This window comes from Terrapene carolina, unplaced genomic scaffold, assembly GCF_002925995.2.
Source record: "Terrapene carolina triunguis isolate 2854851 unplaced genomic scaffold, T_m_triunguis-2.0 Scaffold189, whole genome shotgun sequence".
Lineage (NCBI taxonomy): Eukaryota > Metazoa > Chordata > Testudines > Emydidae > Terrapene > Terrapene triunguis.
The window spans coordinates 11,165,553-11,237,641 of record NW_020664540.1 but is presented as its reverse complement, the minus strand read 5'-3'; the positions used below and the strand labels follow the sequence as shown (position 1 = coordinate 11,237,641).

At 44.1% G+C, this 72,089-nt stretch overlaps 1 protein-coding gene across 1 annotated transcript; it reads right to left on the bottom strand.

Annotated features, from left to right (window-relative positions):
• Positions 1-59,429: 59,429 nt before the first annotated feature.
• OTX2 (orthodenticle homeobox 2) lies at positions 59,430-62,892 on the bottom strand. Its single transcript, XM_024224045.1, has 3 exons — positions 62,796-62,892; positions 62,134-62,285; positions 59,430-60,050 (listed from the first exon to the last, which is right to left on the bottom strand). Exons 1-3 carry the CDS (start codon positions 62,890-62,892, stop codon positions 59,430-59,432), a joined length of 870 nt encoding a protein of 289 aa, XP_024079813.1.
• Positions 62,893-72,089: the final 9,197 nt, after the last annotated feature.

The following is a 72,089-nucleotide window of genomic DNA, read 5'->3' as shown; positions in this document are numbered from 1 at the left end:
CCAATGAAAATACATTTTAAAAATCAAAAATTTCCTTGGACTCATTTATTTTAAAACGTCCCAATTTGCATTAACCCCTGCAGTTTTTAATACCTCTCTTTCCTACCACCAGATTCTGTGGATAGCCCCAGATTCTGTGGATAGCCCCAGATTCTGAGGCCTCTCTGAATAGTCTTGTTGATTTCAGTAGGAACATTCAGGGAGCAAGGTCTGAGTTAGGAGAGCAGACTCAGGTGCCTGATTTCAAAGCATCTCTCCATACCAGCCATTTGATAGATTTGGGCTGAGAGTTCCCCTTTTTAATTTTATTTATGATTAAGCTTCATGGTTGAGGGATATTCATAAACGGTTTATGGTAATTTACCAACCCACTTGGGTGAATATTGAATCTTGTCTGTTGCATGGTATGCCAATTTCCCATCTGTTGTATCTGAATAATATACAAAATAGACACGACTACTTGTGTAATCCCTTTTACTACCAAACCAGTATACTGTACATATGGTGCTGCTTGGCCCACAAACATTTACTGTAGGCTTATTTGAATAATTGCCTCCAGATACTTCCCTTCTTGCTTGCTGCCATAGGCCTTGATCCTGCAAACACACGAGTAGTTTACACCTGTGAGCAATCCCAGTGATTTCAAGGTAAAGTTACTCAAGTTTAAATAAAAACAACGAGGAGTCCTTGTGGCACCTTAGAGACTAACAAATTTATTTGGGCATAAATGTTTGCATTTGCAGAATCAGGGACTTACTGTCTTCTCTGGCATTTTTCATTCTTGGTAGAGGAGGTGTTTTAGTTGTTGAGAATTCATTCCACTCTGGTACAATTTGTTCCCTTTTAACACCCACAATCTAACTGTTGGTTGCTCCAGAATGTTCCATTATTTTGTTTTCCTTCTCCGGCATTTGATTCTCATAGATTTTTGCAAGAATTACAGCCCACCAGAGTCTCTCGCTGGAAGTTTGATTGGGAGACCTATCTCTATGAAAGCTCATGTCTCATTTGTCTTCCACTGATGGCTGCAAGCACAGCTTTGTCAGACTATTTTGCAAACAATTCATTTGTAGGATGTGGGCCTTTCCTGAGTTAGCAAATTTTCTGCAAACTGATTGGGTTTTTACACATTCGTTGGTTCTTCATGATTGTTGGAGACGTTTTTTTCAAATGTTGTTGGGGCTGGATTCTGACAAGCCATTCATAACAAATGCTCATTTGAATAGCCCATATCTGAACTTTCTAGTCTGTCTGATTTGTCATTTAAGTCACATGGTGTAGTTTCTGCTCCCTCATTGAATGACCTAACTTTTATAAGGAGTGGTGTGTGAAGAAAATATTTGAGTGCTGAATTGGTCATGAAGAGGGTGTGGAGTACTTTAGGGAGAAAGGAGACAAACATAGGACGTAAGGAGGCCTGGGAAATCTTTAGGACATTTTAAAATCTTTTGTACAAGAAACAGCATTACATGTGGCTACATACATGGAACCCAGATTTAAAACTAGCTGGATCCCTTTATGCTTCAGGGAATTTTTGGAGATACAGGTCTCAGGTACTTTCTATGATGACACGTGCATATGTTTGCAATTCTGTTTTCTTTGCTTAATACCCACGAAGCCTATATGCATCCAGCCATAAATAGCTACAGTCATTAGAAATCTAGCACGTGAAGCAAATGATTGTGGTAGGTAGATAAAGAACTAGAGAAACAACACTGACATCAGGGATACAGGGACATTGTACAGAGATGTACATGTTAATGGTTCTTAGGAAGCGACTATGGTTCCTGTGAGGAATTTATGTTTACTATGCAGATAAAATCACTCAGATACAGATGGAGTTTTTTGCATCCACCGGTTCAGGGAAATGACTCCAAGGGACAAACTCAGTATCGTCGTTCCTGGAATTTTGGCTAGTGGCACTCAAATGTAATAATGTGTTGGTGTTGACCATTATTTTTAAATCGGGTTCAAAATGTAGGGGTCCTGTTAGACCTGGGGTGGCTGTCAGCTGTTCATGGGGCAGCTGTGGTGAAGAGCATATTTTTTCCACTTCCAGCTATGAAGACAAGTGGGACCTTTTCTTTCTGATGTGGCCCTTACTAGACTAATCCATGCCTTTGTCACCCCAAGATTAGGCTACTGCATGAAATTACACTATTCGCCAACCCCTTTTTTAAGCAGAACTTTCCAGGGAGAGCCCTGCAATCTACACTGGCTGACTGCGGGCTTATGGGTGGAATTCCGATGCTGGATTGGACCTTTGAATCCCTAAGTGTGAAACAGTTTTGGGTCCGGGAGCAGGGATAGCTCAGTGGTTTGAGCATTGGTCTACTAAACCCAGGGTTGTGAGCTCACTCCTTGAGGGAGCCATTTAGGGAACTGGGGTTAAAAAAAACAAACAAAAAGAAAAAAAAATGTCTGGGGATTTGTCCTGCTTCAAGCAGGGGGTTGGACTAGATGATCTCCTGAGGTCCTTTCCAACCCTGGTATTCTATGATACCCTAGAGACCTCCTCCCTCTGCACTGCTACAGCTGGGATCAGCAGAAGTATTGAGCTGGAGATAGGTGACAGAGAACTACCCACAGGACTGTCTTTGTGAGGGTTCCTGAACTCTAGAACCCCCTCCTACCTCTGTCTGCCATAGCCCCAGATCTGTCAACCTTCCAGACAAGAGGGTGGGTTGGGGGTGCTTGTTGGTCATGATACAATGAAGTCATTGTTTGGGAATGGATTGTGATTATTCATGGTTTAGTGCAACTGCTGTTTACTGTGTTGTTTTAAACACCAGAAGAGGCTCGTGGACAATGGCATGGGAACTGTTCCGATGCCCGCTGAAGTCCATGGAAAAACTCCTGTTGACGTCGACATTGATGGATCAAACCGCTGTTATGTAGGTATGTTTTGAAAATAAAAACAAACACATATTAATAAATCTGACAACTCTCTGATTTATAAAGGGCAGAGATGCCTTTGCTCTAGGTAAGTGGAGAAGAGTAATTAAAGGAAATAATAATCCTGTGTTTGTTTAATTGAAAATTCCTCCAGGAAGAATGAAACAGTTTTAGGTAAATGATTTTACCAATGTGTTAAAAATACATTTGTGTTCTACCATAGATTCTTGGAGGCAGATGATACTGCCTGGAGGGAAGTACTGCCTTGTAAACATTACACAGCAAACATTTTTATTGAGGTGGGTTTTCCTTGTACATGGGAAGAGAGAAAACTAAGGGACTTAATTTCTCAGGGCCTTGGCAGAGGTCTATAGGAGAACTTTGTGGTTGTTGATGGAAAGGGTGGATGTTGTGGCAATGGGTAGGAGTAGATTTTTTGGAGGTAATGAGAAATAAAATGAGTAGGATTTTCAAAAGCTCTTGATGTTGGCCTAACTTTGCACCCATTGACATCAATTGTTAACTCCCATTGACTTTAACAGGAGTAGAATTAGGGCAATGTTGAGAACTTTTGAAAATCCCAACCTACATTTTCAGTGTTGATGGTTTTTTGGAGCATGACCAAAAATTAGTAGATTGGAAAATTTAGGACTACATTTTTAAAGATGCCTTAACCCAATCTCCAACTTTTCATACCGAATTTTTCATTTTAATCAGTTCTGGCACATATTATTGCAGAGGTGCATAATTGGCTGTGGAAATGATACTATTTAAATGTGTAACTACCTGATTTGTGCCTGTAAATCTTGTGTTTAAAGGTCCAAAAGTCATTATCTCTATTCACAGCCACTGCCCGTAGCAAAATTGTGGGCTGTTCTTAAAAAGGTGTCCTTTAAATTCTAAATTGAAATGTGTTTTTTATTCTTCGTGGCCTGGGGTAGAATCTATTACTATTTTTAGTATGTTACCAAGCAATTATTGGGATAAGTCCTGAGATAAAGCAGGCATGGTAGTGGCCAAACGTACATTTCATTCCTTAATGGGCCATTTCCTTATTACCCAGCAGTTATGCCATATGTCCCTGGGGCTGACGCTTTATATTTCAGAAGCAAATAGCTTACATGTTTCTTGGTAACACTTCAATTCAGATAACACCACAAATATTTCTAAATGGTCTTTTCACATTCTTTTGGTCTTTCATACTACAGCAATTTGCTTATACGGGCAGAAACTCAAACACTTGTACTTGTTTGCTTAGTATTAAAGGTAACATGCTTTTAACCAGGCAAAAGGTGCCATTTTGGTGTCTCTGGATCTGAGGTTAAGCTGGCACTACATTTCTTTATATGTTTTAATACCTTACTGTTCATACCTGTGATATAATGTTACATTTGATCCCAGGCCATTAATGCTGATCTACTACACCTGTAACCAGACAAATTGGCAATGACCTTGCATTAATCATGAGCTGAGGTGCCATAACACACATTAAATTTTCTTGCACCATGCCAGATTCCCAGTGACCAGAGATGTGACTTTTTGTGCACCTCAGTACTAATTTAGTGGATGAGAGGTCAGAGCATTGCTACTAAACACAGGTTACTTGGGTGCCTTTAGAGTGTATTTCCAAAAGTTCCAAGGTTCAAGTTCTGGTCAGTTTATCCTTAACTTTGAATGTCCTGGGTTTCTAGTGTCTTTTTGATGTATCTACAACCTTCTTGTTAGGTTCTGAATAGAGCTGGTTGAAAAAACAGTATCAAAGATGGAAAATTTTTCAAACAGTTTTTTAATTTTAAAAAAAGTCAGAATTTTGAGGAAATTATTCGTTTGTTGAAAAATTGTGACCAACTCTGTAGATGGTAAAAAAAACCCAAAAACCTAAAACTATCTATAACAACTTTCACTGAAAATTTTTCGGTGGTTTTCCCCCCCTTTTATTGAAAATTGAATTTTTGATGGAAAATTTTGGTGAGGGCTTGACATCTAGAAAATTTCAACCAGCTCTTTTTTTTTTTTAACCTTTAAGTTACTGAGATGTGTGGTCAATCTTAACTCCAGTTTAATGTAGATTTTTTTTCTCAGAACATATAAATAAATATGAGACAGTGTCTAGGGTGGAGGAAGGGTAACCCCTCTTTTCTGTCAGAGAGATCCCAGAGGGCTGTGTTGGAAACTGCTCTTCCTTCTCAAGTTGTTTTCTCCCACCGAGTTCATTCTTACCATGTATATGGTTCAAAATCTGTGTGAAGTCACTGAAAGGAGGCAGTAAGGCTGAATTGGCTATCTTTGATGTGTGCCGAAGAAACTCAGCTCTATGCCTCCTTTTCATCCATAGGTCTTTTTATCACATTGTAGACATACCCACTATGGCAAGCACCTACAGACAATCAGAATATGGCTTTGCACCGACTTACTGAGTTTTAATCTCTCATCTAGCGAGGGGTGGGGACTGGATTAGTGACTCTTTGCTCATTCCTACTAGTAGAATTCTTCAGGTAATTTCTCATGAAGGAAACCTTAAAAAAAAAACTTATATAATGCCAAAAACTAAGCAGTCTTGCATTATGGAACAGCACATAATTTTTCCAGAAAATTAAAGCACTTAGTTACATTTCTTAAGGGGAGTTATGAGGATTGATTTAGTTATTACTTGCACAGTGCTTTGATCATAGAGAGGGCTATAAACAGTGCTCCCTATTAGAAGTAGTATAATAAACACACTGTATAAGTCACAACACTATCAGGCTTTCCATTGTAAATATTTTGTATGAATGGTCGGGATAGTTCTATGCTAGGACTGATGTAGAATAAGTCATCTTCCTTGTCCATCTATTTGACCATGTTACCCTCATCTTTGAAACCTTCCACTCCATTTCATGTTTCCCATCTGTTATCCCACCAAAGCTTCTTGTCGCCATCTTCAAAGTTCTACCTAACTCTACTCTTCCCAACTCATCCTTTCTTGTCAAGGTTTCCCCCCATCCAGTCATCTCTGCCAATGCTCCCAGCCTTGCCTATCCACTGAGAGACAGTCACTGACTTCAATGGGCTTCGGATCGGGCCCCAAATGGCAGGGGGTTGTTAGCAGAAAGCCTGAACTGAGTGATACACCCTACACAAATGGTTAGGCTCAGACATATTTCAGGTGTTATGACCATGCGTGGGTAGAAAGGCAGACTCTGAGATAACCAGGTTGGATTAATTGAGGAGTAAGGGGTAGCTAGTCAGAGGTCTTTGTAATTGTTCCTTTTCCTAAATGCCCAGTTCTTTGACTGCTAGGGAGACTACAATTAAGGTGCATTGAACTCAATGTAAGGATTCCTGGTGACTTCAAGGGCTTTGTATCAAGAATGAACGGAAGGCATTGTAACCTTCTTCCAATCTCTACCAGTGACTAGGGTACCATCAATCAGCATTGCAGAACCATTCCCTTTAGTTATGCTCAGTTGAGTCTTCGCCCATGATGTAGCTTGCCATCCCATGCTACTCACGTGGATGGGTCTAACCCACCAAATCTATTCCCTTGAAGCAGCACAGCTACACAAATTCAGCACAATGACTCAAGGATAGTCTTCATGGACAGTAGAACATCCACAAAACAGCTGGTATAACCAAACCGGTGGAGACAAGTGCTGTGTCAAGTGTGTTTGTGGTTACGGAAGATCACCGAATAAAAACTTTATGCCCTTAGATACCGGGTACCAGTCATTCTGCAGCTCTCAAGGGATCTATAGGTTATTGTGACAAGAAAACAGTTTAAAAATTCAGTTCATTCCATCACTCAGACCACAGAGAATTTCATGCAGACTTTGGGGGCGGGAGGGGCATTTCATTGCTGATCGCTCAATTTCTTTTCAGGATTCTGCGCTAGCCTGAAGTGGTGTATGTATACATTTCAGGCAAATGTGTACTTTGTCTTCAAATGAACAGCTTTCAAAATGAACTTTGGTTAAGCTCCCTTTTATTTTTATCTTTTATTCGCCTACAATGCCAGCTGAGGTTACCCATCTCCCAACAGCTACCAAATGGACTTGTAATTGTAAGGCTCGGTGATTTAATTAGACTCATTCTAAACACTCACATTTTTATCAATTAGTTAATGGGCTAAAGAGAGTCTTATTGTTGGAGCCAGGTCATTTGGAAGCCAGAGCCTTCGCGAGGGCAAGAAGCTGAAGAACAGCAGCGTTAATATCTGTAATTAACCTCACGAGTCCTGGGCTGTTCAATTAGGAATGACCCCCCCCCCATCCATATGCCTCTCGTCGGATAGGTTTTTAATGTGAAATCATTGTTACCGAAAACTGAACCAACAATAGCTTCTTTTTAAAAAAAAACAATAGTCACCAAAACCAAAAGCACAGTCGTCAGACATGTGCCTGGGAGCTATTTATTAAAGCATAGTTAAGTCCCAGCTTCCCTACAAATAATCATTCTGGGTTTTTAAAGATTAACAAAGCTTTTGGTAACAGATATTGTGGAATCTTTTCAAACTGATCCTCATCTTGTAAGACGTGGCTGTGCCTTTTTAAATGCCATCTTTCCTCCTTTAAAAAAAAAAAAAAAAGTCCGAGCTTTGATTACTTTTTGCAATTCGTTGCAAGTGATTTCTGTACTTTTGAGAATCCAAGTAATCTGACGGTCTTTTTTCCGGGGAAGTTTTGTCTAATTTACATGCATCTGCAATAAATTAGTATGGAACAGTCTATGAATGTGTTTACAGTATGTCAAATGTATGTGTGTCTATATGTAAATATATCCACATACATACACAAACATATGAGATCTAATAATCCATTATATACTGCCAAAATATTCGCTTTTTCTCTTTCAGAGTATATGAAATTCAAGATTTGATTACTCTTTGCAGCTTTCTGTGTGTGATTTCTGTGCTTTTGAGAATCCAATTCATCTGTTTTGCTGGTAGAGGATATATATGAATACACACACACACACACACATATATATATGTGTATATATATATATACACACACACACACATACACACACACATATATTGTATGAATACACACATATACATAAACCCACATACATATATGATACAATAGTTCATGATATGCTGAAAAAATATTCACGGTGTGTGTGTGTAGCATAGGTAGTACATACATACACAGCACACGCACACACTCTTCTTCCTGTATTTACATTATCCGCTATTTTGTAACAATGTCATAATCAATTTGCAACTTATTAATATTTATTACCAGTTGCTGTTTACCGATAAATTACAGAACAGAAACACAGCTATAGTTTTTAAAAGCTATTCATTGTATTCATTTGAAAGGGAATAAAACCAATTGGTTAGAAACATTCAGGCACAGAACAGATCACATCTGCATGACCAGTTTTATTTTATATAAATAAAAATATCTATTGGAATATTTCTAGGTTCTCGGTTATAGGATGGAGCACTGGACTGGGATCAGGCCACCTGGATTCTATTCCTGGCTTGGCTATTGGTCTGCTGGGTGACCTTCTTAGGCAATTCACATCCCTGCTCTGTGCCTCATTTTCCCCACCATCCTTCTTGAATTGTGGGCATGAGACCAAGACACAGGATTCCAGCAGTGGTACCACCTGTGCCAAATACAGAGGTAAAATAACCTCCCTTCTCCTACTCAAGATGCCCCTGTTTATACAGTCAAGCATCACATTAGCCCTTTTGGTCACAGCATCGCACTGGGAGCTGATGTTCAGCCCATTTTCCACCCCGAGTCCCAAATCTTTTACAGAGTCACTGCTTCCCAGGATACAGTCCCCCATCCTGGAAGCATGGCCTACATTCTTTGCGCCCGGTTTACCAAGTGACCCAGATCACTCTGAATTAGTGACCCGGCCTTGTCATTATTTACCACTCCCCCAATTTTTGTGTCAGCTGCAAATTTTATCCGTGATGATTTTATGTTTTCTTCCAGCTCACTGATGATAATGTTAAATAGCGTACGGCCAAGAACCTATCCCTGCAGAACCGCACTGAAAACACACCTGCTCGGTGATGATTCCCCATTTACAATTACATGTTGAGACCTATCAGTTAGCCAGCTTTTAATCTAGTGTGTGCCGTGCTGATTTTATATTGTTCTAACTGCACAGTAGTATTATTATTAATCCTGTATTCCTTGTGCAACTAAGGCCTTGATCCAATGAACACACTGAATTTTATGCACACGCTTAACCCTAAAAGCACCTGAGTAGTTCCACTGAAGCCACTGCAACTGCTCAGGTGCAAAAGTTTATGCAACCCTGTAAGGGCTTGCAGGATTGGAGCCTCAGAGTCTGATTTTGCCACCTTTACTCACCTGGAGTAATACCTATGCAGGCTGTCCTACTGAAGTCATTGGGTTACTCTAATAGGGCCAGAGTTTGATAGCCCTACTTCGGTTGAATAGCCAGTGGGACCATGTGTGGAGTAAAGTGTTATTTGGTACATAAAGGGATCAGAATCAGGCCCATAGTAAAGTGCTACTCAGCATACATAATGGTGGCAGAATTCAGCCCTAAACCACCATTGATTTCAGTAAGAGGAATACAGAATTGGGGCCGCAATCTGTATTAAACCGTATCATCAGCCTGCTCCCGCTCCCACTGAAGGGAGTGGCAAAACTCCCACTGATCAGTGGAAGCAGGATCGGGCCCCTTCGCACAGAATTCTTCCAGTTGCAAGACTCTTGGCAGATTTAAAAATAATGGGTACAAAATGAAGCAGCAATAAATAACTAATATTGTAATACAGCACCAGCATCCATGCTCCGTTCCTTCTTTTTTTTTTTTTTTTAACAGTTATCTTTTTTTTTTTTTAACAAAGCAAAAGAAAGGGGGTAAATTGTTGTGTAAAAATATGTGAAAATAATAGTAGTCCTGAAAAGAATGTTTTTCTTCTGTCTGGCTGTTACAGAAACAGTTGACTACTGCGAGGTAAAGAGCAAATTTGCAAGAAAGGGCATAATACAATAGCAGTGGTGATTGTTAGATGGAATGGTGGGGCTTTGTGATTTAAGAAACGTCACTGTAATTTAAAAACGTTATTTATAATAGTAATAATGGCAGCCAAATCTTTCCTCCCGTTTAATTTAATACACAACCCGTCTAAATCAAAGACTACAAAAGCAGCGGGAACAGTACAATTTCCTACTGTAATAGCATATATGTATCTAAGCATCTGACGAGCAGTAGTCTACATTTCTTTATTGTTATAGTCAACAATTATATCTGTGCATGCTTTGCAGAGACGATGCTCTGGTGCGCTTCATAAATGCAGTCTTTGTTTCCTTAATTATTAGGCAGACAGTTCATTCTGTACAATGTCCAAGTTCCAGACAGGTGGAATAAGGAGGTGGCATCTGTCTAAATATTGAATGCCACGCTTCCCCCATCTGCTGTAATAACAGTGCGAGGCTGCTTGGCTTCAGTTATCCTATTCTGCATACAACTAGTCAGCCATATGCCCTAGATGCTGCACGTGCCACCAGAGTGACATGGCCTGCAATGCAGCCCCCGAGCTAGTCACCGTACAAGTGGGAAAGAGACGAGAAGCGGGGTTGAAGGTCAGGCACGTGCTGGAATCAGCAGGTGACAGTCAATACAGCTACTGAGATCCGCTGAAAGAACCAATAGAAAAGGCCTTCAAAGTCAATTGACAGAATGGAGCACGCTGCCAATCAAATTTTACAGGGCATACCTTCCAGGCTAGGCAAATAAGAAGATTTAGAGCACATGGTAGTTCATCGTTTATAATCCTGTCTTAGCCCAGCATGGCTTAGTGATAGTTCTGTGACAGATGATGAGCACATGACAGCTGGGGGATCTTATACAAACTCATACAGTAAAATTAAAATTAAATTAGTGACACACTTGTACACATTAGTTGTGCAACAGTTATGCAATCTGTTCAAGACCCTTAACATAAACCATCTCTGATTTAAATAATTTTAAAACCAGTGCAAAGTAGGTGGTGTTTTGGTTGTATTTCCTCCTCCGAAGGAATGCAGCATTTACACACATTTAGCTTTAAAACAGCTATAGCCTTTTCTTCTCTTTCCCTGACGTTTCTTCATGGCAAGTGACAGAAAGAATGCAATGATTTTTTTTTTCTTCTGAATGATGCAATGGTAAGAGAGCTTTGTAGGCAATCCAGCAGAGCTCATAATTTAATTATATGTTTTCATTTAATATATAATTAAAACAGATTGTGGTTTTTAAAAAAAAGTATGGAAAGGGAGCCCAAAAGATTTGAATGTTTTAGACACAAGAGTATAATAAACTGGCTGTGCTTTGGCTCTTTAATCTGTTAATCTTGTTACTATTTTATATGTTTGTGGATCTGAAAGAAAGAGACGCAACCATTCAACTCTCGACATTAGCTCCACAGTCCTAAAAGACGGAGCTTTAAATCTTGGGCAGGGTGGCCCATCCGGATTTCACCACTACTACTTTTACACCAGTGTAACCTCCCGACTTCAGGGGAGTTACCCTTGATTTACATTGGTGTAAGTAAAAAACAGGGCCTGAAATCATTTTCTGAAGGTTTCCCTATCGATTGGTAACATATCTGGTTTGATTCTTTTCCACCCCTCAGCACCTGTCAGTTGATGAAAACACAGCAAAGTCATTAGACACGTTCTGGTGCCTTGACTGAAATTTGCACAGGTTGCTATAATGCCAAACTACCAAAAACAAAACAAAACAAAAAAAAATCAGATCTACCTGCAGCTTGCAGAGCGCAGGAAGGAGGAAAAAACAGGCTTATTTTTCTTCCAGTGGCAAATAAAGAAATACAATTTTTTTGTGAAGGTGTGGGATAGTATCACACTGGCAAAACTTACCTCCAGGAAAGGTAATTCATTCTACAAATGATTGCGTTCCTTGGGCCCCTTTTCTTGAAATACATGGAGGATGAATCCACAGCAGCCAAACAAATATTGCTAGAGGTCATCTTCCTTTCCCCCTCCCCCCACCCCCACTACAAGGAATAGCCCCAGTCCTGCTGACACTTATGCATTTGCTCAATAGAGTTGGTGTTAAAAAACGACACTTTTTTCATGGAAAAGTTCATATTTTTTCCCTTTTTTTCCACAGAAAATTTTGGAAATTCAATTTTTTTCTCCCAGAAATAATGCTTAACTTTACTCATATGAGTAATCCCACTAAAGCCAATAGGAATACTCACCTACTTAAAGTTAAGCAATTGCTTAAGTATTTGCAGCACCTGGGCACAGGCATTTATGGCTAGATGCACCTATATGTAATGGAACTAAGTGCCGTTATTTTTTATTTATTTTATTATGATTTTATTTATTAATGTATTATTTGCTTATAGTAGCATGTGCTGGGTGTTTTCCAGATGCACTCAAGAAATGATGTTCCAAGGAGCTCATGTTCTAAGGACAAGCAGCTAAGTAGGCAGATTAGGACAAGGGGGACAACAATAGGCAGTTTATATACAAGCCAGCTTGATTCGCTATCTTGTAAGCAGTGCAAGATTCCCTTCTTAGGTTTGTAATGTACCAGCTAGTCCTGCCCCTTCCCTTCCTAAGCTCTGTCTGGAACCAGGCTCATACTGGGAAGCTGCATCCCCTGTATTTATTTGTTGTTTGTTTTTAAGCTTGTGATTTTTCTTTGCATTGTTAAAAAGCTAATTAAAAGTGAAATAATCCCAAAACGGGAAGCTCTCCATTTTGAACTCTCCTCTGTCCCCCAACCTCTCCTCATCCAGGCCAGTCCCATGTTTCTAGCGGGTCCTCCGGCCTCTCTTGGCTGGCTGGCCACCATCAGAAACTCTTCCTTCCTGATCATTCTTTCCCTTCTCCATCTCCATTGACAATTCCCTTCTCCTTGTCCTCTCAGGCCTGCAGCCTTGGTGAGCTCCTCTTTCCTTCCCGCACCACGCCCAGACTCTCACTAAATCCTCATGCTTCTTTCTCTTTAATATCACAAAAATCCACCCCTTCTTCCCTGTTCTCACTGCTAAAATCCTACACAGAGATCAAACCTCTGCTCAGCACTGGGCCAACTGCTAGTGCCAGGCACTGGGCTTCTCTCTTGAGAACTGTGACCTTCTCCAGCATCCTCGTCTCTCCTCTCTCCCCACGTTGGTCAGTACAAAATGCCCCTGCCTCTGCTTCAGCTCTGGTACTCTCCTCCTCTAATCTCTCCATTGGGTTCCCCTTCTCTCACTGCATCAAATTTAAACTCATGACTCTCACCTCTGAGGCTATTTTACCCTCACCAATATCTCTGCTCTCATCTCACCTCATTCTCCATCCCGACCCGTCCTTTTGCCTCCTTACTACCTTCATCTCCCTTTCCAATGCTCTCCTCCTACTTCATTGCTCATCTATGTTACCACTAAACTAATGCCATCAGGCCAAAGGAATCAGGATCCTTCCCTGAGGTGGCCTTGCCTACAGGACTTGAATTTCTAAGGCCACATTTAAAACGAAAAGTTCCTTGGAGTCAAATTTTGTTGTCATTTACATCAGTGTAAATCCAAAGTGACCTCACTAACTTCAGTTGCTCTTTATTTGGAATAACAGAGCAGGATTTTGCTCATGGTGTCTTTAGGCCTTGTCTAGACCAGGATTTCAAGATGTGATGCTGGCATATGTTAAGTAGCATGTTCTCACTAATACACTTGAAAAGTCTAATGCAGACAAGATGCCCCCGCTCTAACATTCATTAAATTGGTTGAGGTAAAGATAGCGGGGAACCTGGTACTGTGGAAATCAATGAACCTACTCATGCACTTAAAGTTAAATACGTGGTTAAGTGGTTTGGTGGATCAGGGCTTTGCTTACAGTATGTTCATTTATAATATATATTATAAAAAATGACATCCACACACAAAGCAGTTAACAAGATGTGTATGTACTAAAAGCATAGATTTTAAACCTCTTTGGGGCAGGGACTAGTTTTTTCTTTTGGTTTATACCACACCTGGTACAATAGGACCCTAGGCACTAAATACTGCTGCTACTACTACTAAAATCATTAGTGTGGTATTTTATGTCTATGCTCTGAGGCATGCTTTCTTGTTTAAAAGAACGTGTAAGGAAATGCAGGTCCTCCCCCAAAGACATCACAATCTTTTACTAGAGTCGATCGGATAAATCTTATAAATATTTGTTGCAAACGGAAGTATTTTTTCCACCATATAAATATTGACTGCTGTTTTTCTTGCTAGTCAGCCAGTTCTAATTGTAACCCTCATCCTTCCCATGCTTGCCCTTCCCCCGAGCTAAGCGACCATATGCCATCTGAGGATGGGCCCAGCCTACCCTTTCCTTCTCTCTGCCCCCGACACACCTCTCTTTTTTGAGCTGCCCCCTACACTTTCATCTGCGTGGTGCCAAGAGGCCGATCGTCACTGAGATTCTGGCCCAGGGTGCTTTGAAACATCACCAAAGCACTGGTTTCCGAGTACACTTTTTTTTTTTTTTTAAAGATGTGTTTGATTTTGTACTGATGAGCAACTTTGTTTTAAAAACCAGCATCCTACTCACCCCCTGCCCCGTATAAATACTAACGCCTCCTGTTGATTTCAATGGGAGATCTGGGTTTCTTGTGAAGGGTGAGGAGAAGGGACTCAGTACTGGTGTGGACACTTAGATCTGTGTGACTTTACGTTCCATCTGAGATGGTGGCACTTCTCTACAGAACTTCAGCATTATTGGGAGAGGCAGTTTTGTTCCCAGGAGCCATGTCTGGCAATGCAAAATTAAAGAGATGGAATTGTATGTGTTTATTCCCATCTGTGCAGATTTAGACACTACTGATTAAAATAGGTTTCAGAGTGGTAGCCAGGTTAGTCTGTATCAGCAAAAATAATGAGGAGTCCTTGTGGCACCTTAGAGACTAACAAATTTATTTGGGCATAAGCTTTTGTGGGCTGAAACCCACTTTATCGGATGCATGGAGTGAAAAATACAGTAAGCAGAATATATATATTATAGCACATGAAAAGATGGGAGTTGCCTTACCAAGTGGGGGTCAGTGCTAACGAGCCAATTCAGTTAAGGTGGAAGTGGCCTATTTTCAACAGTTGACAAGAAGGGGTGCATACCAAGGGAGGGAAAATTACTTTTGTAGTGCTAACAAGGCCAATGCAATCAAGGTGGCACATTTCCAACTTGACAAGAAGGTGTGAGTATCGGCAGAGGGAAAATTACTTTTTGTAGTGACCCATCCACTCCCAGTCTTTATTCAGGCCTAATTTGATGGTGTCCAGTTTGCAAATTAATTCCAGTTCTGCAGTTTCTCATTGGAGTCTGTTTTTGAAGTTTTTTGTTGTTGAAGAAATTGCTACTTTTAAGTCTGTTATTGAGTGTCCATGGAGATTGAAGTGTTCTCCTACTGGTTTTTGAATGTTACAGTTCTTGATGTCTGATTTGTGTCCATTTATTCTTTTGCGTAGAGACTGTCCAGTTTGGCCAATGTACATGGCAGAGGGGCATTGCTGGCACATGATGACATACTTGGTAAGGCAACTCCCATCTTTTCATGTGCTATAATATATATATTCTGCTTACTGTATTTTTCACTCCATGCATCTGATGAAGTGGGTTTTAGTCCACAAAAGCTTATGCCCAAATAAATTTGTTAGTCTCTAAGGTGCCACAAGGACTCCTCATTGTTTTTGCTGATTAAAATAGGTTCTCAATTATATACATACACAACCCTGTTGTGGCAAAAGGGGGAATTTTCACCTTTTATAGTGTGACATCTCTCAGCAAGTGTTGCTGCATAAATGTGCTTTTTAGAAGACCACTGCAAAACAGAGAGAGAGGGAGGAAGAATGGAAGGTAACGATAATCACAGAAGATGGTCTGAAGCCTGGGCAGCTGCCGACATAACAAAAAAAAAAATCTAATTGGCGACCCCACTGTGCAAGTGCTGGGCTTCTCCTCCCCACAGTGCATAGGGACAGCTTGAAACCGTATCCACACCCAACATGGAAGATGCACATACTTACTCCATATATGGAAAGCGAGGGAATCGCTGAACTGCGACTCTGGTGTGGTGCAAACTATCGAACACATCACAGATGATTGCCCAATCCATGGAATTGATGTTTCATGTTCTCTGTATGTATATATATCTTCTTACTATATGTTCCATTCTATGCATCTGATGAAGTGGGCTGTAGACCACGAAAGCTTATGCTCAAATACATTTATTAGTCTCTAAGGTGCCACAAGTACTCCTGTTCTTTTTGCCCAATCCATGCTTATCCTATAAGTGTAGCAGCCATTCACATGGCTACTCACTCCCTCTGCTCTGGACTGGATAAGAGACTTTAAGATCCAACTGTAGTCATGCCCTTGCTTTCAATGTTCCACTATTGCCATATGAAAGAGAAGAAGGGAGAAAGAGAGCTGTATCTTCTGGACATTCTCAGGAGGAAAGACTCCAAAGAGTTATGAAGAAGCGTATTAAGAGAGGAAGCTTACCCCAGTTAACTGCAATGAGCACAATAGCAGATATACCCTGAAAAGAGAGAAGACCCAGAACTATTCCAGGTACCACTGTGGGTCAGGTTAATTAGGGGGAGATTTTCAAAGGCATGATGATCAGTTAGTCACCCAACTCCCATTGAAAGTCAAAGGTAGTTTTGCTCCTATGTTTCAAGTGTGCCTTTGAAAAAGTAAGCTTTATGGTTTATTTAAATGATCCATCTGTATAATTCCAAAAGTCAGTTTTTCTGTTCCATTCCACTTCTACTGAAAGATAAACATCTTGCCTTTACTGGTTAGCAGGAATGGTCAGTGATCTGGTTAATAATATTTAATGTTTTTCACATTCAAAACACTTTACAAACATCATCTAATCTTCAGAAACTCCCTGTGAGGTAGATAAGTATGATTGTCCTCATTTTGCAGATGGGGAAACCAAGGCAGAAAGAGGTTAGGTGACTTATCTAAGGTGACCAAAGGAGTTCAGTGTCAGAGACGGGAATAGAACACAAGACTTCCAGAAGTTGGGCCACACTTCTCTTGCCTGTCTCTGATGAATGTGAAATAATCCATTGCTTGATATATTGTCGCAGTAATTTCTCAGCATGGAAAGATGCTGTTTCTAAGTAGCTATTGGAGGGTTATGTTGTTACTTGTTTCTAGTTTAAAAAACTAAACAATACTGGAGGGTCTATTGGTGATGGGACATGAAGGGAACACAAACCTAGCCCAGTCGAGGGCCTGGTGTAGCCCCATCTGTACATAGTTAGATAGATATAGATTATTATTATTATTATTATTATTATTATTATTAAGGGGTAGGGATAGCTCAGTGGTTTGAGCATTGGCCTGCTAAACCCAGGGTTGTGAGTTCAATCCTTGAGGGGGCCACTTAGGGATCTGGGGCAAAATCAGTACTTGGTCCTGCTAGTGAAGGCAGGGGGCTGGACTCGATGACCTTTCAAGGTCCCTTCCAGTTCTATGAGATATGATATATGATATTTAAGAATCCCCAGGTATCACTTTCATAGAATCATAGAATATCAGGGTTGGAAGGGACCTCAGGAGGTCATCTAGTCCAACCCCCTGCTCAAAGCAGGACCAACCCCAACTAAATCATCCCAGCCAGGGCTTTGTTAAGCCAGACCTTAAAAACCTCTAAGGATTCCTTAGAGGATTGACACGACCTTGTCGCAAGATCAGGCCCAGTATTATTCAAATTATTATATAGTTGGGAACCCCAATGGGCACAGTTGCAACACTCACTCGGTAGGAACTCTTCTATATTTATAAATATAGTTTATTAATACATTTAGCACAGTCACAAACACCCTAACTCAATAAGGTAGGTAGAGAGACTACAGCATGTACATCTGCACATCCATATACTCAGACCAGCCCTTGTAGGACAACCTGAAATATTAGCCATCATCTTCCTCATCACTATCACCTTCCACCTCATCACCAGTGGCCATCACTCTGGCACCACCCAAGGACTACATCCCTTTCTTCTACTGCCCCTAGGCTGGGATGCAACTTTTATAATATGATACGCTGATGCCATTATGTTGGATGCATATTCAGCAGGGGTATTTCCTCGTTTCCATATCTGTATATCCTCACCTTACTAATCTTGGCGTGTCCTTCTCCTATAGGTTAGTATATCAATTATTTCAATTTATGATCATATACGTCAATTCATTACCGTGGCCCTCTTGTGGTTGGGTATCTGCGGATGTAGCTCATGTACCTGTTATGTACGTCGATTCATTGCCATGACACTCTTGTGGTTGGGTCAAAATTTCCTCTTAAATGCTCTATTTTCAGGTCCCCAATACTTGGGGTTTTCCATTGGGCCGTTTCTCTGTTCAAAGTTCATAGGCCTCAAGCATTATGCTAACTTGCTGAAGCTAATGTCTGACAGGATACAGGCCTGTAGGTTCCTTGCATTACTGCTGAATATAATGCAAAGCAGCTAAATAGAAGGAAGGCAAGGCAGTGAATGTAGTCAAGGCAAGCTGTCCTATGGGCTACACTGGTAGAAGGAGGCGTTTGAGCGGTACACAGAGCTGGTCATTCAGGAGGATGACAACAGCAGGAAAGTAAAACTATTATTTTACCTTGTTGGGGAACAAGGCAGAGTGAGCCGCACTGTTCTGAAGCTCACCCACTGTCTCAAGCCTCAAAGCAGCCCTAGGAGTCCTGGAGAACTATTGCTACCCAAAGCAGAATGAAACTGTGGAGCAACACAGCTTGCTTACTAGAGACCAGTCTGCAGGGAAAGGCATAGACCGATATGTCACAGCCTTATTCACACTGGCTACTACATGCAATTTGGGGGGCTTGACTGGCTCCCTGGTTCAGGTTAAGGTAGCCTGCAGCACGTGGGATCAGCACCTGTGAGAGCAGCTGCTCCATGAAGGTGATCTCACATTAGACAGATGCTTAGTCATGGGATGTGCAGCGGAAGTCTCAAGGGAGAATGAAAGTCCTAGGGGGAGCAACACCCCCAAAGTACATGCAGTGGGGCAACCACAAAGGAGAGCAGGTGGCCAGTGCTCCACACCCATAGTGAGATGTTGTTACTGTGGAAGACAGCATGAGTGTCCCGCACTAGGACTGCATTGAAAGGAATATGGCAAGTTGATCATTTTAGCAGCGTATGCAAGAGTAGAGACCTTTCTGCAGTCCGACTTGTACAAGAGGGGGATGGCACATCAGGCAGCAGTGATGACCTTGACTCTCTCCTTGAGTCCAAGAGCACATCAGGTTCAGGCTGTTGGGACAAGACAGCACCAGGGGATAATATAAACCTCAGTGCATGCAACAATGTTACTAGGCAAGTACCTGGTGCAATTTCAGCTGCATATTGGGTCCTCTTGCAATGTAATTCCTTCGTGTGCATTGCACTCAGACACACCCATTGCAAAGAGCAGGCAAGATGCAATTATATACAACGAGAGCATAGTGCAGAGTATCGGAAAATATGACCTCATGGTAACTAACCTGAAAAATAACAGATGGTACCAACTGAAGTTTGTGGGGGTGAATGGTAAGATCCACAGACCCCTCTTAGGGAATACATCCATACAAGCCACAGAACTGATTAGGGTGCAGAGTCAGAATTTTATAGCTGCAACGCAAGAAGCAAAATGTGTGTGGGGGGGTGTCCCATGGACAATGGAGGCTATTTTAGAAGCATATGGGGATGTTTTCAAAGGTGACAGGTGCCTTGAAGGAAAGCTGCAGCTAGAAGTAGACTCCACAGTGGAACCTCTGTACTTATCATGAAGGAAAAGTCCCAGCGGCGTTCTGTAATCCAATAAACAAGGAGCTCAAAAGCCTGCAGAGTAGGAGTATCATAGCACCTATAGAAGCCAGAACAGCCTGGGTAAGTAGCATGGTGGTGATAAAAAAAAAAAAAAAATCAGGCAAATTACACATCTGCACAGAGCCAAAGCCACTGAACTGAGCATTGAAAAGATGCCGCTATCCACTGCCCATAGCTGATGACATCTTGCCAGCAGTTTCCCAAGCCAGAATCTTTATGGCCTGTGATGTGAGAAATGGGTTTTGGCACATAAGCCTGGATAAAGAGTCCAGCATGCTGACAACCCTTGCACCACCACGTGGATGCTAGAGATGGCTGTACGTGCCGATGGACATAAGCCCAGCACCAGAGGTGTTCTAGAGACAACACATACCCAAGTGCTGGAAGGACTGCAAATGATATCCTCACTGTATGTGAGGGGAACAATTATACAGAAGCTGAACGAGATCATGACAGAAAAGGACAAGCTTTTCTATAGTGATGCAGGGACAAGAATGTAAAATTCAACCCAGAAAAAATGTAACTCAAACAGCGTGAGGTGACATACATTGGACATCTGCTCACAGCAGAGGGACTGAAAGCAGATCCCAACAAGATCAAGGCAGTCAGGGGCATGCCAGCTCCAGTGGATATGAAAGGGGTACAATGCTTCATAGGAATAACATATTTTCTGTCCAAGTTCTGCCCACACCTGGCTGTAGCGGTACCCATATGTCAGCTCCCAAGGCAGGATGTTGAGTGGGACTGGGCAGGTTCCCAACAGCAAGCATTTGACATGCTGAAACAAATGACAACGGATGCCTCTGTCCTGAAGTACTACGAGCCAGAAGAGCCACCGAGACTCCAGCGTGAGGCATTGGCAAAAGGATTGGGTGTAGCTCTTTTGCAGGAGCAGCCAATCACCTATGCCAGCAAACTCCTATCTAAGACTGAACAGGGGTAAGCCCCAAAAGAAAAAGCGCGTCTGGCTGTGGTATTTGGAGTGGAGCGATTCCATCAGTACATCTATGGCTATCCAGTAACAGTGCAATAAGGCCACAAACCCCTACAGACGATCATGGCAAAGCCCCTTTTTAGTGCTCTAAAGAGATTCCAGCACATGTTGCTGCACCTCCAGCACTACCAGGCAGCGATCAGATAATGTCCAGGCCAATTGCTGGTGTTAGCTGACACCCTGAGCTGGACATATATACCCAGCATCAGTAAGTTGGGGGAAGGAGATATGGACGTAGTGCAGGACATTAATGGATTCAATCTCCCAGTTGCAGTGGCAAAGCTGGTGGAAATCAAAGAAACAATGGAAAAGGACATCCAACTACATCCTTGCGTCTGATGAAGTGGGTATTCACCCACGAAAGCTTATGCTCCAATACTTCTGTTAGTCTTAAAGGTGCCACAGGACCCTCTGTTGCTGCATCCAACTACAGGCACTCAAGAAAGCAGTTCTAGTGGGGTGGCCAGAAGACAAAAGCCAGGTGCTGTTAGGAGCAGAACCATATTTTCAAATTAAAGATGAGCTGAATGAGCAGGATGGAATCACATTTTAGGACACAGAGTTGTTGTCCCTGTCTCATTAGGCATGGAAGTTATGGAAAATATACCTGACTCACACCTAGGTATTGACAGCTGTCTTAGGCTCAAGAGTGTGTTTACTGGCTGGGAATGAATACATACCTCTGCTCCATGCTATAAGGGTATGACACCTGCTGCTCATGTGATAACCACCAGCAGAAAGCTACTCTGTTATCACGTGAACTTCCCATCTGCCAATGGGAAAAGGTGGGAGTGGACTTATTTACCTTCAAGGAAAAGCAGTACTTGATTACTGAATAGAATTAATGGAGATATCCTATCTCCTAGAACTGGAAGGGACCCTGAAAGGTCATCGAGTCCAGCCCCCTGCCTTCACTAGCAGGACCAAATACTGATTTTGCCCCAGATCCCTAAGTGGCCCCCTCAAGGATTGAACTCACAACCCTGCGTTTAGCAGGCCAATGCTCAAACCACTGAGCTATCCCTCCCCCCATTACAGTAGACTACTATTCAAATTTTGGAAGGTCAGTGCCCTGCCTGATACGAGAAGTAAGTCAATGATTGGCAATGTGCAGCGGCAGTCAAAAAAACTAACAGACTGTTAGGAGCCATTAGGAAAGGAATAGATAATAAGACAGAAAATATCATAATGCCATTATATAAATCCGTACCCCCTCACCTTGAATACTGTGTGCAGTTCTTGTCGCCCCATCTCAAAAATATATATATAAGAATTGGAAAAAGTACAGAGAAGGGCAACAAAAATGATTAGGGGTATGAACAGATTCCACATGGGGAGAGATTAAAAAGACTGGGACTGTTCAGCTTAGAAAAGAGATGACTAAGAGAGGATATGATAGAGGTCTATAAAATCATGAATGGTGTGGAGAAAGTGCATAAAGAAGTAATATTTACCCCTTAAAATAACACAAGAACCAGGGGTCATCCAATGAAATTAATAGGCAGCAGGTTTAAAACAAACAAAAGGAAGTACTACTTGACACAACACACAAGTCAACCTGTGGAACTCATTGCCAGGGGATATTGTGAAAGCCAAAAGTATAACTGGGTTCAAAAAAGAAAGAGATAATTTCATGGAGGATAGGTCCATCAAGGGCTATTAGCCAAGATGGTCGGAGGTGCAACCGCATGCCCGGGGTGTCCCTAAATCTCTGACTGCCAGAAGCTAACACTGGAAGATAGTGGATGGATGACTTGATAAATTGCCCTGTTCTGTTCATTCCCTCTGAAGCATCTGGCACCAGACACTATTGAAAGACAGGACACTGACCTAAATGCACCATTGGTCTGACCCAATATGGCCATTCGCATGTTCTTAAACTGAAGGGCCACTTTGCAAGATATGGCATTGTGGACACTGTACTCACTGATCATGGATCCCAATTTGCCTGGGAACAACTCAAGCAATTTATACACAAATTGGAGTTTGACCAGCATGCCTCATTCCCAGCATACCCACAAAGTAATGGTAAGGGGGTATCAGCTGTGAAAACAGCTCAGAAATACAGGACTACCATATCACAGGGGTGCCAAAATAGTCCGTCAGAGGCACTGATGGGACAAAGGACCAAAACCCTGTTACCAATGAGGGGAAATCTGTTGTGGTCATAAGATGGAGATACCACTGAGAGGAGATGGCCAACAATCAGAGAAAGCAGGCACTAGAATACGACAGGTCTGTCAAGTGTATATTGGCCCTGGAGACAGGCAGTCTGTGAGGATCCAGCCAATTAGAGATACACCAGAAGGAGGGAACTAAAGGCGCGGTGTGGGATGCAGTGGCACCCAGGTCCTATGAGGTGTCTACACAAGAGGGACAAGTCATCCAAAGAAACAGGAGACACGAACCATCAGACACAACAACCAGAGACAGCCTACAGAGAGGCAGAGACCATCACATGACAGACAGACAGAACCACCTAGAGGCTAATCCCTCAGGGAGGGAGGAGACTACGGAGAGAGAGAGAGTTTGCTAGACTTGGTGACAGGGAAACAGAGAGAGGTCACTCCCAGTGTTGTCATCTGTTGAGGAGACCAAACTATATCAAAGACTATGTAACCAGTTAGGCCTGTGGTAAAGATAAGGCCCAACTCAGTGGTGTGCTAGCAACCTCTGGCTAAAGGGACGTGGTGTGGCCATCTGGGCATCAATTATTTGTGTGTTGTGTGCAGCGGCGGCTCCAGGCACAAGCGCTCCAAGCGCGTGCCTGGGGTGGCAAGCCGCGGGGGGGGCCCTGCCGGTCCCTGCGAGGGCGGCAGTCAGGCAGCCTTCGGCGGCTTTCCTGTGGGAGGTCCGCCGGTCCCACGGATTCGGCAGCAGGTATGCCGAAGCTGTGGGACTGGCGGACCTCCCGCAGGCGCACCGCCGAATCCGCAGGACCCGATCGGGGACCTCCCACAGGCATGCCGCCAAAGGCAGCCTGCCTGCCGTGCTTGGGGCAGCAAAAAAGCTAAAGCCGCCCCTAGTTATGTGTATATTAAAATGTTTGTCAAATAGGGAAGACTTACCATGATCAGTGGAACTGGAGTCAGATGGCCCATACACCCAGGAGGAACTGTTACTCATGGGACACCAGTGGAACAGGGAGTCGCAGTTTCAGTTCCCCCCTCCATGGTCCTTCAAGGGCACCCCAGCTCTCAGCCATCAACTCTCTTGGTGGAGACCTGGGTCTCTCTCCCTATCTCTCCCCTGACTGGGGTTTTAAGGCTGCACGACTTCCAGCCTCATACAGTCTATCTCAAACAAACTAGTCAGCCTAAAGGCCAGCAGCTGCACTTTGGGAGATTCCCAAACCTGAGCCGGCTTTTGTAGGTGACAAACCTGAGGAACTGTCACAGATTGAAGTGTCACTAGAGGAGGTTTTGGAATTAATTGATAAACTTAACATTAACAAGTCATCGGGACCAGATGGCATTCACTCAAGAGTTTTGAAAGAACTCAAATGTGAAGTTGCGGAACTATTAACTAAGGTTTGTAACCTGTCCTTTAAATCGGCTTCTGTACCCAATGACTGGAAGTTAGCTAATGTAACGCCAATATTTAAAAAGGGCTCTAGAGGTGATCCTGCCAATTACAGACCGGTAAGTCTAACGTCGGTACCGGGCAAATTAGTCGAAACAATAGTTAGGAATAAAATTGTCAGACACATAGAAAAACATAAACTGTTGAGCAATAGTCAACATGGTTTCTGTAAAGGGAAATCGTGTCTTACTAATCTATTAGAGTTCTTTGAAGGGGTCAACAAACATGTGGACAAGGGGGATCCAGTGGACATAGTGTACTTAGATTTCCAGAAAGCCTTTGACAAGGTCCCTCACCAAAGGCTCTTAAGTAAAGTAAGTTGTCATGGGATAAAAGGGAAGGTCCTTTCATGGATTGAGAACTGGTTAAAAGACTGGGAACAAAGGGTAGGAATTAATGGTAAATTCTCAGAATGGAGAGGGGTAACTAGTGGTGTTCCCCAAGGGTCAGTCTTCGGACCAATCCTATTCAACTTATTTATAAATGATCTGGAGAAAGGGGTAAACAATGAGGTGGCAAAGTTTGCAGATGATACTAAACTGCTCAAGATAGTTAAGACCAAAGCAGACTGTGATGAACTTCAAAAAGATCTCACAAAACTAAGTGATTGGGCAACAAAATGGCAAATGAAATTTAATGTGGATAAATGTAAAGTAATGCACATTGGAAAAAATAACCCCAACTATACATACAATATGATGGGGGCTAATTTTGCTACAACGAGTCAGGAAAAAGATCTTGGAGTCATCGTGGATAGTTCTCTGAAGATGTCCGCGCAGTGTGCAGAGGCGGTCAAAAAAGCAAACAGGATGTTAGGGATCATTAAAAAGGGGATAGAGAATAAGACTGAGAATATATTATTGCCCTTATATAAATCGATGGTACGCCCACATCTCGAATACTGCGTACAGATGTGATCTCCTCATCTAAAAAAAGATATACTGGCACTGGAAAAGGTTCAGAAAAGGGCAACTAAAATGATTAGGGGTTTGGAACGGGTCCCATATGAGAAGAGATTAAAGAGGCTAGGACTCTTCAGCTTGGAAAAGAGGAGACTAAGGGGGATATGATAGAGGTATATAAAATCATGAGTGATGTGGAGAAAGTGGATAAGGAAAAGTTATTTACCTATTCCCATAATACAAGAACTAGGGGTCACCAAATGAAATTAATAGGCAGCAGGTTTAAAACAAATACAAGGAAGTTCTTCTTCACGCAGCGCACAGTCAACTTGTGGAACTCCTTACCTGAGGAGGTTGTGAAGGCTAGGACTATAACAGTGTTTAAAAGAGAACTGGATAAATTCATGGTGGTTAAGGCCATTAATGGCTATTAGCCAGGATGGGTAAGGAATGGTGGCCCTAGCCTCTGTTTGTCAGAGGATGGAGATGGATGGCAGGAGAGAGATCACTTGATCGTTGCTTGTTGGTCCACTCCCTCTGGGGCACCTGGCATTGGCCACTGTCGGTAGACAGGATACTGGGCTAGATGGACCTTTGGTCTGACCCGGTACGGCCGTTCCTATGTTCTTATGTTCTTATTATGCTTGTCTCCAAAGGCAATGAGCAGTGTGTTGCTAGCAGGTACAAGTTACCACACAGCTCTTTCTCAGCAAGCACACTGATTCTTAAGGTAGAACATTACAGAGAAAACATATAAAACAATAAAAGTTCCTATATGCATGCTAACAACTTACCAGAGGTCACCATCAGCCTGATGGGGCCCTAGTAGGCCAAAGTCTTTCCAACCCTCCCACAAGAGTTGGGGCTCTCCTTGAACAGCAGGGCTGGTCCATTTGCTGGGTCAGAGAGAAGGCCCGAGTCAGCTTAAACCCAACCTTTTTTCTTTATCAAACATCTTTTCTTTGTCTGTTTGTTTCTGGAAAAGGATGGTACCTCTCTGGTGGTGTTTAGAACTTGTGATTCACCTTAATCACCCTTCACTGTTTTTTTAGTTTCTGGCCAAGCGCCCACTTGGAGTTATATACAGTCCCTGGCCCATAGTGTTACATAAATCATTCATTGCCATCACACAAAATGGTCTCCAAGCATAAGCAAGTTTGAGGCATCTTGAGTATGAGGACGAGTGTAGCTCTTTAACCTAGTAGACAAAGCCACAACAAGACCCAGTGACTGAAAGCTGAAGTTAGACACGGTCAAGTTGGAAATTAGATGCACAGAGACGGTAACTAATAGAGTTGATCAGAAAATTTTCATCAAAACAGTTTTCAGTCAGAAAATGTAATTTTATCTAAAGTGAATTTTTTTGTGACATTGTCTCAATTTTTGACAAACTTTTGTTTAGAAAAAATTGGAAAAAAATGTTTTGACAGTGTCCCATTTTGACATCTTCAGAATGAAAAGTTTCAATTTTTCATTACAAAATGGCTTTGTGGCTAGAAAGTTACTTTATTGGTTTTATATAAAAGCAATTACAAGAGTCAAAACTGAAACAAAATATTTCACTTTTATCAAAATGAAACATTTCAACTGATCTAAAATGAAAATCTTATTTATTTATTTATTTGGACTTTTGTTTTGCAAAAAAAAAAATCAGAATTTTGGCTTTTTGTCCCATTTTAGGAGGAAAAAAATTGGAAATCTCACAATTTTTCAGGGGATGGAAAATGCATTTTCTGGCCAGCTCTAGTAATTAACCAGTGGAACAACCTAGCCAGAGATGAGGTGGATTCTCTGTTGTTTGGAGTCTTTAAGTCAAGATTGGACGTCTTTACAAAAAGTTCAGTCACATACTATCGGGCTCGATGCAGAAATTACTGGGTGAATTTCCATGGCCTGGGTAATGCAAATTAGACTAGACAATCAGCTATCCTTTCTGGCCTTAAAATCGATGGAAATGTCTGGGATAAAATTGAGCGTGGAATTGGTTTGATTTGAGTGAGCATGGAGACTTTCATGCCTGCATGGCACAGTTGCTGCTCTTCTTTTGGCATTCTGTCGCAAAGTGGGGAGCATTTGCATGCATAGGTGTCAACTTCTCCCGGTGCCGGTGGGTGCTCGACTCCCTCCCCCACCCTGTCCTGACTCCACCCTTACCCCCTGCCCCCATTCCAACCCTTTCCCCAAAGTCCCCGCCCCCTCCCTGCCCCTATTGGACTCCTTACCCAAATCCCCACCCCGGCCCCACCTCTTCCCCAAGCATGCCATGTTCCCCCTCCTCCTCCTCCCTCCCTCCCTCCCTCCCAGCACTTGCCGCCACGAAACAGCTGTTTTGTGGCGGCAAGCGCTGGGAGCGAGGGGGAGAAGTGGAGACATGGTGCGCTCAGGGGAGGAGGTGGAGTGGAGGCAGAGGTGAGCTGGGGCGGTGGGGTGAGGTGAGGAGCTGCCGGTGGGTGCAGAGCACCCACCAATTTTTCCCCATGGGTGCTCCAGCCCCAGAGCACCCATGGAGTCGGTGCCTATGTTTGCATGTGGCTGACTTATCTCCAGAGTGAAAAATGCAATAAACCCACATACAGAGGGAATGAATGAGACAAGGGCCCCACAGAAGGCATTGACACATTTGTGATGAGTGCTATTTGGGCTGACATAGGGGATTGAACCAGGGACATCCTGAGCTAAAAAGCATGAGACTTTACAGTTGAGCTAAAGAGGCACCTTCTTTAGTTGATGGGGGTAGCAGACTCACACCCTCTGTGGATGAGGCACAGACAAGGACACAAACACACTGGCCATTTGTGGGTATCTTGTATCATAAAGGCAGCATAGTTTGTAGGAATGGAAGAAAAGGGGTTTCCTTATGTGAGTATCAGAGAGGCTCCCTCCTACACCATATGTGATTGGCCATTCTGGTCACAAATCATTCCACCGTCCAAATATAGTCCAAACATTCTTTCTTGTCTTTTGTTTTCTTAAAAACAAAAACAAACCCTGGTTGTAGAAAAAAGAATGTCTGATGGTGATCTATTGAATTGTTGGAGAAATAGCAGGTGATCATGCAATTAAATACATGCAATGCACATATGCACAGGGCAGAGTAAAGGCTGCACAGGGCAGAGTAAAGGCTGCACAAGCTGCCTTGTCATGTCCTGCTTTTGGAATACTTAATCTTTGAATGTATTTTTTGGACTCTCTAGGCTGGGATTTGCATAGAAGCTCGAGACTGAGATGCGCAACTCCCATTGAAAGCCCAGTCCTTAGGCGCTTATTGAAAGAGAAATAAGTCACTTAGTACATCATGTGACCTAATTATAATTACTTGTAATCTGTAAAAGAAAGAGAGCAGAACAGGACTAAGAACTGCTCCGTCTAGGTTCTCTTCCCAGCTGCTATTGACGTGCTACATGACTTGTGGTATCCACTTACCCTATCTGAACCTCATCTTTTCTATCTGCAAATGAGGATAACAATAGTGACCTGGCACACGGGGGTCTTGTGAGCCTTAGCGTGCTGTTGTTTGCAACGCTCTTTGGCTGGAAAGTGCTTTATATATGTTATGTTATAGTTGCTATCTGCCCAAGGTGCCCATGTCCTTCGTATCTAAAGCCTTCATTCAACAAGGTACCTAATGCACGTGCCTCACTTTAAACTTCTGCAGGACCAGGGACGCTCACTTGCTTAAAGTTAGGCATGGGCTTAAATACCTTGCTAAATTGGGGGCTAATTAATCGATGTTCAGAGATGCCTTCAGTGGGAGCTGTTGGTTATATATGTACAGATATGTAAGTGTGAGGATGAATATTATGTGTGTGTCTATATCTATATAGATATATCCCCATGCTTACACAAATTACATAACCACCAAACTTGGGAATGAGTTATGTTGCTTCACTATATGTAGTACTGAAAGAATTAATAACAAAGGCACATTGTCATGGTGAAAATTTGATGCAAGCTTATAGGCACAATGCAATGAACAAAGAGAGAAATGTTGAGAACAATATTCTCCCTCTATCAGCAGTTCACTTCAGTCTGCTTATGTATGATCAAAGACTACAAATATAGTTTAAACAGCATGAAATAATCGCGGGGTTTACAATATGAAATGATTTCTTGTTTTAAAAAAAGCCAAACCTACAACAATCCCAGTGCCCCAATGCATGGAAGTGTGTGGACTAATTTTGTGATGAGCAGCCAAGCAAAGCCAGTGGTAGGGAAATTAGGGTTAAGAAGGTAACCTCCCTCCTACATCCTCTTTGAAGATTTCTACATTCTGGGGAGAAGGTAATGAAAATATTTTACCTCCTCTATTGCAATAGGGTCAGTGGGCCATAAAAAAAAAATCCACTCACTATACCATACCTTGATGAAAAGGCGATACAAATAATGGAAAGAGGGCAGGATTTCTGCTTCAGAATGCAGTGTCAGACGAGAAGAACTCAGCCAAGCGCAGTTACAGAAACAGTTCATTCAGAAAAGACTTTGTCTATATTTACACCCCGCCTGGCAGTCCTTGCACCAGCAAAGCTCCCAGCAATGCCAATGGGAGTTTTGCCCGGGTGACAATCGAATGCCAAATTCTAGTGCCCCTTGCGCCTGGCTGCGAGGCCCCAAACCCAGTGGAAATGCTGCAACTGCACTGCATGGTGGGACCATGAAACAGAGAAGCTGCATGCCAAGCAGCTAAACGCCATGGCCACTGTCTGTGCAGGACCATAGGTGTGGATTTGGGGGGAGTGATTCTGCGCTGCCTACTTCAGATTGGGAGCGAGAATTCTGTTCCTCCGCCCTACAAACTCATCTGTTGGGGCTGTGTGCTCTGCTGGAGGATTTTGCCCTGAGGAAGGACTGTGAGCACTGTGACTTGACAATGGGCAGGAAACATCCAAGAAGGGGAGCCAGGCGTAACACCACCCAAACTAAAATCTCACCTTAATAGGATGCCCACAGACCCATTCTGATTATAACAGAAGCAAAACCTGAGATCACTCAGGCAGACACCTCCCAGACAAGATTTACCCATAAAGAAGGGAGAGCTATTAAAACAAAACCATTGTCCCTAATTAGAGGCAGAGCTGGCACCAATACCTATAGTTAAGGTTTTCTAACACTTTCCATTATAAGCCCCTGTTTTCAGTTGCTTATAACTTTGCCAACGTTGAACTGACATTTTCCTTGTTCATCCTCTGTTTAAACTGACATTTTCCTTGTTCATCCTCTGCCTCCGGCTGAATTTGTTTATAATGTTTTATCAAAAATGGCTCAACCATTTCTGAGTCTAGAGGAAAAGAGGTAGTTTTTCAAATGCTAAAAATTGTTTCCAACTGGCTTTAGGAAAAGCTATAATGTCTCCATGATTTGGAGAAGGAGCATGAAATTTGGCAGAGGGATAGTGGAGTCAGAGAGGTGCTTTTTTCTGCCCCTGTGAAAATCCTCCTAGATTTAGCCAAATTACAATCTTGCAGAAATTGCCATTTGCACATGCTCAGTAGAGCTTTCTAGACACGATGCTGTGAAATCTCTGAAAACTCAATCTGCACTGAACACACTTTGGGCCCCCACTGAGCTTGTGCTTCAGATGGGACACCCCCAGCAGCTGCTGTTCCACTACTCTGACCTATGGGCAGGAGTGCTGGGCTGGGAGCCAGGAGGCGACCATGAGTTTTAGTCTCTGCTTTTTCCACTGCCTGGTGTTAATGATTCTGTGGCTTTCACAGCCCTTATTATTGAGCCAGGCCTAATAATATGACCTTGCAAGGCAAGTGAGTATCATTCCCCATTAATGATCACGTGCTATTTGTTCTACAGGACCATTTCCTCATTCAGTGCACAGTATGGACAGTGAAAGAGGCCCAGAGCTGTAAGAAAAGCCAGGATTTGTCCTGTGGCTAAGGGCACTGCAATGTGTCCCAAGAGACATTGTTTTCCTCCTTGACTCTGGACAAAGCTGTATCATAATTCGTAAAGGGGACTGAGTTAAGGTCTCATGGGCTACCTTAATTTCGACGTGCTCTAACTTGGCGGTGCTTGACTTTGCCACCTTAAGGTTCTTTACATGTAGTTTCTTGTCTGCGATTGTCATATAGTTCAATTTATTTGAACTTGTGTGCCGTGGAGAGAAAAACCCAACAGAAGAAAAGCAACCCCATCCCTGCGGCATGACCTCTCTGTGCTTCTATCCAGCTGATGGAGCAGATGAGAGATGCAGTGAGTTACATAAAATGTAGCAACCAGAAACTTAATGAAATGGCTCTAAATGTGACAGCGTTCATGAAAAGATTAATTACCAGGAGTAAAGGGGGAATGATGCCAAGAATTGATAGGATTGGTACAAATACCGAAAGCCTGCTGTGCTACTGGGTCCATAATATGCGGTCCTAATCTGTGGGCCTATTGTTTTTGCTACAGAAACAACAGGCTTCAGCCGACGATACAAAAGGGGTTATAATACAGTTTCTGCAGGAAAAACAATAACAGCTATTAGAAATAATTACCTTAAGACAAATCTGCAGTGGAGTGCAGCATGCAGTAATGTCCTCCCCAGCTTAAGTATCTGGGAAGAAAGGTGCTGCTGTTATATTTAGCCCCATGGTTCAGTGAATGGAAGAAGAGAGTTGGCGGAAGGAAAGACAGACAGAGAGAGAGAGAGAAATTGCACATTTTCAGATTGGCTGTGAAACACTGTCCTCTTCCCCAGCATGAAAACCAGAAAGGGCCTGATTCTCCATAGCCTTGCCCCTTGTGCAATTTCAGCCATGCAAAGTGAATGCGAAATGCTGGCATTCTGACCTGGTACTGGTATATTGACTCCGCACCACTGTAATTGACTCCCCGAGGGGCATGGCAGTGGCAAATCAGACCCAGAATCTCTTTTAAGTAAGGTAATTATTGCCATTTTGAGCATGTAGGGAAACCTGTCCTCTCCACTTCCCCCGGGGCGGGAGGGGGGAAGGAGTGATTTTCTTGTTTTATTTTTGGCAATCCCTTTGTGTCTTTCTTCTCTCCCTGTTATAATTGATGGGCCTGACATTCGAAAACACCTTGGGAAACCACAAATTACTCATGGTAGGGAAAAAATGAAAAAGCTCCATTTTGCAATAGGATTAGATCGACAGATTTGACTAAAGTTGGTTTCCTGTTGTACTTTATGTTGACAGTGAAAGATTTGTACAAGAATTTTAGACTCAGATGTCAGATGACTGAGACAATTGTATTAACCCTTAGAACAATGGTATTTTACAAAGTGCTGCCAGATAAATAGTTAGAGAGTATCTCTGTCTACAAGTTGTATATCTACATTTATGGATATAGATATAAACATACAGCTATCTTGATCTGGCATGGATCCGTCTATCTCTTTGTGTGTATATAAAAATACAAATAAGATATAGATATCAAAATATAGACATTTCTCTGTCTATATATAGATAAGTCTATTTATTCATTCATAAATATAACATAGAGGTGTGTGTATATAGATATATAGATGTATAGATATATATACACATATATAGAGATAGATAACTATATAGGCATAGATCTGTCTATGTAGTGAGAGTTATTTATATAATAATAGATGTAGATCACTAAATAGGGATATGTATTGACAGAGATACCTTTATACCTAATTGTATCTATAAATAGAGATACTAAAATATAGATATATATTCCGCAACTTTCAGAGGGTTTATACTTAACATATGGTGTCTCTTTCACATGCTAATAGTGACTTTTTAATTTGAAGTTAGCCCCAATGATCCTAAAGCCGCACGGTCTCCAGGATTAATTATGGGTGCTAGACTGCAGTACCAAGCCTCTCTTCTTTATAAGCTTCATAAACCAGGTTTGTACATAGGATAAAACAGATCCTCAGTGGTTAGAGCGTTACCATATGTAACCTACACATGGCCTGTATTGCAGCCGTTTGAAAAAAGTTGTTTCATAATGTACTTGGTTCAATTGTTAGGCCAATGTGTGATAGCTAAGAAGAAGCAAAAAACACTTTGCATATGAACATGTTCTTTTCTTTCCTGAGCATTGAATACTTTTTTAGCATGACCCATGAAGGTTCTCAAGTCAGCAGGGAAACACTACTTCAGAAGTGACATATGAAAAATAGGGAGCAGACTGAAACTGTATGCATGGAAAATCCTAGGTCAATGGGTCTTTTATAGACAATTTCTGCTGACCCAAGCATCATTCCATCCAGCTAGAGAGCAATGAGAATGGATAACTAGTCTCAGGTAACTGAATTTGCATTGTTCACTTAGACCCAAATCTCCTGACTCAAGTAGAGGTTGCAGAAAGCCATTGTGACGCTGGATTGTGAGCTATGGAACGGTGCTTGGTGGGCGCTTCCTCCGAATTAGCAGAGGAGAAGACTTGAGGGATAGATCACAGTGCAACGTGTAGCAGGTGGGTCTGTGTATTCCCTGGACAAAGATAATTTCAGAGCCATACAGACCACCCCTGAACCCCAGTAAATAGGCTCTGTGCAAGGACCAAGACTTTGTTCTAAGTACGGCCTAAGTACTTCCACTGAAATTCATGGAATTTAAATACAGTATATGGAAGGTAGGACTTTTTCCTTAGAACACTAGTTGTTACACACTAAGCTAACCTGAAACACAGGGTTTTTTCAGTGATGAATGGCCTTTTTTCAAACCCAAACTTTTTACAGAAATTGTCACCATTGATCAAAATGCTCCTTTCTTATGAAATTTTCTCCGCTATTTTAAACTGAATTGTTTTATCAAAAATTTTAATTTGCTGAAAAACATGTTTTCAGGAAATGGAAAATGTTGAAAATGTTTGCAGGGGGGGAAATGGAAAACAGGTCTGTAGGCTGCGTGGCTGTCCCTCCCTGTCACTCTCTGAGGGAGGGCACGCCTCCTCGCTACAAGCTCCCAAAGGAAAAGAACTTCAGAATTTCACAATCTTTTGTGAAATAATTTTTCAACCAGTTCTAGCCCTTAGACATCCTCTTTCTGTCCTGATCTTTTTCTGCTCTCATAGTATGGTAAGTTAACAAAGTTATGGCCTGCAGCCCTGCCACCTGGTGTTGCAATATGGTCAGTCCTCAAAAGCTAAGCAGGATCAGACTGGATCAGTACTTGCATGGCTCACTTCCAAAGAAAGCCAGCTTGCCTCAGATTCTGCAAAAGTAGTGGTAATGATTCTGTAGCTAGCACTCTTCCCAGTGATACGATACTAACCCATTGCCCCACATGGTGTTTGAGGGCATTCTACTGCTGGAGGTGCTGCATGTGAGACACCAAGCTACAGACATGACCGTTTATGGCAATTAACAATCCCCAAAGTGTTTTCATAAGAGCTGAGGTGTTTACCCTAGTGCCCTGGCAGAATTCCAACAGGGGTTACGTGACATTCTGCATAGGTAATTATATCCCACCTACCTAACTTCTCCTGCAGTTTAAATTAGATATGATATTCTTCATTACTTCCCTTCTAAAAATGTTTATCCAGTGTTGCTATACACCGATAAATAGCGGTTGTGTTTCACCTCCAGAGCTGAATACATTTCATCGTTGGTGCCAACGCTGATGAGTTTACCATGAGGCTTGAGATTTTTAGTGTTTTTCTTAAAGCCCCAGCTGCTGGAATCATTATATTGCCCGAGAATCTCAATTTTCATTCAATAAAAGGTAACTTGTTAGCCCTTGTGGTTGCAGAGAAAAGCTTGGAAACATGAAGAACGTGCATCCTAACAGCTCAAAAACCAGAAGGCAAATTAAAAGAACCTCAAATGTATTATTTTAAAAATATCATTATTTTTTAAGCCAATTTCATCATTTTGGGAGGCTGATCTAATGATTTTGATCGTTTGGCGTGGGCAATAATGAGTGATTGTTCTATATCTCTTACCTACCAAACAAGGGTGCTGCAGGGCTTAATTCATTGCTTATTTAATTCATGTGTGCAAAGTGCTTCAAAAACCTTGGATGCATGGTGCTCTATTAGGACAAAGCACTGTTACTAATGTGAAACCTGTACAGATCTGTTGCCTCAGCACTCTTTTCTGGGTTGCAGAAGGTTCCATTTAAATGATACACTGCTGTGGAGATGGTTTCTGGAGTAAGAATGCTAGCGTTGTAGCTCTGAAGGCACCATTTCCCTGTATACGATGTTCACAAACTTCATAGGGTGAACCATCGCTTTACAGAGGGACTGTCTTGTGAACAACTCCCCCACTTTTTTCATGATGGTGCAGACCACCTCCCTTTTCAGTCATTATCGCACAAAATCCCTGTGGTAATTACAGCAATTGTTTACCTGGAATAGGAACATACAGAACATATTTAATGTGTTACTAGTGTAATTTTTACAACCTACACACAGAGATATTAGATTAAAAACATATATAATCTTGCTGGAAGGTTACAACATAACACTACTTTATTTCTTGGAATTCAGAATGATAACACACAAGAACCCAAAAACACAGAAAGAGAGAAAACAGGCTGCTCCTTTAGGCAGCAAGGCACATCTCACACACTTTGCTACAGAGCCTCCTGGCCTGCAAACAGGAGCAGGAATGCCACCCTCCCTTCCAACCCCCCAGTTGTTAAAGTGATAGCTTACAATTCCAACACAATACCCAATACACTGGAAATAAGGAAAAGCCGGTACCATGTGACCAGGCAGCTCTCCATTCAAGTGTTCCACAGACCACTAGTGGTTCATGGACCATAATTTGAGACCTTCTGCCCTATATCATAAATGGTGATCCTCAGACATGTCCATGAACTATTCTTTTAGTGGCACTGTAATACACTATATACAGTTAGCTTCCAGGCCCTAACTGATACTCTATTGAAATGAAGGGGAAGCTGGCTAGTAGGGCTCAGACATGTGGTGCTGCTGCTATTGTCTGGATAGAGAGTAGGATGAGCTTGAGGATTTCAAGGCAGTCTAGGGGATTTTGATAGGTATCTTCCATTCATTTAAATCCGAAGGGAAATAATGAAGACTATTATACCTATTTGGAACAGGGGGATTTAAATTAATGGAAGATATGTGCCCAAATCCCCAAGTCTGTTTTGAAAACCCCAACTAGATTTTCGTTTTACGTGTGTGTGTTTTTATTTACATAACTTTACATATGTGATAGCCATTAGCATAGCACCGGAGTAGCTCAGATCCCAATCATTCAGGCGCAGCCGGGCTTAATTTTAAGCGTGTGAGTCGTTCCATTAAAGTCCGCGCAACTACTCATGCTTCAAGTTACACCTGTGCATACGCGTTTTCCAGAGCGGAGCCCTACAGTTGTAATTCTGAGGCACGGTGCCAGCCAATCTTACATGAGTCCAATGGCTTTCCTTGCTGCCTGGCAGCACTTTCCACCCACCACTGGAAAATTCTCAATGGCTGTGCCTGGAAGGCTGTTCCATTCTGGCGTTGGCGAACCAACAGCTGAAATGGCCCCACTGATTTTCATTGCCATGCTACAACTAAGAATGAGTGGTGCTACCTCAACTCTCAAGCCAGATATCAACACCTGGATGGCACCCAGAAGCAGAGGCAACGCGTGTGTGTGGGGAGGTCTGAGGGATCACGTGTCCCCCCAGATTGGCTGCTTGTCTTCCACTGAGCATGCTCAGTAACACTGCTGACCTCACTCTGACCCCACCCCCGCTATCGACAGGCATGGGTCGTCTCTGCCCAGAAGCAAAAGTATTAGTTTTCAGGAAGAACTGCCATCGCGACTGCTGGAAAGTCCATTTTTCTCACAGTAAGCCCATAAAATCCTATTATATCCCGCAAGGACTCGCTGTATTTTGTCTTGTACAGCACAGGGCCCATTGTCGGCACTTGCCAAATAAGGAACAACACAATACGATAAGAAGCTCCGCTTTGAGCTCCAGTTTAAGGACAATAGCAAATGGCGCGATTGGTTTTTCCTTGTATCCAAAGCCGGATGGACACTATTTATGACACAAAATATCCCCAATTTTGAAAACAGCCATATATAAATGAATAGCCTCTGCGTGCATTTTAATTTCTTAGAAGTAACTCAGGCTAAGATCAGTCTTCTTCACCCGCCGGGTCCCTCAGTTAGGGGTAGCGTAGGAAATGGAATGATGCGCGGTACAATCGGGTGCATAGTGATAGGCCATGCTGAAAACTTCTTTGAAGCCAACATAGTGCCAGGGCTTATTTACTTGACAGTTCAGCCATTAATTTAAGAAAGGCACAAATGAATAACCAGCCAGGTTACAGTTGCCTCGTTGGAATCCCTCTGCTATAATCTCATGGTTTTTTCACCTAATTAATTTCCCCTTTCCCTGCACCAGCGTTTCATGAGTGTATCTTGTTTGGAGGAGATTAAGAGTCACACACTTCATTAGCAAGGTGTAAATTATCAGAGAGACCCTCTCCATCCACCTGCTTAATTGGGTTAATGAAGCGTCTCTGTGGGCCTTGCTAAAGCAGCACACTTCCCTGCTCTCTGTAGACTTTACCAGCGCTGTTTGGAAAATAGATGGAGGAGCTTGAAGTTGCCACCTTTACGCTTTTCTGCCAGTACAGATTTTTTTTTAAAAAAAGGTTAACATTGGTTGCAAGTTTCAAGGGTCTCACTGTAAATCATTTTGTAAATTCAGAGCACTATGTTATTAATAAATGAGTTCAGATTGCTATGTTACAGGCCTTTCCTATAGCCAAATGCAAAATAAAATTCTGCCTTTTCTTCTTATTTCTCTTCCCCCAGCTAAAACAGGTTGATTAGAGTTGGGCAAATAGTGCAAAAAAAAATTCCAACAACAGTCATTCCAATGTTTAAATCAGTTCACTTCAGCTGTATACACACACACACTTGTGTGTTTGCTTTTAGTGAATATTCTAGCAAATGAGTTTATTAGCAATAAGTTCGTTGAAGGGGTGGGCACAAGTTACAGAATATTCTATCCAAAGCCTTTTGCAATGGCATTAGAGAGTATTTGCTCTGCAGCTCTTGATTCTGCAAGTCACGCCTTTCTAATTGAGTACAGGAAATATACAATGTAACCTATCAGACTGATTTTCAGAGGTGCTGAGCATATGCAGTGTGTATTGATTTCACTTGGGGTATGTCTACAGTGTAATTTAAGTTATGATTGTACAGCGGGCTAGCCACCACAAGTAGATACCCAGGGTGGGACCCTGGGGCATGCCCGCCCATGCCGCCATGTTTTCACTACTATTATTACCTGCACTAGCTAGATTAAAGCAGGCATGGGTATGCCTACTTGCACCACAATCACACCTTTATATGCAGTGTGGACCTATGCTTGAGAGATGCTTAGCACGACTGAAGATCAGAGGCACGTATGTGTGCCGTCAAACTATCTTGATGGCTGAATGTCAAAAAGCCTCCACACATTTCTCAGGAGAAAGTTATAGACCAAGAAGAGTTCATTCAATAAGAAACATATTAAAATTGTGATCTGTGGGGTGGACGATTTGCGAACAGAGTACACGGCGAAATTCGTTGGGCAAATTATTTGTTACAAATTATTCCCCCAGCTCTACCTGACAGAGCAGTGTGCTGCTTTTGATCTCTGCGAGGGACTCTCACTGGAATCAAAAGGAGTTTTGTGAGGGGATTAAGTGTAGGAGATGTAGTAGAGAACCACATTACAGATAAGAAATCCACAGTGTGGTCCAAAGTGCCTAATCCCAGCACAACCAGGGAATTATCCAGTTGGCCATTTTGTGAGAAAAAGAAACGTTTTCTGAGATTGACTCAAAAATGTTCTCAATTTTTATGAGACTGTAACAGCTCCCTAGTGGAAAAAAACCCAAGCAGGCTATTTTGCTACTCACTTTGTTACCTTCATGCTAAAGTTGTGGCAGAACAGTGACTTCTGCTCATCACCTTTCAGAAATAACCCACGTCGGTTCCCCTTTAAGCAGACCATTCATTCCTTTGCTTTGACAGACCTGGTCCCATTATCTTTTTTCCCCCTTATATTTCCTGCATGTGTTCCCACTGGCTGGGCAGACTTCATTTGTCCTGTGATGTTCTTTGCCTGCCACATTTCTGCCTAGGCACTCCTAAGAGGCATATTTTAATGATGCTTCCCATTTTCTCCTTTGTAATTTTTTTCTTTGCAATTTCTTGCACCCTGCTCCAGCTACTTTCTTGCCGAGTGACTTGACATTTTTATTAGCGCCGTTTCCTGTGCTGGTCGTATCACCTGTTCCAGAGGTAGCTTAGACAACAACTGTATCTTTTCACAAAATTCCTAGTTTAAAACCTCCACTTCTAAATGGTCTCAAAAGCCGTCTTCTTCTTACTGATACCACTGATCCCTAAGGCTTGCAAGCTTTCTCTGGCCCTTTGCACCCTCATTTCTGTATTGCATTCCATTTTTGTAAATTAGTTGCGCATCAATCTCTTTAAGAGCAATGACACATTTATTCTTGTTTCCTTCCTCATTAAAGGCAAGTGATTTATAAATAATTTCAGCGTCCCTCCCCACTGCATACATTAATAGCTGTACTTCACCATGGCGCACTCTGTGTTCAGGTTTGTTGGGGGTCAGAATCTGGTGAAGTGGACTCCTGCTTGGGCCACGATGTGGGCTTATCAAACTGCAAATCACGCGAGGAATTGACTTTGACATTTGCTTTTCCTCTTATTTATGCTGGATCAAAATAAGTCGACTTCTGACACCATGTCCTATGCCAATGACACAGCATGAACAAAAGAGACACTTTCTTTCAACACTGAACAAGAAACTTTTATTGGAATGAGGTCAAAATATTATCCTAAAGCTGCTTTCTCTTTGCTTCACTACAGAGCTTCTGCCTAGAATATTTCCCAGCCCCCTGGCTTTCTACAACAGTTTTCAATACAAACAGCCCATGTATCCTCAGAATTGGTTCTCTCCTAATGAACTCTTGAGAAAGGTTATGTTAACCTCTAACATTTCAGAGATCCACTTTATCCAACACTTTGGCTATTTCCATGCCAATGCAATCATAAAGAAATTACTTGCCTTGTATTATAACCCTATTGTATATGTTGTTTGCATTGTAACATAATCAAGAATCGATGTTAGCACATGTTAATAACTGTTTGTACTGTATTCATTATGCAAATGACAGCCAGTAAACAGGTGGGAAATTAGATCCATCAGGAGAACCATGTCTCTTTAGAAGGTGGGATAGAGGATTGGTCAGGTGCTATGTAAGTCGACTCCACTGTATTCTTTTCAGTAAGGACCTTAATAGAGGTCCTAATGCCAGGTTGAAACTCTACTTATGAATTTGTCCTTTTGTTGTTGTTTTTCTTAAATAAATCTACAGAAATTGACGAGCAGCTTACTTTCGAGCCATTGAAACTGTATTGGTGTATCTGGACCTGAAAGGATCTAACAGTACTTGCTGTTTTCTCTGATTCGAAGGCACATGAAAAATATGTATATTGTTCATGATCTCTGTGGGTAAAATATGTGTATTGTTCGTGGTATCTGCTGGCAATCTGACTCTGGTTTATACTTAATTGTTGTCTCTTAGAGGAGTTAGTGCAGAAATGATATAGATGATACTAACAAAGAGGAAATGTATGTTGCGCATCGTTTATATTTTCCCAATAGAGGTCTACACACACCAATGGATTCTCCATTGGATATAATTGATCAGGTAAAGATATTTATAAAATACAGCTACACAATGAACTTATATTTACACTAAGTGCTGAGACACTAAATGGGAGTGTCTTGTTGTCCCAAGGAGTTTGCAGCTCTCCGTATAATATGGGAAGTACTATGAGACCATGCGTCCTATGCAGGTTATGACAAGATGCTACAAATATCTCTTGAGGTTTTTTTAAATTGCGTGATATTGTATTTTATTATCTAAGAAATCGTTTGTGACCATGTGATAAAACAGTCAATCATAATACACATGCAGAAGAGAGCAGAGTTAACGTCACATGCACATCCTCAACTTTGCCATTTCCTGACCCATGAGCACTTTGCTTTGCAATGCTAATGGCTTTTAGTGGTCTGTTTTGTATAGAATAGCTAGAATGGGGTGTGTTTATATAGGCACAGGGCTAATGTCACTGTTGACCATCACAATGCAGCATTTGGAAGCTTACCAGTGTCTATTACAAAATGCTTGGCACGGAGGAAAATAATGCAGAAATCCCAGAACTTCTTTCAATAGTGGGTGTTGCTCCAGACATGCCCACCTATGGGCAATGCCTCTGTGGGGATTTGAAGATATGAGCACCCAGAGCCTTTTAAACAAAACTAGTTTTTACCCATAAATAACATATGTGTTCGTGAAACTCTGCCATCAGAGGCATCTGGCTGTTTGCCTTTGCTCATGAATCAGTGTTGCTGTTTGATGGTATATTAGCCTTGAATTCTGCATTCAGTTCTGGCATCTTAGATACCATGGTGATAGGCTCCATATAAGAATCCAAATAGATGGAATCAAATAACGAAATCCAAATAGATGGAATCTGCTGGCACATCTACTGGTCGGTGGCAATGCCATCAAAAGCAGGGTGTGAACTGAGTGGATCTTTCCCCTGGAATTTTATTCAAGCAAAGTGTGGAGAAATTATAATTTGGAATGGAATTGACACTTGTTTAAAAATGAGTACAGTGAGATTCCAGTTCTGCTTTCACTTATGCCGGTGTAAATCCAGAGTAACTCCACAGGCTTCAGTGGAGTTTATCTGGATTCACATAGCTACAACTGAGAAAAGAACTGGACCCTGAATGAATTCTTAAGTGTTTGGTCATAGTCGTCCGGTTTTTGCATCAGTCCATCAGCAACTGAGGCAAAAATTGTGATGTAACAGCCTTTTGCAATGAGTCTGGATGATCAGTGAAAATGTTGGCCCCCATCTGCACCCTGAAAAGCATCCCCAGAACAAAAGTAGAGAGTTAAGCTGAACAATAGAGGTTAATTCAGAGCTAGCTGTAAAAAAAAAGGAAATACTCAAGCAACACTGAGTGTATACGGGACTTACCCCATTCACGATAGTCACCAGCAGAAGGAAATCCACATTGGCAGCTTTTGTTATTTTTTAACTTGACCCTGACATTACCTGCTGAGTTCCCTGCACTTTCTGCCAAAAAAGTGTCAGAGGAGGCGGGAAGTTTGCACACCTGGCCGGGTCAGCTTTACAATGTCATTTTCAGGGTGGGGGCGGGGGAATAGAAAGACAACTCCATAGAAGAACAGAACTGAGAAGCAGAAGAGGAAGAGGAGGAGGAAGAGAGGGATGAAACAAACTATTCCAAGAAATTCTTTTATGACATTTTCCAAGATCACATTTCACCGCAGGGGTAAATACCCAGTGAGATGGTGGCAATATCAGTGTGAGAACTCCCTTCTTGAGCTCCAGAGAACACATGCCTTGTTCCATATGTCGGGGAAAGGGCTGAGACGTTAAACAATCTGCGGCATTTATTCTGGGCTAGTGCCCAACTATTCTGTCCATATTTCAGATCCTCTGTGGCTTCTTGTCACTGAATTTCCTTCTTCAGAGGGGTTATGCTGCAGATTTGGGACTAAATAGTCACATTGCTCTGTTTGAGCCTGAGCCTTAGCCAGCTGAAGCCTGTGGCAGACCTTCCATTGACTTCAATAGACGTTCAATCAGCCCCAGTCTCAGTGAGTTAAATAATTCACTCTATGCGTTTGGGATTCAGGAGACCTAAGATCTATTCCCAGCTCTGCCACTAACTGGCTGTGTGACCTTGGGCGAGTCACTTTCTCTGTGACTCTGATACTATTGTCTATTAACTGGGCAAGCTCTATGGGGCAGGGACTGTCTCTTACATATGTTTATGCAATGCCTAGTACAGTAGGGTCCCACTGTTGATGGGAGTCTCTAGGCCTACCTTAATATTAATAATAATCAGTCAGTTAGTAACCATTTGGATCTCTTGCTCGCTGATGGCTATTTCATGACGCTGCAGCAGCAGCTTAAAGCCTGGCTTAACCAAGTCAGTGATTTTTGGCGTGTTGCACTTGAAGGTAGTTCAAAATGAATACGTTTTAATCAGTTACCAGCCAAGCCTTTCATCACTGCGGCCTGTAAGTGTGGCTGCAAAAGCTGCCCTGCCTCTTTGCTGTAGCAGAAATAAAATTGTCAAAGCTACAGCTAGAGCGTACGCTGCATTGCAATCAATCTGCTTATACACATGAATGCTTCCAGGTCCTGACCCAGCAAAATGTGATATATGTTTGTAGAAGTGCACGCACCGTGCTGTGCTTCTAGTACAGAGGTGGGCAAACTATGGCCTGTGGGCCACATCCGGCCTGCGGGACCGGCCTGCCTGGCCCTTGAGTTCCCGGCTGGGGAGGCTAGCCCTCAGCCCCTCCCCTGCTGTCCTCCCTCCCCCGCAGCCACGCTGCCTTGTGGGAAGTGCAGCTGGCTCTGTCTGAGCGGCACTGCTGCCAGACATGCTGCTCCGAGTGGCATGGTAAGGGGGCCGGGGCCAGGGGTCCCGGGGGGCAGTCAAGGGACAGGGAGCAGGGGGCGGTTGGATGGGATGGAGGTTCTCTGGGGGGGAGGCGGTCAGGGGATGGGGAATGGGGGGGTTGAATAGGTGTGGGGTCCCGGGGGGCCTGGTGGGGGTGGGGGTGTGGATAGGGGTCAGGGGACGGGGAACAGGGGGGGTTGGATAGGCGTGGGAGTCCCAGGGGGCCTGTCAGGGGGCAGGGGTGTGGATAGGGTTCGGGAGGGGGCAGTCAGGGGACAGGGAGCAGGGCGGGTTGGATAGGGGGTGGGGTCCCAAGGGTGGTTAGGGGCAGGGGGTCCCGGGAGGGGGCGGTCAGGGGACAAGGAGCAGGGGGGGTTGGATGGGTCAGGAGTTCTGAGGGGGGCAGTCAGGGGGTGGGAAGTGGGAGGGGGCAGATAGGGGGCGGGGGCCAGGCTGTTTGGGGAGGCACAGCCTTCCCTACCTGGCCCTCCATACAGTTTTGCAACCCCAGTGTGGCCCTTGGGCCAAAAAGTTTGCCCACCCCTGTTGTTGAAGAACCAGATCCAACGCCCGTTGAAGTCCATGGGACCCTTTCTATTGGAAGCTGTATCCTGTCCTTATGGAAATTATTGACTGTCAGACCTTCCAACCTGAATCTGGTTCTGTTCTCGTCAATTCTAAATAGGTTCTTATATGGCCCTCATCAGCATAGTATCTGAGCATCTTCTAGTCATGCATTGAGCAATGTGACTAACATCTGTCACATGTCGTTCATTCTCTCCCCAAAGGGAGAATTGTGTGCCCAGTGGAGTGTTTTGGTGGGGTTTTGTTTGGGGATTTGTTTGGTTTTAATAAACGTACACCTTGCTCTGTGTTGGGAGCAGAAAGTGGAGAGGTTTGTGATGGTCTTTAGGTCCTATGGGAGTTTGTTCCACATTTGGGGGCTGGCTCCTGAAAAAGCTCTGTCCCTTGCATAGGTGAGCTTTACCCTTATGGTAGAAAGTTCCATTGTGCCAGAAGAGGGGGGTTCTTGACCAAGGTCTTTGTCATGGAACGTTGGGTTCTTTTAGATAGATATGCTGGGGGCAAACCATTGAGTGCCTGGAAAACAAGGTCGAAGCCCTTGCACTTGATTTGATATCCTATGGGAAGCCAGTTTTGAGAACAAAGGACTGGTCTGATGTGCTTGCGGTAGCCCATGTTGCTGAGGAGGCGCACTTCAGAGTTCTTCCTAGTTGGAGTTTCCTACGGGCTGATGGCTTTGTGCCCAAGTATATTGCATTGCTGTAGTCCAGACAGAAAGTGACAAAAATTATTTATTACTGAAACCAGAATATCATCCTCCAGGATGGGATGGAGTCTCCTCACCAGCTGGAGATGGTAAAGAGTATAACTCATAGATGCAGCTATATGAGAGCTCAACATCAGCAAGGAATCCAAGAGTACTCCTAAATGATGGACTGAACTGACCAGTTGGTCATGATGGACTGAACTGCACCTTCAATCCAATGGGACTGCACTGGGGCTGCAAACGCTTCAAAGTGCTTTCCTCTGCCCACCAGCATCACCTCTGTCTTGCTTGGGTTCAGCTTCAACCAGCCATGAGCTGATCTTGTTTGAGCACTGGGCCAACTTGGTGTAGTGGTATGGTTATATGTGGTCAGGGCTGCCGAGAGCGGGTTCGGGCCCCGGTGAAAAAAGATTTTCGGGTCCCTCAGCAAGAGCGAATCAGCTAAACAGGGCCAGGGAAGCCGGGCCCCGGGCCCCCTTCCGGAGTACCAAGCCCCGGTAATTTGTACCGGCTTCCCCCCCCCCTCGTCGGCCGTGTGTGTGGTGAAGGATAGGTAGAGCTGTGTGTCATCTGCATATTGCTGGCACTGAAATAGGCATATCAGTTCACCTAGTGGTCTATTCAGGAATTTTGTGTTCACAAATGAAGTCAATTATGATGTCATATCTTAATGTTAGGTGCCATATATTGGATAATTGTATTATTAGACACTGCTCAACTACTGTTGTTAGAAGACATAGCTCTAAAACTATCTAGAGACTTGGGAACAAGGCCAGTGTTTAATATCATATAATATAGAAATTAGAGACAGAAAAGACCTATTAGATTATCTAGCCCATTCATCTGTCAATGGCATATTGTTCTTCAGTGGTCAAGTCCAGTTATAAAAGTCTTAAAGCACAGTGAATTTCAGTCCTTTCCTTGAGCACTATTCCACAGTCGAATCCTTCAATCTTGCCCATAGGGTTTGTTTCTGATTGTTATGCCGTTACTCCTACTGATACCCTTTTGAACCACTCTAATTATTCATTTTAATTGTATTTATTTTTCATTATTTGTGTTACAGTAGTAACTGAGGTCAGGTCCCATTGCATTAGGCACCATACACACATGCATAAGAGAGTGCCCCTCTCCTGAAGAGCTTAACGTCTAACTAAACTAGACAAAGGGAGGAAGCGAGAAAGTGTTATTATCTCCATTTCACAAATGAGGCACAGAGATATTAAACCCCCCATCTTGCAACTGGATCCAGAATTCCACTGGTCATTAGCCCCACTGACATCTAGATCCAGTTGTAGGATCGGGGCCTAAGTGAACTGCCCAAGTTCACCCAGGAAGTCTGTGACTGAGCTGGGAATTATTAAACCCAGATCCAATGCCTTCACCACAAGCCCACCCTTCATCTCAAAAATGCATCTCCCTCCTTTATATTTATAGCCTTCAGATCCATAGAACGGATGACCATGGCTTCAATGGGAGCAAGACTGGACTCCATTTATTCACTCTGTACAGTGACATGCACACTCATGGTCCACTATTCAAACAGTTATTAATAATAACAATAAATAAGAATGAGATGATGCTTCTGCATATGCAGCCCCAAATCAGATTTTTGGGGCTCTCGCGTTACAGTGCAAAACAATATCTAATTTGCTGTTCGCTGTCACATCCTAAGAAATTCATAGATTTTAAACCTAGAATGAATTATTTTTATAATCTAATCTGATCTTCTGCATATCACCATACATTTAACCTGGTGATTCCTGCATCAAACCCAATGACTTTTGTGAAACTAGAGCATATCTTTTAGAAATACACCCAGTCATGATTTAGAGACTTTAGGTGAGGAAGATCCCATCACCTCCCTTGGTAGGTTGTTCCAATTACCCTCACTGTTAAAAAATAATTACACCTTGTTTCCAGTTTGAATTTGTCTAATTTTAACATCCAAGCCCTGGGTCTTGTTATATCTTTGTCTGTTAGGGCTGGTCTCCACTACGGGGAGATTGACACCGCTGCAGTCGGTGCAGCAGGGATCAATTTAGCAAGTCTAGAGAAGACCTGCTAAATCGATGGCAGAGCACTCTCTGGTCTACTCCAGCTCTCCAAGAAGAGTAAGGGAAGTCGACCAGAGAGTGTTTCCTGTTGACTCAGCACAGTGAAGACACCGGGGTAAGTCGACCTAAACTAGGCTATGTCTACACTACCAAGGTAAGTTGACCTAAGCTACGCAGCGCCAGCTACGTGAATAACGTAGCTGGAGTCGACGTATCTTAGGTCGAGTTACCGTGGTGTCCACACTGCGAGGGGGTCGATGGGAGAAACTCTCCTGTTGACTTACCTTACTCTTCCTGTTGGGGGCAGAGTACAGGGGTCGACTGGAGAGCGATCTGCTGTCTTCACTAGACTCGTTAAATCGACTACCAGTGGATCGATCTCAGAGTGTCGATCCCGGCTGCAGTGTAGACGTGCCCTTAGGTTAACTTACCCCCATACTGAAGACAAGCCCTTAGACTAAAGGTCCCTCCACTATCAGCATTCTTCAGGCAATGTAGATACTCAGAGACCATGATCAAGTCACCTCTTAACCTTAAACTAAATAGACTGAGATCCTCAAGGCAGGTTTTCCAGTCCTTGAATCATTCTTCTTGCTCTTTTCTGAGCCCTTTCCAATTTTCCAACATCCCTTTGAAGTGTGTACATAGTATTCCAATAATAATTTCACCAATGCTATATATGGAGATAATATCACTTCCCTACTCCAGCCTTTTGCTACCCTTGTTTGAACATCTAAGGATTGTACCTTTCTGCCACCACATTGTACAGGAGCTCATGTTCATTTGGTTTCCATCATGACTTTTAAACCCTTTTCACAGTCACTGCTTCCCAGGGAATGGTTCACCCTCCTATGATTGTGAGCAACGTTTCTTGTTCCTACCTGTATGGCCTTCTTGAAGCATAAGTTATTTGATTGTGCCCAGTTTACCGTGGAGTCCAAATTGTTCTGTCTCAGTTGCCTGTCTCTTTTTGTAGTACTGCTTTCCAATAATCTCCATCCCAGTGAGATCTGGAATAAGTTTCTGGTTATTTCTCTAGTTGGATTGCCCACATTTTCCATAGTTGCTGTTCTTGCCTCTATCTCTGTCCTCTGCAAGTCTCTGTATATTATTTCTCTATCCTCATCAGTACTGGCAATTTAGTATTTGAGAATTTGGTTTGCATGCTGTTTACCCCTTGTTCCACATCATTAATAAAAATGTTAAATAAAGCCCAGCCTCAAGTGCAGTATCAAGTGCTGAACCCAAAAGGGTGAAGAGATTTACTTACATGAATTCTGTCATCTGTTCTCTTTCCCCTCCCCTCACTTCTGTCTCCTCTCTTCTGTCACCCAATCCTTTAGGAGTAATAGGGTTCTGCTGACCAGCCATAGTTGGGGCAAATAAGTCAAACTGATGTGAAAGCCAAATTTACCAGCTTGTGTGGACGGTAAGACCGTGTATTTTCTGAGGTTTTGATAGGCATTTTGAGTCTTTTGTAATCTCCATCCTCCAAATTGTGTGTGTGTGTGGTGGGGGACTCCCCACCCCCTCCCAAAAATAGAAAATAATGTCAATTTTTTCTCCAGGCAGCTCAATCGGAATCACGGTAAGAAGGTCTCTGTTTTCACAAAAACAACCCCTTTCCTCTCATTCCCCCTGTAATGATCCTACCTCATGGCTTCCAAATTGTTTAATTGCCGAGTAATTATACATCACATACAATGACTTCATCCCGGCAAGTGCTTAGTATCATTGAATGGTATTTGAGACCAATGAACACATATTTACCCTAAGTGCTGAGACACTGAATGGGAGTTATTTAGAACACTGTGCACCATGGTTTGCCACCTAATACCAATACAGTGCTTAGATCAGCATGCTTTCTAAAATGGAGTGTGATGGCATCGTAGACTCAAATGGAAGAACCCTGTAGGTCACTAATAGTGCACAGCATCATTAGAGTTCTTTTGTTTTGTTGCATTCTTTATTTTTACTCATCTTCTCTGTATTGTGGCAGGATAATGTCTCCGGGAGTTGACAGTAGATTTCCAGTGATGGTGATTTGACATTGGAAATGTTCGCCACTGCCCATTGATATTCTCCTGTGTTGATGTTATGGTTTACCTGTGATTGGTGCACTTAACATTGGTGTGGTTCACTATTTAAGAACATAAGAAATGCCAAAGTGGGTCAGACCAATGGTCCATCTACGTCAGTATCCTGTCTCTGCCTGTGATCAGTACCAGAGCTTCAGGGGGAGTTTACAGAACACAGAAGTTGGAGTGATCCACACCTGTATTCCCCTCCCAGCTTCTGGCAGACAGGGATTTAGGTTCACCCTGAGCATAGGGTTACATCCCTGACCATGTTTGTTAATAGCCACTGATGAACCTCTCCTTCATGAACTTATCTCGTTCTTCTTTGAATCCAGTTATATTTTGGCCATCACCACATCCCATGGTCGTGAGTTCCAAAGATTAATTGTGAGTGGTGTGAAGAAGTACTGCCTCCTGTTTGTATTAAACCTGCTGCCTGTTAACTTCATCAGGCGACCCCTGGTTTTTGTATTGTGAGAAAGAGTAAATAACACGTCTTTATTCACTTTTCCCACCCCATTCATGATTGTGTAGACCTCTATCATATCTCCCCTTAGTTGCCTTTTTTCTAAGCTGAACAGCCCTAATCTTTTAAATTGTTCCTTCTATGGAAGCTGTTCCATATCCTTGATCGACTTTGTTGCCCTTTCTGAATGTTTTCCAGTTCCACAATATCCTAAAGTCATGTGGTAAGTTAACCCTTCAGCAGCAGCAGAGGATGGGGACAATGTCTTTCCATCACCTTTCTGTCCCTCAAACGCAGGGTGAGCTGGGGGTCCTTCCACCAGCCCAGAGTCACTAGAGTGCAATGCACTCCAGCCATGCACCTGACATGCACCCTGTGCAGGGTGAGAGGAGGGATTGGCAGCAGGCTGTACTAGGCTGGCTTTATAAGCCAGGTTCCCCTAAGCCCCTGAACTTCTTAAGCCACCTTTCCATCCACTGGAGTGGCATAAAGGGGACAGAGTGGGTGATTCTCCTCTCATCGAAGTCAATGGCAAAACTTGACTTGGTTGGCAGTAGGACAGAACACAGTTGCAGACAGTTCTAATGAGAGAGCACTCTGGGGGCCAACTGATCAATGAATGACGTGAAAGTCGGCAACAATCTGAAATGGTGTCAGATTCTCCTCTCACGTGCCCTTGGTACAACTCCACTGACTTCCATGGAATGACTCCTGTTTTACACCAGTGTGCATGGGCACAACCAGGCTCCCCAGCTGCAGGGGCACACACGATGTGAGAGGGGTGTGTTCCTGGAGAGAGAGGTTAATGCAAGGGAGCCAGAAGCCTTCACATGTGCCTCTTTTCTTTGGTCATGTCTCTTTGGAACTGCTCCTCACCTTGCTTTCCTGCAGAGAGGGTGTCTGCTGCTGGAGAACTGGAGCAAAGCCAACGGGTGAGGTAACCCCCACAAATGGCTCTATGGCTGCATGCGTTGGCTGGGTGGAATGGAGGCCATGGGAGAGTAAAGCTGTTTGGCTGCAGGTGGCCACTGCCTCCCAAATGTGCTGCTTCTGCTGCTCTCAGTTGACTGGAGAACCTGGGCAAGCTCTGGGTTTCTGCTGGCTGCACCATGCTAAGAATAATGCCCTGGTCCTATACTTGCATCTCCCGCAACTGTGGAGCCTGAAACACACATGCCCTGGCTTCATTTCAGCTGGGAAGGTGATTACTGCCTGGGCTAGAAACCCACCCACATTCCCTGGGGACTGCAACTGATGGGTGAGGCTGATAAGGGGCACACTCAGGGCTGCTGCAGAGAGAAGCTTCCCACCTGCCTGAGTGTGTGTAGACATGTGCATATGTGGGCATGGAAGTGTGTATGTTTCTATATATATGTGTGTGTATGTGTGTGTGTGTGTATATATATAATATATATGCATATGTATTGTGTGCAAAAATGTTTCCATCCACATGTATGTGTGTGTATACATACTATGTGTTTAGATATACATGTATGTGTGGTGTGTATGCATAGTCGGTGTACAGTGTGTATGTACATAGTGCATTTAGTATGTGTGTATACATAGTGTGTGTATATATGTAACACCAACAGCTAAATGCATGAGCCTCTACTGCATGCGCTAAAAATCGCCTGGCTCTTAACTAAGGCTGTAGCAGACTCACTAATCTCTATGGGGTCTTGGTGCCACTAGTGGGAACAGAGCACCCCACCCAAGAGGTGTGTGGGTTACATATACATTGTGTGTGTGTGTGGTTTATGTACAGTGTGCATATAGATAGGGGGTTACATCTATTTGCTTCTCTTAAACAGTAGGACTTTTGCAAGTTTCCAGCTGACCTCAGCGACTCTCTGCAGCCTGTGCAAGCCATGGCCAGGGGCAGCACCTGTTTGGTACACCTGCCGGTGCAGGGCGTGGTTAGCACCCAGGGGTGCCAGGGCGGCGCTCGGTGGCTGAAGGAGCAGGCCAGGCGCTGCAATGCGGAGGAGCTGAAGAGAAAGGCCCCTGGGTGCGGGCTGGCACGACCGGGGCACCCCGCAGCCTGCACCGTGCTGGAGGTGCTCGCCCCGCACTCCCGGGGAGCTGCGGATCGAAAGTGACTCGAGCGTTGCTAATGGCCGTCTGGCATCAGCCAAGCGTAGCCAGTGGTGCCCTGCTGGGGGGCACGCTCTCTAGGCACCTCCCGAAATACACCTGCAGCTGCCTAAAAACCCTTCTCTATGTGGTTCTTTCTTGGGAAGGAAAGAAATGCCCGGGCAGTCTCCCAGCCAAACAACGCCCCCGCCTCCTACCCCCAGATCCCCAGCCAAGCTGCCGTATTTCGAGAGGTTTTTTTCTCTCATGAAAGGACAGCGGTATTTCCCATTGAAAGCCCTGTTTTGCGAAAGACCCCAGTCCTGACGAAAGCGGGGGGAGAGCCTTTATTCATCAGCTGCGTTGACTGACTTAAACCCCATCAATAGTGGCAGTCTTTGGGCTGTTTTCGAGTCAACAGGTTGGTTGGTTTTTTAAAAAGGAATTGAATTTCAGGAACAAAACCAAACACACATTTTTTTGCATGGAATTTGATGCGTTGATTTAGTAAAAAATTCCCTTTACGAGCCTGGAATAGATGTCTCCCAGCCAACAAAGGTCATATATGGGCATAAAATAACTCCCTGCCCGGAAGCGTTTGGCATGACATAGTACTGACCTGTTCTGTTTGGACTCTACTGGTACAGTGGTTGGTTTCGTATTGGGCTTGGGATGGGAGGGGTTTAGGGTCTGGTAGGTTTTTTTTTAAAATATTTTACCCATACCATATGGAGCAGAGCTAAAAACGAATCTCCAGCCTAAGTAAATGGTACGATTAAGATTTATTTTCTTCTCGCAAACCATATGATGTTGTTTTCCAATCTGTTTAAATGAAGGACAGGAAAGTCCTCTCCGGATCAGGCTTCTGGGAAGAATGCTTGTTTAGGAGCATCGCCCACTAAGAAGTATTTGGTGATAAGCTGATAATCAGGTAGCAGTGACCATCCCCAATACTTTAGACCTTGCTGCTTAGAGAATATTTGATCAGACAGGACCTCCATTAGGAGCTGGTAATCCGCTATCAAGGCATTTTAGAGCCATTTGAATGTAAGGAGATTTTTATTAATGGTTCATGAGCCTGAAAGTCAAAATTGACTCTCGGAGCAGATTTTAACAGTTTGGGGTATTATTTATTCTAATTTTTTACTTCCCCCAATTTAAGTGATCTAACACACGTTAATCAGATCAGGAAGGAGAGAGACTAACAGTGCTGTTAACTAGTGTTGGATGGACATATTTACTAGAACATTTTTGAGAACTCCCTATAGACCGTTCGCTGTTTAAATCTTTTCTTTTCTTGTTAGACCCGGCATTATAAATAGCAAATTACAATCATCCAAGAAAATATAGCTCTCCGGATCATAGTGTATCGTTGTACAGCTGATCTCAGCTGGAAAAGCCTATGTGTTTGCTAAAGGTACCCTCACTAGAGTGAAGTGTGAAATCAACACGAGCCCCATCCTGACACGGTGTAGTTTGAAAAATAATTGTCTCAAATTCTCATGCGCCTCGACCTTGCCTGGGTTTGTTCCTTTCGATTTAAAACTATCAGGAGATGTTAACACCAATCGGGTGACCTCCCTGCGGGCGGCTTTTGTCGTTGTTACAATAACTTTCTAAAAATTATGTTTAAAAAAATAAAATAAAGCTGGCTAGGAATGAAAGGGTTAAAATCCCCGGTGAGCTAAATGCTGTATTGATCTCTAGCGATAGTTGTTCAACGGCACAAGCGATGGGCTTCGGTGCATCAGAAACGCTGAGCTAAATGATTGGCCAACTAGATTTGCACAGACTTTATTTGTTGGCTTGGATGGTGGGACTCACCTGTTTTAAAACGCGGTCAAGGTGTGTCCGGTAATGTGTCCCTGCATTCCTGAATGTAGAAGGGTCGGTTTGTCCCACTAACCTTCGCATCTGAAGCGTGTTTGTATACTCGTTAAAAACTCTTACAAGCCATCCTAAGGAGCAGCTGAGGACCTGATGCCACCCGGATGGCTCTGGGTTTCCTCTGTACTTTTCAGTCACTTCTGGACTGAACTGCATGATTATCCATCCCTATTCGTTTCTGTTCGGTTCGCTCACCGGTAACTCCGGAGCTGTCCCTTAGCTAAGTGTGTGTCTATACAAAAAAACCCATTTATTATTTGAAAGCCTTCTAATGGTCTGTGCTTTTTGGAGGCGATGCACTTTGCAGTCAGAGAGACTCACCGCCGTATGCCTCAATACACCGGAGTCTTGTTACAATTTCCTGTTCTAGCCCTAATTCTGGAGCGTCTTTGCTGTCTCAAAGACCAATCCAAACCACGCGTTCACACCGTTCCATCTGAGGGCCCCTAATCTGGCGCAGGCAAAACACTTTGGCTTCAGCAGGGGCTGCAGGAGGGACCCTTTCTTACAGCCTGAAATGGAGAGACCTGGTAATGTTAGTTGGGGGGGTGGGGGACGATTCTCAGAGAGGGGGGTTGGTGGGGACATGATTATCCATATATTTCAGATATAGTGTTTTGAAAGCCAGGATGGTGAACTACAGATGTGTGTGGGCGTGCGGGGAGGGAGAAGGTATACAGGTCATTCTACTTTAAGACACTGTTGTGTGTGTGATCTGCGTATATCTCGTGTGGAGGGGGGGGGTTGTAATCAGAGTACAACTGCGCACACACACGTAAATATCATGGACTTTCAAAGCTGGCCACCGTCTCTGCAGAGAGGCTGTGGAAATAGATCAGATCAGAGAGTCAAACAGGAAAGACTGGGAAATTTTTAAAAGGGTGATTCTAAAAATGGTTCCAAACGCAAAGTGTGGCGCTCCGTTTGCCGTCTAAACATGGCTGGGGTGGTGTCCCTCTGGCTGGAACCGTGGTCGGAAGTCTCTTTCTAATTCTATTGCAGCAGCCTGTGGTTAGTTCTGGACCATCAAGGGCTAGCTTGGCCTCTTTGGGTGACTCTAGACTGTCCAGCGCGCAGGAGGGAGATTGCCTCGAACAGGCTTGCCTGACAGAGCAGATCGGTGGTGTTGGTGTATCCTGTGGGGTTTACCGCCGGCGCCTTTATTTGAATCGCCCGGTGGGTGCACAGGCCAGGACAACCACCATCCAGCTGTGTTCCCTCGCTGAAGGCAAGGTCAATTGGCTTCCTAGATCCTTTCCGGCAGTGCTGCAGCGTTGTTCAAGGGGGGAAAGCGACCCCTGTTCTTGCACTGCGGCGACTGTCAGTGGCTCCCAGGTTTCCAGGGCAGGGGATGAATATTGAGAACAACGCCGCGCAAGCACTGCGCTCCTTTAATGGTCAGCCCCCCCCCTCCTCCTCCACACCCCGCATGGCCAGTGGGGTGGGCGAGGTGTGATACCGGGGCAGCAGCGCCGGAAACAAGCCCGCTAGGGAGGACATGAGGAGAGGGGAGTTGGAGCCGGACTCCCATTTTCATACAACCCCCCAACCCCAAACCAGGCGGGCGGGGGAGGGCTTTGGGCTTAACCCGAGCGGGGTGGGAGGCCGGGATGCAAGGTCTCCGCAGCTGGAGGAAGCGGGTTCTTTTGCACATCTGGCCGGCCCCAGCATGCGGGGGGGGGGGGGGGGGAGGCTGCGAAAAGGACTGTTGGTAGCTTGAGTCTTTGCAACTGCGAGGAAAAGCTCCGGGATTCACTCCTCTTTCCCCAAGACACCTCTGTGTGTAATTTGACAGGGAGGAAGAACGGGCCTCGCCCTGCTCCCAGTGAAGCTGGTGGCAAAATCCCCACTGACTTCAATGGGGGAGGAGGGTCGGGCCCACAACTCTTTCCAAACGCCCATCAGTAACACAATCAAAGTCTCTGCAGTCCCCCCATACAACCCCCCCCCATTCGCCCCTCCTGCAGGCTTCGGGGTGGCAGGGATCAATCTCACCGCCCGCGGCTGCCTTTTGGCACAGGTTTGGGGTACGGAGGCAGCTGTTTGGTGGGGAGCCTGCCCGGCCCAGTACCCCGCCGCACCGAGGGCGTTTTCCCCATTCATCGGTCTACAAATTCCTTGTCAGGGAACCAAAAACTTTGGGGAGCTGAGTCAGAAAGAGCAACGCTGCGTTTGGGGGGGGGGGGCTCCACGCGGTTTTATTTTCCAGCCCAGACGGGGATGCTCCTGCGTCTTCTCAGAAGGACACATACAAGCAGGCTACAGAGATGAGTAAATAACACTGACTTTTCTAAATAACTCTCCCCCCACGTAGCCTTGGAAACTGACACTACTCCTCAGCAGTTGGGAGGGGGACGGAGCTTATCGTCTTTTGTTTCAACTAAAAACAAATGATATTAAGAAACTGGAGGGGGCACAGATCGGAGAGGGGGCCAAGGGCTAATGCAGAGGGGAGGTCGATTTTTTTTAAAAAAGAGCTGTCCTCTCCTCTCAGGTTTTAACATTTTCCATTCCAGATCACAGTGCTTGAGTGAGGGGTCTAACTTACATTTCCTTTTAGAAAAACATCTTCCTTGATACCTAAACCTCACAGTTTGGTTTAGACGTAACATAGATTCGGTTCGCCTGTCTCTTTCCCCGCTAAGTCCAATTATTTTGTTCCGAATTTCCTTTCCAAAATGCAGGCTACAGGAAACGAATCGAACTTGAATGTCGATCGGCAAAAGCAGTTAAAAATGTGTTTTGAATTTTTTTTCTTTCTTTTCCCCTCAACCCCTCGAGTTTGCAGTTTGCCAGTATAGAATCAAACGACTTTTCACCTAAATCTGCTTTAAAACAGAATAAATAAATATGCGGATTTGTTTAAATTGATAGCTATCCCTAAACAAAATGAAAGCCCTGAAATTGTTTAGCTTTTCTGATTAAGAAAAACGGTAACTAAATTATTTTATCAATTGAAAACTAGGGGTTGTTACCAAAAGAAAAAGAAAAGAAAAGAAAAAATGTTGCCCGTGGGAAAAGCAAAACACGGTAAAGAAACGGGGTTCTTTAAAAAATATCTCGTTTGAGAGCCTTATACTTCCCTATAAGGAAAATCATTTTCAGATAATATTTCCCTTAAATCCTTTTTTGCCATTCCTGGTTTAAACCAGATCAATGGAGAGAAACTTTAAGCATTCACCTCTTTTACACTGGTAGGAGGAACATGTCTACAACCATTTCTATATTTTCCTATAAGGGAAATGGACTTATTTATTGATTGTCTTTAAAGTGTTCTGCTTTTTAGTCTGATACACTTGTTAGAAAAATACTATAAGGATTATTAAGCACTAGTTCTCGTTGAACTTCATTTCAATTGATAACCATTCATTCTTTCTCTACGTATTGCAAAATAGAAAAATAGCAACAAACAGCATGAAAACTTCCATTCATTTGAGAGCTGACTGATTTGCTGAATATTTGCTTGTTTATTTTTAAAGGATAATCTTGCCTTCCCATTCTAGGGCACACTAAAACAGAAATAAATACATTAACCAGAAGTGAGTCATTTTACATGCATAAAATCTGTATAATTTATACCATCAAGTTAGACTGGGAGGAGGAGGAAGGCTGATGAAATGTAAGAGATTAGGTGACGCAACAAGATAATATATGGAGAATTCCCAAAGAAGACTCTCTTTTCTTAACTATCATAAACTAGAATCAAGTGCAAATATCGTCAGGTCCTGTAAATCTGTCGATCAAGAGACTTCAGAGGGCTTTCCTTCAACAGACTTTTTTAAAAAGCCCTCAAACTGTTTTATTAGTAATATTTGAGCACAGGCTTCACAGCAATCTGAGAAAACTACATAACAGGCTAAGGTTTGAAGTAGGTGCACAATAAATAGCGGAAACTGACTCGGCTTCCATTTGTTGAACCGTGGCTACCAAACAGAATATCATTTTAAATCGAGTTATGCTTGTAGCTAGCGCTGAGCCCACTGCACCATTTGTGCCTCTGCATGTGTGATGAGAGAGAGAAAAGCAGGTACCCCCCCCCCTTTTTTTTAAGGGACCGGTTTTCCCCAGCAGTTTCAAGAAAGAAGCAAAACTGACCAGGGCTCTTTGTATTCAGCTTTTGAAATTATAGCTTTAAAACTTTTTCCAAACTCCTTTGTTCAGATATCACTTCTGCCTCAATTGCTCTCAGGTTCTGTTCGCATCCCCTCCCCTGTTTATCTCAGAAAGTTCATAGCGGCAGGAGAAACAGCCCTTGAACCAACCAGGACATTTCTTGCTCCCTCGCTGCATTCCCCGCCTAGGAATATGGGCACTGACTACAAAGCCCTTTTCCACTCTCTGAAAATAGCCGATGATTTTTTTTTCATCTTAACTGAGCCAATCTTGACGTGGCCAACTGAACGTTTTAAACACAAAATCAGCCCTTGCATTTGCTACCTGTACCAAAGGGAAAAAACATCAGCCTGTGGGGAACTTAAACGCAGAGAGATTTTCCACTCCATGCATTTGATGAAGTGGGTTTTAGCCCAGGAAAGCTTATGCCCAAATAAATGTATTAGTCTCTAAGGTGCCAGAAGGACTCCTCCTTGTTTTTGCTGATACAGACTAACAGGGCTACCACCCTGAAACCAGAGAAAAGAGGCACTCTCAGTTCAGTATAGCATTTCCCTTGTAACCCCCAGCCCCTTTATTTTTGATGTCCCTTGAAGTATGATGTCTTGAGGTACTTTCCCTAACTCACCTTGTACAATTAAAATGGAAGACAACCATAAATTGTGCTAGAACCATTTTAATATAATTATACATATCTGCCAAATCCAGGGGGAAAAAGGTTTATGCATATATATCTTTTTTCTCAATTAACATCTGCAAGCATAAACGACAATGAATTTCTCCGTGTAAATTCATCAGGGTCAGAGCAATTGACCAATGTCCTGTTTTATTTCTACTGCCGGCTTGGCCAGCAGTAAGTTACTACAGATGAGTTTAGTGTCCTTGTGTGTTTTTCTTCTTTCTCTTTCATTCAGAGACAGTTTGTTGTAAAAAGTTTCAGTACAGTTCACCCGTGGTGAAAGGCGATCTTTTTAGGTATTTTGTTTTTTTTTTTAAAAAAAGATGATACTAGGTAACTCAGTTGCTCTGAATTTCACTTATAATTATAACCTATTTAAATCACAGCAGAACCCCTGCTGGGGAGGAGTTCACAGTTGCATACAATACAGGAGATCACAGTTTTGAAGTCTAGCACAGATTAAAAACCACAGATGTACCATGTATATAAGACACACACTGATTGTCTCTTAAAAACTACATATTGACTCCTTATGAACATTTCTTCTTCTTTTTTTTTAAATAAAGTAGTGCAGCTAGGACAATCAGTCACACAACCCACACAACCCTGAACCAAGGTCTGTCAGTGCCAACTAGCAAGTTGGGCATGAAACAGTTGAATGAGCTTGAGAGAGAGAAAGAGAGAGAGACGCTGTCCATTCCAAAGATTTTTAACCAAGGGTTGGCTAGCACGCTGGAAACCTCTGGGTGAAGGATCTTTCCACACACACACAAAAGAAAGGAGAGGGGAAAAAAACACAACCAAACCTAGACTTTCTTTTTAAAACTGGCCCATAGGTGGAATGATCTGCCATTCCTTTCAAACAAAGAAACCCAACAGTTGGCTAAAACTATAAAGAACACAGGTAGGTCTGTCTGCTTCTGCTCAGTAGATGATCTGTCCTTTTAAGGCCTTCTTCCTTATTCCTTTCCAGAGCTTTTGGGCAGGAGGTGAATCTAGGTATGATCACACCAACTGTCTCTTTTTTTTTTCTTTTTTTTTTCTTTTTTTTCTCTTTAATTTAACCAAGACCTGACTAAAACTGGAATGTTCAGCCCAGCATGTTTATTATTATTTATTTATTATTAATATTTATTCTTATCACAAAGGGGTCCTACAGGCCTTCACAAAACCTGGAACTTCCATGAAGATGTCTGGTCTTTATAATCCAAGCAGTCAGCATTGAAGTTTAGCTTCCAGGAGGCGGTTTGGTCCTTATAATCCAAGCAATCGGTGGTTGAGTTAAAGCCCAAGCTTGATGCTCCATAGCCCTGGGTGGAGAGGGAAGCTGGGGACTGGTTGAGATGGCTGGTGACTGCATTGGTGCCCATAGGGCTGAGTGTGGCCCCTGGTCCAGGAAGCTGGTGGTGCATCGGGGTCAAATAAGATCCACAGTCCATCCCCCCGAAGTAGGAGGTTGAGCCAGCGTATCCTTGGCTGTAGCCTGAAGCCTGGGTGTAGGTCATGGGGTAGGATCGCTGCATGCAAGAAGAGGATGTGGACAGGGGGTCTGAGAGTGGGGAGATGGAAGCTGGGCTCCAGATAGACACGGGGGCACTGCTGCTGGAAATGGCTGGGACGGAGGTGCTGGAGGGGGGGGTGAACTGCCCGCTGGTGCCGCTCTCCGAACTTACTTCGCGAGCCGGGGAGCTCTTCTTCTTGGCCGGCCTCACTTTGCTCTGGCCCCCGTTCTGCTGCTGCTGCTGCTGCTGGCGGCACTTGGCCCGGCGGTTTTTGAACCACACCTGGGAGAGAGAAGCCGCGGGTTAGTGCCGCTAATGCCCCTGCCCAGGGGCGAGGAGGTGTCAGAGGCGCCCGGGGGTTATTCCAGCGGGGGCTGGTTTGAAAGGGGTCCCACACGCCGGGATTGGGAGGAAGAAGAAGTAGAAATGAGCAAATCAAACCGTTTAATAAGGGCATGGGGGGGGGAGGGGAATAACTCTCTCAATCTGCTCTGCCTGCCAGCCTCGGGCCCCCCAGGGCCTCCAGTTAATTGGAAACAATCGAGCCTTACACCGGGTGGAAACAGGGAGACAAAGGGGAGAGCGTGTTCGCAGAGGCGTTGCTTGTCCCTGAGGCAGGCGGCGGATTCTCCGCTCCCGGCCCAGCTGCCCGGCCTCCCCGATGGACATGCCGAGCAGGTATTTGATTTGGGGATTATTCGCGCCGCGGGGAACCCAGGCACCCGGGGCTGCTGCCCACTGATCCCAACAACCCACTGCCACTCGTGCGCTCTCGCCTCGGCCCTGCACTCTCATGGAGGCTCTGCCAGGCCCCCAGGCACGGCTCGCTGCCAGTTAGGGTCTACAGAAAGTCTTGGTCCTGTTGTGTGGACAGTTTACTGGGGGAGGGGAGAAGAGGAAGGGGAAATGGGGCCTTTAACAGGATAGCACTGCTGGTTTTTGCAGATGGCACCTTCGCTGTAGCTAGTGGCCTGTGTTGCCTATATAAACTTGATTGCACCAGGCGTTCCAGATTCCCAAGATCAGTTGTTGGCTATTTAAAGAGTTGTTGCCCTTTACTGCAATTGGCCTTTTGGCCCTATAGATGCCCTGGGACCAGTGACACAGAGAGGGTAGCATGGACCCTTTCACTCAGGTTTAGGTCCCGATCCTGCAGAGGATCTCTCCTGGACCGGTAGAGCCAATGGCAAAAACAGGACCTGTGGGAGTGGGACCCTGGTAAGTTTCAAACAACTGGCTCCTGCTGCTCAGATAAAAACCCTAAAACCAAGGTGGGTAGAGGGAGGGAGGCTGGCGCCCCCAGACACGAGAAGACTAGGCTAATAAAACACCCTGAAAGTTGTTTGCACCAAACAAACGTTCGGAGCTCAGTCCTTACTCGGGCCAAAGGGACTTCCCTGGGATTTTTGCCTGAGTAAGGAAGGCAAGACTAGATCCCCCGTCCCCCATTCTTTTCCCTACCCATCACTCCAGTCCCTCAGTGAGTGTGAGACCCAGCTTTCTGCTGCCCCTTGACTCAGTTGGAAACACTGCTAAAGTTCCCCGCACCCCCCCCCCCAGCCTTCATCCACTGACGTCAAAACACCTCTGGCTTTGAATGGGTGCAGGAGGGGTCCCTTGTCTGGAGTCTAATGGCCTCCCAGACACTTGCTCTCCAATTAGCTGGCGGGGCAGGCGGAGGTGAGACCTTGCAGCTGTCCCCGTTGTCTATGGAGTCTCTGTAGCCTCCGTCAGTGGCTCTGGGAGCTGCTTCCAAGCGGCAAAGAGGCCCCCTGGGCTGGCCGCGGGAGCAGAGGCTGGGCCTGGGTTTGAGTCTATTTGTGACGCCGCTCAGGCAGGGAGAAAAGGGGGAATCAGACTCCTCGCTAAAGCCACTGAGCTGCGTTTTGCAGGAGTGCACAATGCACGTTCCCTGGACCCCTTCCTGGGGCCTGCCCTGGCTCTCATTGCAATTCAGCGGGAGCCAGGATCGGGTCCCTTCAGCAGCTTCCAGGAGAGCAAGGGTTGGCTGGGCCTAGGGCGTTTGTCCCCGAGCTGTCCCAGCTCTACAGACCCCGGCAAAGGAACTGAACTCTCCCGGCCTAGCGGCGGCTCCTGGCCAGAAAACCTGCCTCTGGCAATTGTGATCCATGGCTGCTGGGGAGAGTGGTCTTTGGATTCCAGGGGATAAAGGCTGGGGCGAGGGGCGGAGGGCTGGGGCTAGGGCAGGCTGGGAGGCAGGACGGCCAGGGGAGCGCTTGAGGGAGGAAGGGGGCTGCTGATGGAGGGTGTCTTGGGGCGCCAGGTCCGGGAAGCTCCCAGCGCTGCGGGTGCCTGGCCTGGGTGAACGGGAGCGCGGGGGGGGGGCGGGGGAATGGGTCCCTACCTGCACCCTGGACTCGGGCAGGTTGATTTTCAGAGCTACTTCCTCGCGCATGAAGATGTCCGGGTAGCGGGTCTTGGCGAACAGCGCCTCCAGCACGTCCAGCTGCGCCCGGGTGAAGGTGGTGCGCTCCCGCCGCTGCTTCCGAGGGGTCGCTGCGAAGAGCAGCCAGAGGCCCTTAGTGACATCCAGCAGCAGCCCCTCAGCCCAGTCGGGCAACCGGCCCAGGCACCGCGCAGACCCTTCCCCACAACACCCCGCGCAGCGCCCCCCGGGGATTAGCAACAGCCCCCCCAGCGCCCCAAGCCCCTCATGGCAGGGACCCCCGCCCAGCCCCGCTCCCGCCGCCCCAGTGACCAGCTGGGAAAGTTAACGCGGCGGGGGAAGGCGCAGGGGCGCATTTCCCAGGGACGGAGCCAGAGCGCCCTGCGCCCCCTGCCCCAAGCTACCCACCCCCGGCTTCCCAGCCCGTGCCGGCTGCGCGTCTCCGGGCAGGAGGCAGGGCGTTCTCGGCTGCCCTGACCCCAGAGCCTCTGGTTGGGGCTATGGAGTGTACCCACGGCCGGGGGCCGGGGCGAGCCCTGCTCTCCAGGGGCCTGACTCAGTCCCCAGCGCAGCGGAGTCCTTTCCTCCCTCGGCAGCAGAGGCCGGGGCACGCCGCTTACCCGGGTATCCCACGGAAGGATGAAGCAAGTCCATGCCCGAGGTTGTCAGACTCAGCCCGTTGACTGCATAAGGTGGTTGCTTGAGATAAGACATCATGCTAAAGTTGTGCTTGTAGCGGAGTTGGCCAAAAATTCGGGGAAGGGGGAAAGGCCCGGAAGGTCTCGATTCCCTCGGGCGCGGAGATTCGGGGTCCCGGCGGGCTGGCTGAAATCAGGTGTCTACAAAGTGAAATTAAAAAAAAGGAGGGGTTGGTCAATCGAGCTGTCTGGAGTCGATCTTTTATCTCCGCTGGCTCGTTTGAGTGTGAATCTCAACAGGCAATCCCTCTGCTCGGAGACACCGAGACCTCCAGCTGCATTTTGGACCGGAGGATACTGACTAGATAAACGCATTTAAAAAAAAAAAAAGTTACACCCCATCCAGTAATTACAACCCGCCTCGCAGGAGCACAACCCCCCATGCCTTCAAATGCACACATTGTATTGCTACCCTGGGCATTTGCATAGGATTCGTTGGCTGGCACTAGCTAATTGTCTCAAACAAAACTTGATTGGGGCCATTTGCAGACACAAAGACCTCCTTGGCTAAATAAATAATGCTGATAACAAAGCCCATTGGTGAGAAACAAAGAAACAATTCAAGAAACTGATCTCTCCCTCGGTCTTGTTGCAGGGCTTTTTAATTACCCCAGCTTTTGCCACATTCAACTGCTACGAACCCCAAAATGCTGGTGCATTTAAGACCTGAAATGCTACCTTGGAAAGAGGCAAACTTTTCTGTCCCACCACGATCATTCCACGTTTGAAGTGATTTCTGTCAGCCATTTTTCACCTAATTAGTACTTTGGGGTAATTAGATTTAGAGGTAAGTAAGAGATTTATTAGGCTTTCAGAAACTCTTGCTTATGGAGCTAACGCTAAACAAACAAGCGTTTAACTTTCAAACAGAACTCATCACATGGCTAAACTTGCTTCCAAATTTCCCCTGGTAGTAAAAGAGTAACATTGAACATCAGCAGCATTTTCTTTCCATTGCAGGACTGTGTTAACAGGAAGATGCATGTTACCGTGCAATCCACTCTTGCATTTGGACTGTATACAGCTTTGTGGTCTTAAGAAACAGAGAGGTGATGGTAGAAGAAGTGTCATCATTTAACTTTCCAGCCACAAATTCCCTTTGGTGTTGTGTCCCAAGCCCTTCTGACACCTATTTGGAATGCAGCCGCCTGCCCCCCCCCAAAAAACTATTTACTTTTGCACCCTGCTTCAGGATTCCAAAGTGTGACATTAACACATCCTGACAGATTACAACATTAGCATTTCTTTAATAAAATCTTGTCCTGCTCTTGGAAAGAGCTAAGGACTTTGCAACTTTGAGAAAGCGACATTTTTTTTCCAAAATGGCGGACAAAGGGTAAGGAATTTCCAAGTGTACTAGTCTCTAGAAGATTTGGATAGTGAAATTTAGACTGGCTGGCTTCCTGCACAAGCAGTTATTTTAATGAACTCCTTAACAGAGAAGTTAATTTATTTTTCGCGTTACAAAAACATATCTCCTTTAATTCAAAGTTAATGCACCAAAAAAGTGAATGTTTGAGACATTTCAGGGGCTTCCCCCATATTCAAAGGTAGATATTTCATTAAATAAATACATCTCAGCCAAGTTATAAACAAAGACACCTTCCTCTATTTCAGTTCCTATGTTACTGCAAACCCCAGTCTAAGGAAGATTTTGAATTAGTATTTTACTTGGTGTTTTTTTTTACTTTCCTGAATTGCATGAATTAATTAATACATTCAGATACTTATTATTGTATTTCCTCTTGAACCTAATTATAAATAATTTGCAAATCCTTCTTCTGTTAGGGAGAAAAATAGGATAAGAAGATATTTGTTTTAAAAAGAATATTGTGGGTGCATATTTGTGTGTATGTGTGACATATACATGTATAATACACACATTGTTCATTCACGCATCTGTTTCACAAAAATCCTTAGGGAAGAATTTAAGTTTACATTTTTAAAATTCTCAGAACAAAAAAAAAATTCGCTCTTATTTGTATTGTTTTGATGTTTGACCACATGCAACTTTTAGAGGGGCATCCCCAGGCCCAGTTTCCTACTGAAATAGGATTAAAAGCTTCCATCATTGGTGTCAAACTTTTTTTCAAGTGAATTCGTTTTAGCCTTGGTGGGAGAGATTTTCTATCCTTTTTTTTTTTTTTAAGTGCAGAAAAACTGCCTCCCTTTGAAAGTGGAGGGATACACTATAAACCCAAGGCGTTTACAAAACACACTTGCCTGCAAGTGGAAATACAATGAAAAGTTTGGTTTACGTCCTACCTGCTCAGCAGCGAAGCCCCTTTGCATGCGGGTTGGCTGATCTGACCTGCTTCATAGCAAGATCGCAGTTTTATACCTAACGGCTATTCTGCGCAATCTGTCACCTTTTTCTCTCTCCCAAAGATCCAATCTACCAGTTGCTCGCCCCTCGCTCAATAATAATTACCCCGTCCAAGAATTAATTATAATAAATGTTTTCTTGATAAACTAACGAGATAATCCGAGTGGCACACGGTCACTAATTACGGGCCGCCAGACCCAGCTCTGCAGATCATGTGCACTGATTAATTTTCTGCCTGATGGCAATGAAACAAAACATATAGACTGGCACACTGTTTATCAAAACAAGAAGCCCGGTGTTTGGCCTTTTAAGAACTGCAGAGAAAGTTTGAGGCCTTGGGGAATCCACCAGGCTTTGGCTGAACGTGAGGGAATCATTTAAGAGACCCCCCTTTTTTGTGCATAGTCACTTTCTGGTTTTTAATATTTTTTGTGACAGTCTCTCTCCCTCCCTTTTAGCTGGAAGGGGAACTTTTTGTATTCCAAAGTTAGCAGTGGGTTTAGAGGTCTGATCAAATTTTGCTCTTCATTCCACCCGACCAGTGTAACTAAAATCATTCCAAAAACCTCAAAATTCTCCTTCGAAAAAATAAATAAAAAGTTTTAAAAACCCAGCCCTTCATTGCTATACAATGAAGCCACAGGCAGGGTTAAAACCAGAGATCGACCCAGGAACGGACTAACCAACCGTATTATATTAAAACCCCCCATATCCTGCCAGGCTCACGCTTTTTAAAAACATTTGATTTGATTTGCACCTTAAGCCCGCTTGGGTCGCCATGAATGTAAACAAACGTAGCCCCGAATGACTGAATAAAGAAGAGATTACCACTGGGGAGAAACTTGCACTGAGGTTACCTTCTTCCACTAAAGGGGGACAAGTTTAAAGAGCTGTATGTATATTAGCTCCAGTTTAGCTAATAAAGGTGCTTTCAAAGAAGGGAAGTGCCTGCCACCTACATACGCCGGAGTCCTGTATATAAAGCAAATGGCTCCTCTTTGAAAGCACCTTTCCAATGAAGCTGCGACCCATTCGTCTCCCTTTTAGAAATCGATCCAATTCCTGTCATTCATTTAAACAGCAGATAGAAGCAGTTTCCCATTTATTTATTTATTCTCTCCACCCCAAGATGCTTTAAAGAGTCGCCCCCCTCCCACATATCCACTTTTTTTTTTAATCTAACCCTTTTCTTGTTGCCTCGAGTCCTTTCTGGTCAAAGCCATGTTTGCAAAATGACTTTTTCCTTTGCTTAGTCTATCGATCGGGAGTCTTAGGCAGAAATCTGTTTATCAATAACCGCTGAGGCGAGGGGATTTAATTCCAATTATTTTTTTATTTAAAAAGTATATGTACCGCCAGAGAGCGGCTCGAGTCAAGAGGATCAGGCCAATCACCACCACAATAAGGGTTATTGTTTTTCCCTCCCATGGAAAAACTCGATCTTGTGGAGGAGAGTCCCACAGACAACAGCATAAAGGAAGGGAAGGGGGAAATTCGAGAGGCTGTATCTACCCGCCTCCTCAATTAGCTGATTTGGTCCCTGCATTTTCATCTAGAGGAAAGACTCTACATTTCGGGGAAAGGAAAATAAATTAAATCGGGGGCATAGGCGAGCCAGTTTCTAAACATGCTCCTCTCCCCGACACCTCCCCCCTCCCCCAGGACTGCGAAAATATGACCGGTCTAAATCAAAACAATGGGTTACGTTTCCTTCCAAAAATGATATCTAAAGAGAGTCTTGATGCTTTGGATGACTGCCCGGTGCAAAGAGAAATCCGCCCTCACCCGTTCCCCAAAAAGCAAGCAGGCATTTTATTGTCAACTCTCCTGATACAGCAGCTCAGGTTTACAGGCGAGAGTCAGGGGGGGGTACAGCAGAATCACATCCACATGCGCCGAAAAACAATTCTTTAAAAAAAGCAAAACCCCTTCTCACTTACCTTGAAGCGTCTAGGGAGGCGTGTGCCGGGGGGAGGGCCAAAAATGGACCAAATGATCCTGGCCAAATTCAAAATCAAGAGTTCTCCTACAAAAGAAATCACAAAGCAGTAGGTTAGAAATCTTGCCTTCTGGATCCACCTGGCCCAAGAAGTCAACGAAAAAGGGGCGAGCGAGGCTACAGGCGATCAAGGGGCCGGGGTGTGGATTCGATACATACAAAGTGGGCCGTTGCAGGATCTGGCCAAGTGATTTGCTTTTTAATAACAGTGGAGAGTGAGTTGGAGCTGAGGTCTCTACCTCTCTCAGGGAGATTTGCTGAGAAAGCGCCGCTCCGGCAACTTTTTGACGCAAACTCTCCAACCAATGGCAGGCAGAGAATGATTGACACATCTAAGCCAGGGGGAAAATAATAAAAACACACAACAGGGGGAGGAAAACAGGCCACTGCTGCACCAGGGGGACAATCAGGCAACAAATAACAGCGACCAAAATGACACCAGAATATACATAAAAGAAACGATGCTCGCTTTAAAAATATACATTCTGGGCTGGGGCATATGAACTAATTGTACAATTAACATGACGGACAGCAAAGATCACGTTACCCTATTGCTGGGGCGAGGAGGAAGCGGGGGGAAGATAACACACACACTCACACACACACACAAAAATGAGGATATTAAAATATAAGAGTAAACATTATGGGAAAGGGGGGGGGAAAGTGGGTAAATACAGGGGAATACAAAGCCAAAGCTGCCAAGAAGCTCTTGGATTAAAAGCAAAACGCCTGTCAAAGACGAAGACGCTGAGATATCAAAGAAAGTGAAACTAAACCAGAGAAAGGGAGAAAGAAAGAGCCAGCACAAACTATTTCAGGGGGCTCCCCCCCCCCCCACCTGCCATACCAGACACACCAATTCTGGGCTAGGACAAGGGCAGACAGAAAACGGGCTACCACTGTCCCTGCGCTAGATTTCCAGTTTAGGGTCCAATGGATGGCTGCAAGAATAGATATTCCAGAGGGCATGGGATAGCCAGCGCAAAGGAGCCATCAGCCATCCCGGGGTGTGTGTGTATAATATATATATATATATTACCTATGCAGTCAAAATGGGGGACTGGGGCGAGCTGGATTGAATTTACAGTCCCTATAGGACCTGCAAATATTTAAATACAAATAAAGGGGATGCGGCAGGGGAGGGGGATGTTGTACGGTTCCTAGCGGCAAGCAAAATCCGGAGAAGTCCCGAAATGTCAGCTATCTGCTGGCAGCACCAAGGAGCGGGAGATGCCCGTTGCAGGGACTTACTATTACACGTCCAATCGGACTGCGATCGCCGCCTAACTTTTCCCCACCGCGCGGAGAGCAAGCCAAACGAGCACGTTTCAAATAGGCTTTTTAACAAAAAAAAAAATCTCGCCGCGATCAGGAGACAGAAAGCAACCAAGACAGTGGCGCCCCTGCCTCCACCGGCACCGGGGGAAAAAAATAAAATAAAACCATCTCGAGCCTTTGAACGTGGCGACCTGTGGCAATGAAGTTAGAGGAATTAATGCGTCTCTTTGTGGCGCTTTCTTAGGCGGTTTGTGTGGAATCAAATGTGGTTGTCCTTGGGACGGACAGCAATGAACGCATTATTGCAATGCAGCCGAGTTAGCAATTTGCAACACAACTATTTTTTTTGGAGGGGGGGGGGAGAATTAAAGAAAACAAAAAGCAAAGTAAAACAACAACAATCGCCCGCCCCCCTTCCGTCCCTGCCCTTTGCTCTGCTTGTCTCCCACTTCCAGGGCTACTTTTCGGGAAGTTCTGCTGGCTGGGACGCAGCCCAGAGAACCCGGAACTGAAGTTGCAGCTGCTCGTTGGGGACCCAGCCGTGTCCAATTCCCCGCTTGCCCAAGATAATTAAAGCCTAGATCCACTTTCCCACTTTTTAGGAGCCCTGACACATTTATTTGGGGAGGGGGGGGAGTCCTGGCTCTTTGTAACCCCCCCCCCAGTTACTAGATACAGATCTGTGCATACAATACTTAACTCTAAAATGATGTAAATATCCCGAGATAGGCACCGCCACCCCACCCCTCAGAATTTCATTTAACATAGCAGCAATAATAAATATCGAAATTCAACCCCCCCCCACACATTCGTCCCCACACTATTTAATAACCTTGGAAGAAATCTAAAGATAATTCTTTCCCGTGTATCCTGGGGCAGAAGGAATTTTTTTTTCTGAGTCTAAATCAATTTTAAAAAAGGGGGGGCAGTAAAAGGGGAATGGGGTACGTAAATGGGGGTGGAGTGGGAGACGCAGTTAAATAAAATACAGCGCCCAAGAAACTAGTTAAAAGCTGGGATAGAAGATCTGGAACTACGTTATATTCCAAGCCACAGGACTTGTTGTAAATATCCAGTCTAGCAGCAGCTCCTGAAACTGACCATGCTTATATCTTGTGGGGCAGTGTGGATAAGTGAGCTCCCTTTCCCGTGGATAGGGGACTGCATGAGGCGAGATCTTAGCCCTTTCCTTTGCCCTCTCGTCTAATAACTTTGGAATAATCGCACGGCCAATAAAACAAGTGGCAGAAATGGACGGTGTTACTTAAATAAACAAGGGTCTCTTTAAAATTCTCATCCACTTCAGATGTCTAAAGTAAGATTGTGATGATTTTGTCACGGTTTGGTAAATTTACCCCTTTAAGAGGCTTTCATAAATCCCAGAACACACCTTCAGCCAGATTTGAATATAGATTTAGGTTTTAAAACCCAGAAGCTGGGAACACCGCTTTATCAAAGAGAATTTCCCTTTAGCTTAGCAATGTGCTGGAATGGCTCTTGCAAAGATTGGATCTGAAAGGGGGAAAAAAAGGGGGAACCTTTTTTTCTGGAGGAATTCTGCACAGACTTTGCAGCAGCTTCTGGCTTCAGTTTTCCTGCAGCTAATGGGAAAGTTGCAAAAACTGGTTCTCCAGCTGTAAGAATTTGCGTTTTCATTTTTTTTTAAACTTTCCAATCTGTTCTTTTCAATTTGGAAACCATTTCAGATCAGGGGCAGCCCCAGAAACCCAGTCTAGCTCGGGATAAATTGATAGTCAGTGGACGCTGCGTGTTGAACTATAAGAACTTTTGTCCTCTGAGAACCAAAAATCTACTTCTGGGATGAAAAGCGCTCTCACTTCTGATTTTCAGTAAGTTCTTCGACTTCCAATACCAATTGCGTTAAATAGCCATTCATTTCCTCTCTCTCTGCATAGATGTATCAGTCATTCTCTCTCTTTCGCTCTCTATTTATTTCTGATTCCTTTGGCATTATTTTGCAATCCTACTAAGTTGACTGTTTTGCAAGCGTTTATTGCTGTTTGTATTTATTTCCCCGCCGGCGGATAGCGCTGAACTGCTCGGTTTGTATATGATGACAAAAAGAAAGAGTTTATTATGGGAGACTTAAGCAAGTCCCCTTAAAACGCACCGATTTATGATTTGCCACCTTTCTATCGCTGGTCGGATCCGGGGAGCAATGCATGCCACTCACTTCGCTTTTCCCTCAGCGGATTTGTGTCTAGTTAAAGTATTCCGCACTTCCCTTGCAGTTTATCTGCAATTCAGCTGCGGTTTCCAACACTTCTCCTGACCCCCGCCACCCAAAAAAAACTTATTTTTCTTGGGGGGGGGAGGATGCGATTTAAACAGCCATTCACAAATACCAAGAGCCACTTTTCAGAAATGTTACCAGTCCTTGCCATGTTCAAAAGAGCTCCCTTTTCATTTTGTCTCAGAGCTTCAGACTCTCCTTTGGGTTTTTTTCTTAGTCTCCATCCCAGCCTCGATTAAACCAACTTTCATAATTTGTATGGGGGGAGGGGGGGGAGGAGATGGGGGAAGAAATCTGGCAATCTGGAAGCTGCCAATTTTATAGCCATCTATTTCCTAAACATGATACACTGAGCGAGAGGGAGAGAAGAGGGAACTACACCCGAGGAAGGGCTGAACATGAACTGTTGCCCAAACCAGAAAAGTCTCCCTGAAATCAAGAAATAAATTCGCAGTGCGAATGTGACCGTAACAAAAGAAGATCTTGTGTGTTTCCGGAGAGAGCTGGCTGGGGGTTGTGCCAGATGAGTGTCTTTGGGCGAAGAGGCGAAAAAGAGATGGGTGTGGGTCGGGTGCGAACTAGGGTGGAAATGTTCTGTGCATCTCCGGGGGAAGTGTGGGAGCCGGTGGGTATCAGTTTCCGTAATTTTCCTCTCCTAGCCTGAGTTGCCTGGATGAGCAGCTCTGTGTAGCAATCAGGTTCTAGCTTGCAGTCCTGGTATTAAAATCACGACCACACTCCAGTATCTAGCGTGCTGGCAAACTTCCTAGCCAGCTTGGAAGGGAGGGAAACCAGGGTTTGTCAGAAAGAAGAAAATAAACCCTCAGCGAAGCTTGAAACGAGTCTTTCCTTCCTAACCTTTTCCAGCCTTCATTTCCCGCATATGGGGAAAAAACAATAACAACTTTTTTAGTGAGCTCCGCAAAGAACTTTTCGTTTCCTTTGGTTTCCTTTGGACTTTTAATCAGAGCCCATCAGCTGCAGCCATATATACAAGAATCGATATAAAGTAATCCGTGGAGCTGGGATAAGGTTTTAATCGAAAATCTTCTTTGCCATTCTTTGCAGATCTTCTTTAGCCGCTGGCTGGTGGAGAAACAAATGTTCATTTGCCCCCCCCCCCTACACACACACACACACACACAAAATGCAGAAAACTTGCAAAAGATCAGAAACCAACTGTTGTTACCCCGTGAATAAGAAATGAACCCTCGTGTTATCTTCTTTCTGTCCCTTACTTCCATCTATTGCTTGATGGGTTTTGTACATTCATCTCTGAACATAACCTTGACAAATATATCCATAGTTTCGTCTTTTAAATGCCATGTTGGAAATATGATTTTTACCTGCAAAAGAAAG

What these genes read in the sequence shown, in the direction of transcription:
- OTX2 (XM_024224045.1), bottom strand. Translation starts at nt 62,892, where the DNA reads ATGATGTCTTATCTCAAGCAACCACCTTATGCAGTCAACGGGCTGAGT. An exon ending in TCCTTCCGTGGGATACCCGG is followed by an intron (nt 62,286 to 62,795) that starts GTAAGCGGCGTG and finishes TGCTCTTCGCAG; the next exon opens with CGACCCCTCGGAAGCAGCGG. An exon ending in TGCCCGAGTCCAGGGTGCAG is followed by an intron (nt 60,051 to 62,133) that starts GTAGGGACCCAT and finishes TCTCTCTCCCAG; the next exon opens with GTGTGGTTCAAAAACCGCCG.